At 36.1% G+C, this 64,833-nt stretch overlaps 1 long non-coding RNA gene across 1 annotated transcript; it reads left to right on the forward strand.

Moving 5' to 3' along the window:
• Nucleotides 1-25,668: 25,668 nt before the first annotated feature.
• On the forward strand, nucleotides 25,669-60,611 carry LOC125964670 (uncharacterized). The gene is made up of 3 exons (XR_007477906.1): nucleotides 25,669-25,744; nucleotides 37,602-37,688; nucleotides 60,375-60,611. It is a non-coding gene; the product is annotated as an uncharacterized LOC125964670 (long non-coding RNA).
• Nucleotides 60,612-64,833: the final 4,222 nt, after the last annotated feature.

The following is a 64,833-nucleotide window of genomic DNA, read 5'->3' on the forward strand; positions in this document are numbered from 1 at the left end:
ATTGATTTTGTATCCTGCAACTTTACTGAATTCATTTATTAGTTGCAACAGTTTTTGATAGAGTTTTAGGGTTTACAATATATAATTTTATGTCATCTGCAAATAGTGACAATTTTACGTCTTTTTTTCCAATTTGGATGCCTGTTCTTCCTTTACTTGCCTTATTGCTCTGGCTAGGACCTCCAATACTATGTTGAATAGAAGTAGGGAGAGTGGGCATCCTTGTCTTTTTGTGACCTTAGAGGAAAGACTTTCATCTCTTCATCAATGAGTATGATGTTAGTTGTGAGCTTATTATATATGGTTTTAATTATGTGGAGGTACATTCCCTCTATACCCACTTTGTTGAGAGTTTGTATCATGGATGTTGAATTTTGTCACTGCCTTTTCTGCACTTACTGAGGTAATCATATAATTTTTATCCTTCATTTTGTCAATGTGGTGTATCACACCTTTGATCCATTGATTATTCAGCAGCATATTGCTAATATCCACATATTTGTGAATTTTACAGTTTTCTTTGTGTAATTAATTTTGAGTTTCATTACATTGTCATCAGAAAAGATCTATGACATTATTTCAATCCTCTTACATTTATTAAGCCTTGTTTTGTGGCTTAATGTATAATCTATCTTGGAAAATGTTCCATGTGCGCTTGAGAAGAATGTGTTTTCTGTTGCTTGTGGATGGAATTATCTGTAAATAATTGTTAAGCCCATCAGATCTGATGTGTCATTTAAGGCTAATGTTTTCTTATTGATTTTCTGTCTAAATGATCTATCCATTGATGTAAGTGGAGCATTAAAATATGCTAGTCTTTTTGTATTGCTGTCTATTTCTTCTTTTAGGTCTGTTAATATTTGTTTGATATATTTAGGTGCTCCTATATTGGGTGCATAAATACCTACAAATACCGTATCCTCCCGTTGGACTGACTCTTTTTTCACTATATAACACCCATTTTTGTCTCGTTACAGTCTTTGTTTTAAAGTCTATTTTGTCTGATATAAGTATAGCTGCTTCAGTTTTCTTTTGTTTTTTGTTTACATGGAATATCTTTCTCCATCTCTCAATTTTCAGTCTGTGTGTGTCCTTACATCTAAAGTGAGCCTCCTGTAGGCAGCATAGAGATGGGTCTTGGCTTTTTATCCATTCGGGCACACTATGCCTTTTGATGGTAGAATTTAGTCCATTTACATTTAAAGTAAGTATTGATAGGCATATACTTATTTCCATTTTGTTAATTGTTTTTTGGCTATTTTTGTGTTTCCTCTCCATTCTTTTTTCTTCTCTTGTTATTTTCCTTTGTGATTTTATGACTTTCTTTCATGGTATATTGATATTCTTTTCTTTTTACCGTGTGTGTATTTTCTATAGGTTTTGCTTTGTGGTTGTCATGAGGTTTACATAAAACAACTTACTTCTATAACAGTCTATTTTAAGTTGGTAACAACTTAACTTTGATTCCTTTCTAAAGCTCAACATTTTTACTCTCCCCTCAATATTTTATCTTTTTGGTGTAATATTTTACTTGTGTATCCCTTAACCAGTTATTGTAGTCATAGTTATTTTTATGACTTTTTTCTTTTAATTTCATAATAGCTTTATAAGTGATTAATCTACCACCTTTAGTATATATTTGCCTTTCCAGTGAGATTTATTCCTTCCCTGGACACAATCTTGCCATAAATCCCACCTCCACCAAATGATCCACAATTGGGAGAAAACAAAACCCAGAGCCTCTCCCTGAGGAACAGAAGGTTCAAACTACACATGAGACACTTCAACTTTTGGGACCTGCACCTCAGGATTGAGCCCCAAATCATATAACTTGAAAATGAATGGGGCTTTCATTCCAAGACCAGTAAGATTGTAGTGACCTGTGAGACAGTTCTTAAGTGCTCATGTGCTCAGACTTATCCACCCCAGATCCCATCTCAGACGTAGCCCATTGCACCTAGAATTAAAATGAAGAAGACTCAGCTGCTTGTATTAAAGTGGCAGCCTAAAGGGCAGGCAACCTATTTAACACACACATCTAGGAGGGTTCTGGAACACTCTCTGGAAACAGAGACTGGCAAGGGCCATTTTCACATTCACCCTTTGCCCTCCTCCAGAACACCAGTATCTCTCAGAAGGAACTTTTATATGCATCTTGAGCCTTATCTCTGCAGCTGCCATCCAGGGGATGCCTCTTGAGTGCCTGGTTCTGGAGACCAGGGGAGTTTGCATTCCTGGTCCCATGGGACTGTAATAATAGTTGTCACCCAGAAAGGAGCTTGTACCCCTGTCTGGTGCCCCGATTTTTAAAGTTACTACCAGGGGACACCTCTATATTGCCTGGGTCTCATGGCCAGTGGGGCTTACGCCCATGGGTTCCACAGGACTGTAATCAATGGAGAAGAGTTCTTAAATAGCTACCACCCCCAGGGTACAGCAAAAGGCAACAGGTTGAGGAGACAGGTCTTCCTGTGTAGGAAGCTGAATAGCTAATCAGCATGACTGTGGCCTGGGGGGCAGGCTTCTAAAATTAAAGTTATATCTACAGGATAACTATAATCCTTTCCAGAGATCTTGGAGTGTGAGTGGTATCTTCACCCTCTCCCTCTGCTATGTTCTAGTGTGCCAGTGTCTCCTGGAGGGGAGTTTTACACGTGGTTGGTACCCTGGTTTTTACATCTTGCTCCCCAGTATTTTCAAATGTTGACCAGGGGACACCCCTTCGTCACCTGGCAAACCAGGAGGGCTTACACTCCTGGGTCCTATGGAATTCTGGCAATTGAAGAGACAGTCTTTGTCAGGCTGCCACCCCCATGGCACTTTGCAGACAGCAGATGAGGCACATCCCCCATTCTCTCTGTGAAGGAGGCCTCTCGACTTGTCCTGGAGCTTCAGCAGGAGGGGAAGACTTCAGGTCTGTGATACATCTAAGGGACTACAGAGCTGCTCTCAAGAAACTTAGGCTGTGGATGCCATCTTGGCCCTTGCTCCAGCTTGCCAGTAGCTCCCCAAAAAAGAGCTATACACTCATCTACAGCCTCAATTTTTGCAGCTGCCACCCAGGGAATACCGCCAGATTGCCCTGGCGAGCAGGGTTTATGTTTGTGGACTAACAGGACTGTATATACTTGTATACTTTAAAAAGATGCTGCCTGAGGGTCTGGCTTCCAAACAGCCTGAATTTAGGTCCTGAGATCCTCCCCTTAGGAACACAAACAGGTCTTGACACATCCTCAACTACTGGGAGCTATTAACAATATAATAGGCTGCTTGGACAAGCACAGCTTGGTCAAGTACCTTTGACCACCAACATATACTTTATATACTTCCTATACCATATATCTTTGCATGTAAGTTATAATTGCCAATCAATCAGCTTGTCTAAAATATTTATTTCTTTCCTTGTAAGACTGATGTTCACACATAGGTAAGGATAGAAATACTACCAGGAAGTACAGTAATACTGACATTCCTATATATACATAATTATTGAAGCCAAATTTTTAACAAAATGATTAAATTAGTTTAAAATATTCCCATGATATTATGTTCATTAGAGATGATAGTACTCAGGCCAAAAAAAGTAGTTAATTCAATGCATTCATACTTTGCTCATGTCAGTGTAAATTAATGTAATGTAATACTTCTGAAAGGAATATGATAATATGTTGCAAAAAGCAAAGATTTTCATGAGTTTTGCTACGGTAATTCCACACTAGGAAATTTCTCCTAAGGGAATAATTCAACAAAAGCAAGAAGGTACGTGCTCAAAGAATATTCAGTGCAGCATTATCTATAATAGAATAAATGTTCAATAATAGGGAAAGGCTTACTAAATTATGGTACATTAACACAATGGGATATTACACAGCTATGAAAAATGATGATTATAAAAACAAAGAGAAGACAACTGTTTGTAATACAATTTCAAGTTGCAAAAAGGAAACCATAGGTTGTAATTTATACTTGACATCAATTATGTAAAATAAGCTATTTGCAAATAACAACAGGAAAATAATAAGCAATAATGAAAAACACCTGCTACATTAGGATAGAAAGAGGGTAATTGCTTTTCATTTTTTCCATTGCATTTTATTAGTAGTAACAATGGTGGTCACAGCAATGAAAATATAAACAGCAATAATACATCCAAGGTGAAAAGCCACATCACATTCAGAAAGCTGAAACACTTTTAAAGATTTTAAAAAATAGACCTTATTTTTTAGAGCAGCTTAAGGTTCACAGCAAAACTGAGCAGAAAGTACAGAGAGTTCTCATATACCTATACCCTCTGCCCCCACATTTGCAGTCTCTCCCAGTATCAACATTCCCTACCAGAGTGGTACATTTATTATAATCTGTGAACCTACATTAACACATCATTATCACCCAAAGTCCATAGTTTACATTGGGGCTCACTCTTCGTGCTATATATTCTATGAATTTTAACAAATGTATAATGACATGTTTCCACCAATAAAACATTATACAGAATAGTTTCAGTGCCCCTCACATTATGTGTTCTGCATATTCAATCCTCCCCACCCCCACACCCTGCCCATCTAAGCTCTAGCAGCCATCAACCTTTTTTTCTTTTCTTTTACACTGACCAGTTTATTATGAAGGATACAACTCAGGAACAGCCAATGGAAGAGATGCATAAGATAAAGCCGCAACCACAAAAACTCTGATCGTTTCAGTGTCTCCATGCTTTTGCCTTTTCCAGAATTTCAAATAGTTGGAATCATACTGTATATAGCCTTTTCATATTGGCTTCTTTCACTTAGTAATATGCATTTAATGTTCCTCTATGCCTTTTCATGGTTTTATAGCTCATTTCTTTTAGCAATGAATAATATTCCATTGTATGAATGTACCACAATTTATCTATCTATTCACTTACTGAGGGACACCTTGGTTGCTTCTAAGTTTGGGCAATTATGAATAAAGCTGCTATAAATATCCATGTGCAGGTTTTTGTGTGGATATAAGTTTTCAGCTCTTTGGGGTAAATATCAAGGAGCATGATTGTTGGATCATATGGTAAGAGTATGTTTAGTTTTGTAAGAAACCACCAAACTGTCTTCCAAAGTGTGTGTACCATTTTGCATTACCACCAGCAATGAAAGAGAGTTCCTGTTGCTTCACATTCTAACCAGCATTTGGTTTTCTCAGTGTTCTGGATTTTGGCCATTCAAAGAGGTGTGAGGTGGCATCTCATTGTTTTAATGTGCAATTCCCTTAAGTCATATGATGTGGGACATTTTTTCATATGATTATCTGCCATCTGTATGTCTCCTTTGTGAGGTGTCTGTTAAGGCCTTTGGTCCATTTTTCAATTGGATTGTTCATATTCTTGTTGAGTTTTAAGAGTTATTTGTATATTTTGGATAACAGCCCTTTACCAGATATGGCTTTTGCAAATATTTTCCCCTAGCCTGTGGTGCATCTTTTCATTCTCTTGGACAGTGTCTCTCACAGGCAAGAAATCTTTAATTTTGATGGAGTCCAAATTATCAGTTCTTTCTTTCATGGATCATGACTTTGGCATTGTATCTAAAAGTCATTGCCAAACCCAAAGTCATATATATTTTCTCCTATGTTATCTTATAGGAGTTTGAATTCTATAAATCACTATGAGTTAATTTTTGTAATGTGTATAAGGTCTGTGTCTGGATTCATTTTCGTGTGTGTTATGTCCAGTTGTTCTGGCACCATTTGTTGAAAAGATTATCTTTGCTCCATTGTATTCGTTTTGTTCCTTTGTCAAAGATCACTTGACTGTATTTGTGTAGGTCTATTTCTGGGCTCTATTCTGTTCCAATGGTCAGTTTTTTTATTCTTTGCCAATACCACACTGTCTTAATTACTGTAGCTTTACAGTGAGTCTTGAAGTCAAATAGGGTCAGTCCTCCAACTTTGTTCTTCTCCTTCAATGTTGTGTTGGCCATTCTGGATCTTTTGCCTCTCCATATGAAGTTTAGGATCAGTTGGTTGATGTTCACAAAATAACTTACTGGGATTTTCACTGAGATTTCATTGAGTCTATAGATCAATTTGGGAAGAACTGACATCTTGACCCTATTGAGTCTTCCTATCCATGAGCATGAAATATCTTTCCATTCATTAGTTATTGATTTCTTTCATCAGAGTTTTGTAGTGTTCCTCATACAGATTTTGTACATATTTTATTAGCTTTACACTTAAGTATTTCATTTTTTGGAGTGCTACTGTCAATGACATTGCATTTTTCATTCCAAATTGTACTTGTTCATTGCTGGTATACAGGCAAAGCATTTGAACTTTGTATGTTAGTCTTATATCCTCCAATCTTGCTATAATTGCTTATTAGTTCCAGGACTTTTTTTGTTGTTGTTGTTGATTCTTTGGGACTTTCTACATAAATGATCATGTTATCTGAAAACAAAGACAGTTTTATTTCTTCCTTCCCAATTTGTATTCCTTATATTTTCTTTTCTTGTCTTACTGCATTTTCTAGAACTTGTAGTACAATGTTGAAAAGCAGTGGTGAGAGGGGACATATTTGCCTTCTTCCTGATCTTACAGGGAAATATTCAAGCTTTTCATCTTTAAGTATGATGTTAGCTGTCTTTTTGTAGATATTCTTTATCAAGTTAAGGAAATTCCCTCTATTCCTAGTTTACTGGGAGTTTTTAATCATGAATAGTTTTGGAATTTGTAAAAATCTTTTTGTGCATCTATTGATACAATCATGTGATTTTTCTTTTGATTGATGGATCACATGAATTGATTTTTAAATGTTGAAACAGATTTGCATATCTGGGATAAATCCCACTTAGACATGGTGTATCATTCTTTTTGTACATTGTTGGATTCAGTTTGCTAATACTTTGTTGAGGATGTTTGCATGCATGTTCATGAGAGATATTTGTCTGTAGTTTTTTTGTAATGTCTTTGTCTGGTTTTAGTATTAGGGTAATGCTGGCCTCCTAGAACAACTTAAGAAGTATTCCCTCAACTATCTTCTGAAAAAGATTGTAGAGAGTTGGTATAATTCTTTTCTTAAGCGTATTTTAGAATTTATCAGTGAGCACCTGGACCTGGTGCTTTCTATTCATGAAGTTATTAATTATTGATTCAATTCTTTATTAGTTATAGGTCTATTCAGATTGTATATTTCTTCTTTTGTGTGAGGTTTGGTAGATTTTGTCTTTATAGGAATTGGTCTGTTCATCTGGGTTATAAAGAGCATAAAGTTGTTCACAGTTTGCCCATTTTTCAAATGGGTTGTTCATTTTCTTACTTTTGAGTTTAAGGGTTCTTTGTATATTTGGGATGACAGCCTTTTACTTTTAAACACTTTGAGCCAGGTGTGAGCATGTGCCTTTTGCTAAATTAACCTCTGAAAGAATGTATTCACTATGGTTATCTGCTAAAGTAGTTGCCTATAGGGGAATTCCCTGGCGGTCCAATGGTTAGGGCTCCACACTTCCACTGCAGGGTCCACGGGTTAAATCCTTGGTCGGGGAACTAAGACCCCCACATGCTGCGTGGCATGACCAAATAAATAAAAAGTAGTTGCCTATAGAAAGGGGGCAGTTAGAAGACATGGGTTACATTACCAGTTCTAACCTAACTTAGTTGGTGAGTTTTCATAAGTCACTTACATCTGAATCAATCCCATACATGTGTGAGTTCAATTGATGGTAAGGATCATTCTAACCCACAAATTTAATAAAAGTTACAATCTAGTGAAAAAAAGTTTATGGGACTCAATATTTGGCAAATGATATGTGGTGTTGCTTTCCAAGTCTTCCCTAGTTTGCCGCACCACACACGGAGATGGTTACAATGACTGTATGCCTATCAAGGGTGAAATTCTGACAGATGTTAGAAACCCAGTAGGGGCCTTAAAGCTTCTTATACTGATAGCCACATATGCCTGAAGTCTCAAAACAATAATTTTATATTTTTAGTATTTCACATCAGTTTTCTACTATCAAGGTTTTAAGTATGATTTCTTAAGAAATCACTAAAGTAATATTACTACACTAGCCATAGGTTATGCAGTAATGAATAATTAATGATAAGTAATGAATAATCATCACATATACACAATTGTTTACTACTATGTAATGGGGACCAATCTGAGAGCAAATCAATCACTAGTCCCTTATTTCACAGTGCCTAAAAAGGATTGATCAGGGCTTCCCTGGTGGCACAGTGGTTGAGAGTCCACCTGCCGATGCAGGCGACACAGGTTCGTGCCCCAGTCTGGGAATATCCCGTATGCCACGGAGTGGCTGGGCCCATGGGCTGTGGCCGCTGAGCCTGTGTGTCTGGAGCCTGTTCTCCGCAACGGGAGAGGCCACAACAGTGAGAGGTCTGCGTACCACAAAAAAAAAAAAAAAAGGATTGATCATAACAGGCTGTACAGAGCCTAATGCATCACATATAAAAGTTTTAATACTTATAAAAATTTTAATAAAATAAAGAGTTTTGATGAAATCGTACCTTTTAGAGTTAATATCAAATCAAATCCTTATTTTAAATTCAGACTAGTTAACTAATTAATGTGGCCTAGCATGTATGTGATCTTTCCTGGAGAATGTTTCATGTGCACTTGAAAAAAATGTGTACATTGCATGGAATGTTCTATATATATCTCTTAAGTCAATTTGGTGCAATGCGTCAATTAAGTCCAGTGTTTCCTTACTGATTTTCTGTCTGGGTAATCTGTCCATTGATGTAAATGAGGTGTTAAAGTACTCTACTGTTATTTTATTACTGTTAATTTCTCCCTTTTTTCTGTTAACATTTAGGTTATATATTTAGGTTATATATAGGTTAGGTGCAAATGTTTATAAATGTTATATCCTCTTTTTGGATTGATCCTTTTATCATTAAGTAATGTCCTTCTTTGTCTTTTTTATAGACTATGTTTTAAAGTCTATTTTGTCTGACAGGATTATTGATGCCCAAGCTTTCTTTTTGTTTGCATTTGCATGGAATATCTTTTTTGATCCCTTCGCTTTCAGTCCCTAAGTTGTTAGCTCTGAAGGGAGTCTCTTATAGGCAGCATATAGATGGGTCTTATTGTTTTCACTCGTTCAACTATCCTATATCTTTTGATTGGGCATTTAGTCCATCTCCATTTAAAATGATTATTGATAGGTATGTACTTATTGCCATTTTGTTACTGGTTTTTCTGGTTGTTTTTATAGTTCTCTGTGACCTTCTTCTTCTTTAGTCTCTTTCCTGGTATTTTGGTGATTTTCTTTAGTATTATATTCAGGTTTTTGCTTTTTGAGTATATATTGTAGGATTTTGGTGTTTGGCTACCATGAGCTAGATTTTATATATATATATGTATATATATACATATATATATATGTGTGTGTGTGTGTGTGTGTGTGTGTATAGATATACATATCTATATATACACATATATATTAGTTTTAAGCTGATAGTCATTTTTAAGTTCAAACACATTCTAAAAGCTCTTCACTTTTTACTCCTCTCTCCACATTTTATGTTTATGATGTCTTATTTTGCATCTTTATGTGTATCCTTTAACTGTTTATTGTAGTTATACTTGATTTTATGACTTTTGTCTTTTAACTTTCCTACTAGCTCTTTAAAGTAGTCAATCTACTGCCTTTAACATATATTTGCCTTTAATCAGTGAGAATTTTTCCTTCATATATTTTCTTATTCCTTGTTATAACCTTTTCTTTTTCACTTAAAGAAGACCCTTTAACATTTCTTGTAAAACTGGTTTAGTAGTGATGAACTTTTAAACTTTTTGTTGGTCTCAGATATTCTTTATTTCTCCTTAAATTCTAAATGATAACCTTGCCAGGTAGAGTATCCTTGGTTGTAGAGGATTTTTTTCTGCACTTTAAATATATCATGCCATCTCCTTATAGCCTGCAAAGTTTCTGCTGAAAAATCAGCTGATAGCCTTGTGGAGGGGTGCTCCCTTGTATGTGACTCTTTGTTTTTGTTTTGTATTTTTGTTTGTTTTTGGTGCCTTCACAATTCTCTCTTTAACTTTTACCATTTTGATTATGATATGTCTTGGTGTAAATCTCTTTGGCATCTTATTTGTGATTCTCTGTGCTTCCTGGGCCTAAATATCTGTTTCCCCAGGTTAAGGGGCTTTTCAGCCATTATTTCATCAAATATGTTTTTGAACCCTTCCTCAGCATCATTTATTTATTTTTTTAAAATTTATTTATTTATTTTTCTTGGCTGCTTTGGGTCTTCATTGCTGCACACAGGCTTCCTCTCATTGTGGCGAATGGGGGCTACTCTTCATTGCAGTGTGCAGGCTTCTCATTGCGGTGGCTTCTCTTGTTGTGGAGCACAGGCTTTAGGCATGCAGGCTTCAGTAGTTGCAGCAAGTGGGCTCAGTAGTTGTGGCATGCAGGCCCTAGACCATGCAGGCTTCAGTAGTTACAACGTGTGGGGTCAGTAGTTGTGGCTCACAGGCTCTAGGGCACATGGGCTTCAGTAGTTGTGGCACACAGGCTCAACAGTTTTGGCTCACAGGCTCTAGAGCGCAGGCTCAGTAGTCATGGCGGATGGGCTTAGTTGCTCCGCGGCATGTGGGATCTTCCTGGACCAGGGATCGAGCCTGTGTCCTCTGCATTGGCAGGTGGATTCTTAACCACTGTATCACCAGGGAAGTCCCTCAACATCATTTATTGAAGAGACTGTCCTTTCCCCATTGTATGTTCTTGGTATCTTTGTCAAAGATTAATTGACCATAAGGGCAGGGATTTATTTCTGGCATCACTGGTGTGTTCCATTGGCCTATATATGTCTATTTTTATGCCAGTACTATGCTGTTTTTATTACAATAGCTTTGTAATACATTTTGAAATCAGGTAGTGTGATGCCTCAAGCTTTGTTCTTTTTGTTCAAGAGTACTCTGGCTATTCAGAGTCTTCACTGTTTCCACATGAATTTTAGGATCGTTTTTTCTATTTCTGTGAAAAATGCCACTGGAGTTTTGATAGGGATTGCATTCAGTCTGTAAACTGCTTTGAGTAGTATGGACATTAATCATTAAATTACTGAAACTAGTATGATAATGCTATGAACAACTTTATCCAATAAGCTTTAAAATTGATGAGATAGGCAACTTCCTTGAGACACACATTACTAAAACTAATTCAGGAGGAAATTGAAAACTTTAATAGTTACACTGCCACTGAAAGTAATGAAAAAATAATCACTTTTCCACAGAGAAAACCTCAAGCTTAGATGGCTTTACTGGTCAGACCTATCAAACACTCAAGAAATTATTTCAGTCATATATGATATAGTCCAGATGATAGAAAATTCCAGAGTGTTATTCCCTAAAACAATATATTTAACATGACCTCTAATGCCCAAACCAGACAAAAACAATGAGAGAAAAGAAAATTACAAGGCTACCTCACTTATAAATACCAATACAAAAACATTTAAACAAAATATTAGCACATTGAATTCAGTAATATAAAAATTAATAGTAGATCATTAGCATGACCAAGTTGAAAATTATATGACAGTAAGAAAACAACATAATTCATGGGGAAATGTAAACTTGGAAATTAAAACTGAAGAGAATGGATTATCTTAACGTGATAACAGGTATTTGGAAAACCTAGATTAAACATTATATTAAACAGTAATGTAATAGAAATTTTCCTTTAAATTTTGGAGATAAAAATATTTTCTTTTACTGATTCTATTTAATATTATTCTGGAGGTTCTTTCCAGTGTAATAAGCAAAGAAAAATAAATAAAAGGTATAAAAACTTGGAAGGGAGTAGACAAAACTGTCATTTTCAGATGATAGAATTTATAGAAAGAAAATATAAAAGAATCTACTAAGAAATTATTCAAATTAATAATACTATGTAGAAGTTTATGGATCAAAATCAGCATGAAAAAACAATTGTATTTCTATATACCAGCAACAAACATAAGATAAAAATTTTAAATGTGGCTTATTTACAATAGAATCAAAAATATTGAATACTTGGGAATATATCTGATAAAAAGGTGCATAAAATCTTTGAAAAAATTATAAAACTTTATTGTGAAGCATAAATAAATAGAGATAATATTTTCATAGGAGATTTAGTATTTTAAAGATGTCTCCTCTCCAAATTGGTCTATAGAATTAAGACACTTCCAATTAAAACACCCACAGTAATTTGTGAAACATAACAAACTGATTCTAATTTTATATGGAAATATAAAGAGCCCAAAATAGTTAAGAATATTTGTGGATAATGTTGGAATCCCTTAGGATCCTTTTTTCTATTTTTGTGAAACCCTTGGTTCCTCAAGTTCACTTTCATTTCCACTAGCCAGCAACTGCAATTCTTAGAAGACTTTTCTTGTCCCAGTACCCATAGAACAAGAGAGTCAGGGCAGCCATTAAGCAGTGACAAAAACTGTAGTAGCATGAAAGACCAGATTCATTGCCAATGCTGACATCCATAAGACACAGTAGGCACAGTGCCAAGGGCCCACAATAATTTTAGGGGTCTGCAAAAATGTTTTAATTTCATTTTAAAATCAGAAGAATAACATTAATATAATTATATGAATATGTAATAATAAATCTGGCCTGGACTGTATTCATCTTTCTACTAATGCAGCCATAAAAATATAAATTTAAACAATTTTTAATAGAGAAAGGGGTTTATGGTGGTAAAAGTACCTAAGGCTCATAGTCATAATGTGACCTTGTTTTTTGCCCTGGGTCCCCAAAATTCTGAAGAATAAATTTTAATGCAAAGTTTTACCCTGTGTTTTCAGACTAAAGCTATCCTCTATGCACCTCTCCTTCCCCATTTTTTTCTTGTTCTGTTTCCTTACTCCTATACCAGTTTCCCAGTCCACTTCTTCTGAACTCTAAGGCAACAGTCTTTAGAAAGAAAAATCAAATGGAAACACTTGCTCTAAAAGATAACAATACAGATAAGTATAAACAATAGACTAATAAGAAAAAACCTAGAGTCCAAAGACTGACTAACATATATGTGGACATGTTTTTTAATAAAGGAGGCACAGAGAGCAGTAAGTCTATTGAATGAATATTGATAGAAATATTATGTATTTATACTTGGCCAAAGCAACCTAAAAATTATATTCAAGAGCACCAAGACTTTCCTAAAGAAGAAGAACAATGTGTGAAATTTATGCTATCAGATATCAAGACTTATTAGACTGTAGTCAGTAAGACAATATTGCATAGGCATAGGGAAAATAAACAGCCCAATAAAAGAGACCAGAAACACACTCACGCACATAAGAAAATACGGTGTCTAATGTATCTGGCACTGCAAATCAGTAGTAAAAATATGCAGTATTCAATATGTTGTTATAATTTGGTAATTAAAATGTGAAAAAATGAAACAGAATTATTGCTTCATGCCAGATTCAAGGACAATATTTTTAAAACTTGTGACAAAAGTATAGGAGAGATGTTTATGACTAGTATAGGGAAGAATTATAAAAGCTCAGTAAGTATAAAAAATAAATAAAATTTGACTGCAGTAACAAATTTAAAACTTCCTACTCATAAAATAATACAACCGAGGAAATTTTAAAAAGGCAAATCTCAAAGTAGTAGCCAATAATTACAACTATTATTACTGACAGAATTGTGACCAATATATATATGAGGATATTAAAAACCATAACCTGATCATCACTTTTCTCTTCTTTTTATGGCCAATATTTAAGTTTAATCTTTTTTTGAAGCTGCATAAATTGGTTATTATTATTGTTTTGCAAACCAATTTTTGTTAGATTTTGTTTCCCATATAAGAAAATATATCAAAAGGAAGAAATCAAATAAGCTATTTGAAAAAGAAGAGGTAGGATCAAGGATGTAAAAAAATACATATTTTACAAATGAAGCAAACAGGCATATGCAAATGTGTATGGTTATTGCTAAATACACAATCACAAATCAAAAGCACAGTAAAATATCATTATATTTTATATTTCACTGGTAAAAAGTAAAAAGTTTGACTATACCAAGAAGTAAAGTTTTGATGCATGGAGACACTTATACACTACTAGCTGGACTTTATATTGTAAATCACTTTGGAAAACCCTTTGGCATTACCTAGTAAAGTCGAAAGTATGCATATTAAATGAAATTTTAATTGTAGGTATATTCCCTTGAGAAATTCCTCCACATTTACCAAGAAGGCATGCATTGGGAACATTGTTTATTATAACAAAACACAGAAACAAATCCATAGACGGAAGAAAAAAATTGTGGTATATTTATATAATAGAATAGAATACAGCATTTAAGATGAATATACCTAAACTATATCTCAACATGGATAAATTCACAAATATAAAGTTAAATACTATTTTTTTTTAAAAAAATCAAGTCATAGAAGGATGTACCAATTTCCTTGACTGAACACCAGTTTCCTTAATGGAAAATAGACATAATAATACCTATCTAATAGAGTCATTGAGATTAAATGAGACTTTATTTTCAAGGCACAACATATGCTTTCAAAAGCTTATATATTTTAACTTCATATTATCAAAGGTGTAAAATATGAGAAATATTTCTATTTAAACTAATTTAAAAATTGTATTGAAGAAATGTAATAACTTTAGAATCACTTTAGAAGCATCTGCTCATATGTATGATTGATATGGTAATTTTTAAACTTTCTTATTCTCCGATTAATACAATCTTCTAAGTACCTATACTTTTCAAATAAGTAAGTGTACTTGAAAGAAATAAAACCATATTTCCTTTAGCAATATAACAAATATCAAACATTTTACTTATCCATGTAGATCTACTCTTTTTTTAGTCCAAATTATGTCTCACTAAATCTTAAAGGCTACTACATACATAGTGAGTATAGGTTATGATAAAATCAGAAAATTATTATGAGTGCATCATAGGACATAAAATTTGGGAAATGTAGAAAAATCTCTTTATTTAACAGTATAAAGATTTGGAGAGAAGGAGTAGGTATTCATCTTCCTGTGATGATTTATGGAAAATATTGTACACATTGGAATGACTTCAAGGAATTTTAGTTTTGAAAACAAAAACAGAGTTATCTGTACCACTGGAATCATGGAAAGTAGTACACATAGAAATTGCAAATCTTTTATTTTTCTTTTATTAAAAAAAATTTTATGTTGTTTTTTCCAATTATGTATGTGATGCCTATAGAGGTAATCTTCTAGAGCAGTTAAGGGCATGGGCTTTGCAAGTAGAGAGGCTTGTATTTAAATCTGACTCTAGTCTCAAAACTAGAATGACTTTGAACTAGTTATCTGAATAAGTTTCTGACTTTGGAAAATAATGCTGGAGGGAAGAGGAGTTAGCATAACACCAAGCACATCATTGGTTTTTAGGCAATGATAGATATTTTTAAAAATTAAAGAAATAATTAGTCTATCTAATAATAACAGCTATATTTTCTTTGTTTATTTTCAAATTACTTAAACAAAAACAAATATAAAAAGAGTTTACCCATTTTTCACATACACCTACCCCCTGCCTCTGATAACCGCTAATCAGTTCTCTGTTATCTATAAGCTTGGTTATTTATGTATTTCTTTCTTTTTTTTTTTCCCGGTACGTGGGCTTCTCACTGTTGTGGCCTCTCCCATTGCGGAGCACAGGCTCCGGATGCGCAGGCCCAGCGGCCATGGCTCATGGGCCCAGCCACTCCACGGCATGTGGGATCTTCCCGGACCAGGGCACGAACCCGTGTACCCTGCATTGGCAGGCGGACTCTCAACCACTGTGCCACCAGGGAAGCCATCTTTCTTTTCCACGTAACAAGAGAGATCATTGAATATTTGTCTTTCTCAATCTGGCATATTTCACTTAGCATAAGGCTTTCAAGCTCCATCCAAGTTATCACAAATGGCAAGATTACATACTATTTTATGGCTGAATAATATTGCATTGTATATATATACATCACATTTTCTTTACCCATTCATCCATTGACAGACATATTGGTTGTGTCCATATCTCGGCTATTGTAAATAATGCTGCAGTGAACAGGGGGGTGCATATATCATTTCAAGTTAGTGTTTTTGTTTTCTTTGGATAAATACCCAGAAGAGGAATTACTGAATCATATGATAGTTCTATTCTTAATCTTTTGAGTAACCTCCATGCTGTTTTCCATAGTGTTTGCACCAGTTTGCATTCTCACCAACAGTACACAAGGGTTCCCTTTTCTTCACATTCTCAACAAGACCTGTTATTTCTTGTCTTTTTAATAATAGCCATTCTGACAGGAGTGAGATGATATCTCATTGTGATTTTGATTTGCATTTCCCTGATGATTAATAATGGAAAGCATCTTTTCATGTACCTGTTGCCCATCTGTATGTCTTCTTTGGAAAAATGTCTATTCAGATCTCCTGCCCATTTTAAAATTGGAATGTTTAGGGTTTTTTTAATATTGAGTTGTATGAGTTCTTTATGTATTTTGGACATAGCTCCTTACCAGATACATGATTTGCAAATATTTTCTCCCATTCAGTAGGTTACTTTTTCATTTTTTTGATGGTTTCCTTTGCTGTGCGAAACTTTTTAGAACTTTGTAATTCCACTTAATTATTTTTGCTTTTCTTGCTTGTGTTTTGGGGTCAGATCAAAAAAGCTCATCATCAAGCTCAATGTCAAGGAGCTTACTACCTATGTTTTCTTCTAGGATTTTATGGTTTCTGATCTTAACATTGAAATCTTTAATCAGTTTTGAGTTAATTTCTGTGTATGGGGTAAGATAGTGGTCTAGTTCCATTCTTTTGCATATGGCTATCCCATTTTCCCAACACCATGTATTGAAGAGACTGTCCTTTTCCCATTGTATATTCTTGGCTCCTTTGTCAAAAATTAATTGACCATCTATGCATGGATTTATTTCTGGGCTTTCTATTCTGTCCCATTGATCTATGTGTCTGTTTTTATGTCAATACCATACTGTTTTAATTACTATAGCTTTGTAATATGGTTTGAAATCAGGAGTGTGATGCCTCCAGCTTTGTTGTTTTTTCTCAAGATTGCTTTGGCTATTTGGGTCTTATATGGTTCCATACAAATTTTAGGATTGTTTGTTCTATTTATGTGAGAAATGCTATTGGAATTTTGATAAGGATTGTACTGAACCTGTAGATTGCTTTGGGTAGTATGGACATTTTAACAATATTCATTATTCCAATCCATAAGGATGGAATATCAGTCTATTTATTTGTGCCTTCATCAATTTCTTTCATTAATGTCATGTAGTTTTCAATATACCTTTCTTTAACCTCCTTGGTTAAATGTATTCCTAGATATTTTATTATTTTTGAAGCAATTGTAAATGTTATTTTTAAATATTTATTTATTTATTTATTTTAATTTATTTTTTAAATAATTTATCATTAGTATATAGAAATTCAACATGTTTTTGCATATTGATTTTGTATCTTGCAACTTTACTTAATTTTTAGTTGTAACAGTTTCTGGTGGAGTCTTTAGGGCTTTCTATATATACTATCATGTCATCTGCAAATAGTTTCAATTTTACTTCTTTCTTCTTATTTGGATGCATTTTATTTCAATTTCTTGCCTAATTGCTCTGGCTAGGACTTTCAATACTATGTTGAAAAGAAGTGAAGAGAGTGGCCATCCTTGTCCTGTTTATGGCTTACTGGAGAGGAAGGGCTTTCAGGTTTTCACACTGAGTTTAATGTTGGCTGTGGGCTTGTCAAATATGTTCTTTATTATATTGAAAAATATTACCTCTATGCTCACTTTGTTGACAGTTTTCATCATAAATAAGTGTTGAATTTGTCAAATGCTTTTTCTGCATTGATTGAGAAAATGGTATGATTTTTATCCTTCATTTTGTTAACGCAGTGTATCTCATTGACTAATTTATGAATGCTGAACAATTTTGGCATCCCTGGATTAATACCACTTGATCATGGTGTATGATCTTTTTAATGTATTATTGAACTCAGTGTACTAATATTTTGTTGAGGATTTTTGCATCTGTGTTTATCAGGGACAATGTCATTTGATTTTCTGTTCTTGTTGTGTCCTTGTCTCTTTTGGTAACAGGATGATGCTGGGCTCATAAAATGAGTTTGAAAGAGTTCCATCCTCTTCTGTTATTTGGAAGAGTTTGAAAAGGATTGGTATTAATTCTTCTTTGAATGTTTGGTAGAATTCATCAGCAAAGCCATCTGATCCTGGACTTTTGTTTGTTGGGAGGTTTGGGACTACCTATTCAGTGTCCTTAATAGTAATTGGTCTATTCAGATTTTCTATTTCATTATGATCTCGGTAAGTTGTATCTTTCTAGGAATTTATTCATTCTCCTGAGTTTCCAATTTGTTCTCATATAATTGTTCATAGTAGTCTCATAACCTTTTGTATTTCTGTGGTATCAGTCCTAATACCTCCTCTTTCATTTCTGATTTTATTTATTTGAGTTCTCTCTCTTTTGCTCTCACTCTCACTCTTGCTCTTTTATTTGGTGAATCTAGCTAAAGGTTTGTCAATTATGTTTATTTTTTCAAAGAACCAGATCTTAGTTTCACTGATCTTCTATTCTCTTTTTAGTCTCTATTTCATTTATTTCTGCTCTAATATTTATTATTTCCTTCCTTCTACTAACTTTGAGCTTCATTTGTTCTTCTTTTTCTAATTCCTTCTGGTGTAAAATAAGGTTGTTTGAGACTTTCTGTTTCTTGAGATAGGCTTTACACTATGAATTTCCCTCTAAGAACTGCTCTTGTTATATCCCATAGATTTTGGTATGTTACATTTCCATTTTCATTTGTCTTAAGGTGTTTTGTATTTGTTTTTTGATCCATTGGTTGTTCAGTAGCACATTACTAATCTCCATGTATTTGTGAATTTTCCAGTTTTCTCCATGTAATTAATTTCTAGTTTCATAACTTTGTTGTCAGAAAAGTTCCTTGATATTATTTCAGTCCTCTTAAATTTATTAAGACTTGTTTTGTGGTCTAATATATGACCTATCTTGGAAAAGGTTCCATGTGCACTTGAGAAGAATGTACATTTTGTTGCTTGTGGATGGAATATTCTGTAAATATCTGTTATGCCCATCAGGTTTTATGTGTCATTTAAGGGAAATATTTTCTTGTTGATTTTCTGTCTGGATGATCTATTTATTGATGTAAGTGGAGTATTAAAGTCTTCTACTGTTATCATATTGCTATTAATATTTGCTTTATATATGCAGGTACTCCTATGTTGGCTGCATACATTTTTACTAATGTTATATCCTCTTGTTAGATTGACTCCTTTATCATTATGTAATACCCTTCTTTATCTCTTGTTACAGTCTTTGTTTTAAAGTCTATTTTGTCTGATATAAGTATAGCTACTCCAGCTTTCTTTTAGTTTCTATTTCCATGGAATATCTTTGGCCATCCCTTCACTTTCAGTATGCTTGTGTCCTTACATCTAAAGTGAGTTTCTTGTAGGCAGTATATAGATGGGTCTTGTTTTTTGTTTAATCTATTCATGTACATTATGTCTTTTGAATTTAGTCCATTTACATTTAAAGTAATTATTGATAGGCATATACTTATTTCTGTTTTATTGATTATTTTTTGGATATTTTTGTAGTTCTCTGTTCCTTTCTTCTCTTGCTCTCTTCCTCTGTGATTTTATGACTTTTTTTAGTTGTATGCTTATATTTCTTTCTCCTTTCTTTTGTTTATGTAATATAGGTTTTGCTTTCTGGTTACCATGAGGCTCACATATAACAACTTATATCTATAACAGTCTATTTCAAGTTAATAACAACTTAATTTTGATCCCATTTAAAGCTCCACATTATTAATCTCACCCCAATAGCTATTTCTAGTGACACATTTACTATGCATAAGTCACTGTGATGAGCAGTTTTTGTCCATTATCTCACTAAGTCTTGGGGAAAAAAACTGTATCAGAAAGCTACATTTATTATTTCTATTTTACAGAGACACAAAAACAAGTCTTAGATAATATTGTTAAATAAAAAACTAATTAAAAGAGCTTTCTCTCCCAAATATAATCATTGATAATATTTCAAAGTAGTTTCTTCAAAACTTCTGCTTTTCACTAAATATTTTCATGTATACATTTTTAATGTTAATTGAGTCTTCTAAACATTTTAAAATTACTTAAACTTCTTAATGATGGATATTTAAGGTTTTTGAATATTTTAGTCTCTAGAAATAACGTTGCAATGACCATCTTTGTGAATAGAACCTTATCTTTAACTCTATCAGATGATGCCCTTAGGATAATTAATGAGAGGAGTTATATTTTTTAAGATTTTTGATTCAAATGGACATTTTTTTTGTCTGGAAAGTTTGTACCAATATATAATATTTAATGTATATATGTTAGAATATACATATAGGTGTATATGGAAATAGATATATAATTTTAAATTAGCTCAACATATTTGTAATATTTATTTTTTGAGATGAGATTTGTAGACACAAGCCAATCTGGTATATGTGAATGAAAATTTCAGAAATCACTGCTAACATCACCCTACAGAAAATAAGCTTTCAAATCTCTGTTGGGATAAAAACCACTGAAGCAAATAAAATTTCTTCTTTCATAGATTAGGGAAGTAAACTGGTCCAAACAGATAAACAAAAAGCATCTAAGCTAATGAAAGAGACAGATGCCAGATAAGAAGGTGAGAGTATTGAATTTAAGACTAATGTTTTTAGGCTTTAAGAAACAGATGGCTAGAAATTATAAGACTTCTTTTTCAGGGCTGTCGGGGTGAAAGTGCTTATAAATAATCATTTTCTCTTTTGTTAAATTAGAAACAGAGGATTACTTTGACTGACAGCCAAAGAAAAGAAAGGATACTGAGGAAAAGGGAAGTATATTGATACTAGGAAATGACTAAAAAAAAAAAAAAGGCTAATTTTTGAGAAAACTGTTTAAACTTCAAGAAAATTAAGTAACAAGGAATAACTAATTAATCTATTGAATAAAGAATAAAGATTAAGAGCCAGCAAAGGTTATGACCACCCATAAAGCAGCACATCATTTTCTTTATTCAATACACTAAATATTTTTTGATTACCTAATGGATGCTGAGCAGTGAATTAGACCACATTCTTCCTAAGCCATTGTATTGTAGAGTACCCTATTCCTTCTTAGGGAACCCAGGGTGAATTCTTGTACTACCTGTGGAGAACACTGTGGGGTTTTTCACTGTATGATGCATTTCCTCTATGAATCTGGGTACAAGAGTTAAGGAGAAATATCTTCTCAGATACTGGAGGACTATTTTTTTCATTCTTGGGTGGTAAGTGTCTGAGTAGATAAACTTTTCTGCCTCTTCCAAATAGACACTGAAGGCCCACTATCCTCATTTTATAGATGTGAAAACTGAGATCTAGGGTTAGTTTGGTGGTTGCTTAAAAAGAAAATCATTAATTAGAGATAGAACTGGGTCAAAGGCCAAGGTTTTGACATCCAAGTCTGTATTATTCTTAGTAAACTAAACCAGTACTTTTAAAGCCCTATCTGTAAAAAAAAAAAAAAGCTATTTGAATCACTTATAGTAGATAAGCACACGGCTTTTTTTCTGGGGAAGTCATCTGGAATGAGATAGGCAGGTATAAATATCAAAAACAAATAGACCTGTTTTCATGTAGAGGGGAAATCCGAAGCAGGAGTCCATCTGTGAAATGAGTCAATGTGGTATGTGAAATCAAGAATGGGAGATACTGCAACACTGACAGCTCAGATGGACTGGAATTTCATCCATGGCACACTGCATACTGAGCCTGCAAGAATCAACATAAATTCCAGGACTGGGTAGATGGTGAAGTAGAGGTGGTTGACTTAACCAACTTGACCTCAGATTACAGTTGAGTTTAGAGACGCAAGGTAACAAGTGATACCTTAACTATAAGACTGGGAAAGGCAATGGATGACTATGCACCATTAACAAGGAGAAGAATAAAAAATAATTTTTTGAACAAGCATACAGTTTGCATTTAAGGATTTTTTCAAAGATTCTTTTAATGCGTGAAGAATATTCAAATACATGCATATAATTTTCCTGTAGTTCATCAAGAATACTGATCACTAGGGCTTCTTCAGAAGATTCTGATTGGCTATTCACTTGGCCTGAATAGCAAAATATATGAAATGGCATTGCCTAAGGGCTTTATACAGAGAAAAATTTAAAACATATCCAGCTGCCAGATGGAAGATGTGTTTGCAGAGCTCAGAAAAATGCTGCAGAGCAAACACTGCTGAACAATAGCAACTGGGGCCTGCCTTGGCACTAGTTATCTATTTGCATTAAACAGGGCACAGAAGAGATATTGCTATGGTCTGCTAAATGTTAGTGCTGGATTAAGACCTATTGTAAGTTATGAAAAACACTACAGCACAAGCAGCTATAATGATTTAAGAAAATATGACTGCTGCTGTTGTTTCATCTAGGAGGATGGCACTTATAAAAATACAAATTACTTCATAAAACTGATTTCTGATCTACATGGAATCATACAACCGCATCATGCTATCATGTTTTGCAATGATATATACTACTATCGTTGGCCAGGTTTATGGAAGTAGTCTCAGAAATTATCTTTCCTCAAGGTATCAGTATGTAAGAAGATAGGACCTTGGTTTGTGCTTAATTTGCCTAATCAGCTTGGATTACTCTATGTTACCAAGGGTTATTTCTGAAGTCAATTTATACAGATGCTTTGTGTGATATGGGAGATATAAAAAGAATGTCTCCAAAGTAAGATATGTAGAAGAGAAGCACAGAAGTTGAAGTCAGATGAAGGAAAGTTTTTTACCACTCTGTACCTCATATTTATTGATCTATGAAAACTGATAATATGTAGTTCACATAGTTGATGGGATAATTTAATTAAACACCATAAAAGAAGGCTCTGATCATAATCTGGTTTATAACAAGGTAGCAATCATGACAAGAAATATTTGATTGTTGTTAACAGTTTCCTCTTAGACCTAGAAATATAAACTATGAGGAAGGAATGATGGTCTCTCCACCAGGATACCCACAGAGGGAAGCTGGCTACTCTTTACCACTCTCCAACCTCTACCACATATCACCCGCATATCTCAGCATTAAGTTATGGCTTATTTAACCCCATCTGGGGAATGATTTATGCACCCCTGCAGGCTAAACCCCAACTAGTATGGACACTAGTCAAAAATGTATTAATGGTTTCCTTCCTAGCAAGTGGAATATGGAAATAGTTCACAGCTGCCATCAATGCCTGATGAATGAGTTTCTGGAGGTGTCCAGAACCCCAGATGCCTGTGAGAGCATCGTGCTGAAACTTTTTGACCTACACCAATGCTGTGCAGTATCTCCACTTGACTAACTACAGACTAAACTCCCTCTGATAGGCTGGGAATACTGAGTCTCTGACCTTAGTTTGCGGTCATTCCCCATCCTTCTCACAAATGTCCCCTCTGTTGTTCTCAAATTCATAAGGTCACACAAAATGCCTGGCCTGTTTAGAACAGAATTTTTTGGAACTGATGTCTACCTAGATTAGATTTGAGTTTAGCCAGTGTCCCTGAGTTTTATGATACTGGATTTACACAGCCATTCACTCCTTCCTCACCTTATGCTTGCACCTTGTCTTGGTTGTACTCTCAAATCCACATAAACTGTTTCCAGCTCACATCCATCTGGTTACTGGCTTTCCATTCTTGGAAGAGCTCCTCGTGTCAATAATGCAGCCCAGGCCTACAGTTTAAGTCACTCTTGGTTGCTTTATAACAGCTCATTTAGCATAAAATTCATGCAATGGGGGAAGTTGTGGCTTCTACTTCTTATGAAGTAGTTTGCTTAGGTTAACAAACCGGTTTTCCACTGAGACTAATTTCTTCACTTCTATCTTATGCTCCATATTCAGCAAATAAAAGATTTTAGATGAAAAGAACCACAGTGTTCTCCACACGTAGTACAAGAATTCACCCTGTGTTCCGTAAGAAGGAATAGGGTACTCTACAATACAGTGGCTTAGGAAGAATGTGAAAACATGTATATGTAAGACAACAAAGAATGAATGTCTGACTCTCCTGTGTCCAGAAAAATAGAAGACCCAGAAGTGGAATATTATGCTGCATTATAGAACATTATTGAAAAGTCTAAACTGTTCTTTAGAAAAGTTTTATTTTCCAAGTTATTTGTACCTATTCATTTAGACTTCCTAACAAAACCTGTTGGGCCACACACTACTCACCTGCATAAATTTACTTGTTAGAAGCATCCAAATTAGGCATCATTAGGCAGATTACACTTTTAGAGTTTAAGACACTTGAAAATGTTATTTAAAAATAACTAGTAATAATTTTTAAGATATCTCTATTATATGGGAATGTGTAAAAGAAGTAGAAAGAGGTAAATATCTCAATTTTCTAAAAAGATAATGGATAGATCCCAGTAGTGTGGACCTAAATAGATATATATTAGTTATAATGAAACAAAAACTAAAATGCTACATAAGTGGTCTAGGAAAAGTCAAAAAGAATGAACCTCAAATAATTGTAGAATAGATTAGTAAATATTAATTACAACTCATTGTGTCACATTCTGGGGGTACCAATCTGGTCTAGCCCCAAGCATTGCTCAATAGATTATTGGATAGGAATGGGCAAAGGACTTGAATAGACATTTCTACAAAGAAGATATACAGATAGCTAATAAGCACATGAAAAATGCTCAACATCACTAATTATTAGGAAAATTCAAATCAAAACCACTTCACACCCATTAGAAAGACTATTATAAAAAATAATAATAAAAAAGAAATAACAAGTGTTGATGGGGATGTAGAGAAATTGGAACCCTTGCACATTGGGAATATAAAAAACCACTGTGGAAAACAAAAATTACCACATGAACCAGCAATTGCTCTTCTGGGTATATAACCAAAAGAATTGAAGTCAGAGACTCAAACAGATATTGGTACACAAATGTTTATAGCAGCATTATTCATAAGAACCGAAAAGTATAAACAGCCAAGTGTCCACTGACTGTCCATCAGTGGGTAAACAAAATGTGAAATATACACACACTGTACTATTATTCAGCCTTGAGAAAGAATTAAGTTTTGGCACCTGCTATAACATGGATGCACCCTGAAGACATTACACTAAGTCAAGTAAGCCAAACACAAAAGGACAAATGTTGTATGAATCTGTTTCTCTGAGGTAGCTGGAGTGGTCAAATTCACAGAGACACAAAGTAGAATGGTGGATTCCAGGGGCTGGGGGGGAGGGAAAAATGGAGAGTTATTGTTTAATGTGTATAGAGTTTCAGTTTGGGAAGATGAAAAATGTTCTGGGGATGGATGGTAGTGATGGTTGCACAACAATGTGAATGTATTTAACGCCACTGAACTGTACACTTAAAGATGGTTAAGATGGTCAGTTTTATGTTATGTATATTTTACAATAAAACAACAACAAAAGCAACAACAAATAGATTATTGGGTAGGAAGAGTTATCTCTGCAAAGAAGGAGTATGCCTTATCTGCAAAATGAGTGAAGTGACCAGTCATGTCCTTGTATTTGTACCCTATACCCTGATTATTCTCATTACCTTTCTTCTTTTTGTCCATATTTGTAGCTGAAATCATGCTGCCTGGGAACAATAAGGAGTCACAACCTATTTCCATGATGAAAAGAACAAGGAGGGAAAAGGTAATTCATCATAGTTTTTCTTTTTCCTCATTCCTCTTTGTTGTTACATACTTCCCATAGTGTTTTCCCTCTCCTTTTATTATTTATTTTGTCTTCATTTTCTTCTCCATCTACCTACTCCTCCTCTTCTTGATCATTTCCTTTCAATCAAAGTCATCAATACCTCTTCTTTTCTTTTTCCATTTCTTTTCTTCTCCTAAATAATGGCAAAAGTATGTATCAATCATTAACAAGCTTGGAGCAAGTATTCAGCATCTTCATAGGATTCATAGGTCAAGATATCAAAAGCCCACCACTAGGAATATTTTAAAGTCTTTGTGAATAAACATTGTCAGCTCCCTCACAAGACCACCAAAGAAACTGTTAACCGAACTGAGTTCATCAAGCTTATTGAAGCAAGGGAGATCACCACCTTAATAGTTTCAATAATGTCTTAAAGGGGAGAAATTAGGGAAGGTTTTGGTCTTTGGAGTCTGAGCTAAAGTAATTTAAGGAAACTAATTGGGGTTGGGAAAAGTTTGTGACATATCATTTAAAACTCTTGCAACAGCAGGTTGAAGATCTTAAAGCAAATCTTGATAATCAAACTATTGCTCTGATAAGCAAGCTGTGTGTCTATGTAAATGAACTGTCGTGAAAATCATTCACTCAGATATGTACTTTAGTCTGTAAAAATTTATTCAAGCAAAAAAATGAAATTATTTACTGATTTCCAGTTTATCCTTCTGGTTAAAAATTTCCTGAGCAAACAGTTAAATTATATTGACACAGATGGTCTCAGTTGCTAGTCCCAATAGTTAAATTATGTGGAGGCAATGGTCTTAGCTCTTACACAAGGAATGGTCTTAGTTCAACACAAAGAGACTGGATTTCAGAGAAGTAGTGAGTAAAGACTCCTCTGATATACTCTGGAAAGAAGGTAAAATATAGGCTGGATAGTTCTCAATCAGGGAAGGTCTTGTATACTGGGGGCATTTGGAAATAGGTATAGGGAGTGCTATTTGCATTTAGAGAGTTGTGTCAAGGGATGGTAAATGAACTGCAATATGCAAGGCAGTCCCACACAACAAAGAATTGTGGAAACTAAAATACCAGTAGAGCCCATATTAAAAAGTCAATGGCTGGATAATAGTAATTTTAGGTAGAGTCGCAGTTGTTTAAAAACCACACTAGAAGACAGCAACTTGTCACTTTACATTAGTCATCTCCATTAACATGTCAGCAAATACTGTATTTTTTTCAGCATTCTGAAAAAGACATTAAGGAAGAACTAGGAAAAATGAAATAAAGTTGGAAGGGATAGCTAGTATTACAGGTGACACAATAACATTCAAATTTTTCTCAAAGAATAAAGGAAATGGGAAACTTAACAGAGATAACATATAGATTCAGTATATACCCACCAAAATGAAATTAAGTCAGCTTCTTAGAAGACCATGCTTAGAAGCAGTTTAAGCAGGGAAGATTTAAAGATTTTGGCAGATTACAAAATCAATATGATTTGAGCACAAATTTCAAAGCATATTAGGAGAATTGTATTGAATTGTGTACATTATATTTTAAGAGAGATATTAGCAAAACAAGGTGAAGCCAGGAGAAAATAACCAAGATGATGAAGGATGTGATGAAGGGTGTGGAGACCACAGCATATCCAAACTGTATGAGAAATTACTAAAGTAATCAAAGACTTTTAGCTTGGTGATTAGAGAAATAGAAGTTAAGGAGAAATTGTTGTCTTCAATAATATATTAAGAACCATCATCTTAAAAAGAAATGTTTGACATTATTCGAGTCTTGCGACTCAATGTGTGGTCCACCTACCAGAAGAATTGGCATCACCTGGGAGCTCCTTAGAAATGCGGAATCTCAGGTCTCATCCCAGACTCATTAAACCAGAATCTGCATTTTAACAAGATCCCCAGATGATCCTTTGTGTCTGAGAAGTGATTAGAGAAGTGTTTCCCAAACTTATCTGAGAGCAATAATCACCTGATATATGTGATAAAATACAGATTCCCAGAACCAAACTCAGACTTTCTGGTTCAGAATTTCCCAAGGGAAAAGGCCAGGTAATTTATAGGTTTAGCAAGTGCAAAGGGTGATATTAATCACACAAATTTGGGAAACTCTATTCCCATTCACAGAACTAGACCTAGAAAGACTACCAAAATCAGATAGATTTTGACCACAATTTCTGAAACTCTGTCCTATCATAAGAATAAGCTGCTTTGGGAGGTAATAAGCCCTGCTCATAGAGCTTTTATAAGCAGAGGCTGACCATCTTTCAGAAATGACAAAGGAGGGAAGCTTATTCTTTGTGGGAGGTAGAACTTAATGAGTATATGTTTCCTTCCAAATATAAAATCTAGATTCTTCTAAATCCAGCTGTGATTTCTCAATTTGTAGAGACATACTTAGTAATAAAAGCCAGAGGCAAATCCAAGAATAAAAAAGAGTTGACCCCCATTTCTGTAGTGCATTCCCACTGATGCCTTTCATGAGCATTTGCTGGTAATTCATCTAAACTGTGATCCCAATGACACCAGGAACTGAAAATAGATCCACAGGTTCCAGGAAGTAATTAAGGGTTTTTCTTCTGAGCTCAGCTTGAATTAACTTCATGGGGTCTTGCAGCTGCTTAGATTTTTCACACCAAGTTATGTCGTGGTACATAATTTGATGCTGTAATTTATTCACAGTTAATTCTTATTAAATGGAGCCCAGTGGCAGTTTTACTGTAATAAGGAAGAAAGTACCGCTTGTTTTATTGCCAGAAAAATGTTCACTGAGGTGAAAAATCGACTCACCTATGATCAGCTAATATACAGGTAATTGTTATGTGGAGTTCTCAAATTGAGCAGCTACAAGAGTTCTCAAATTGAACTTCTATGAAATTCCACCCTTATTTCTCTTTTATTACTCTGGTTATTTGAAGATTAGATTCATTAGCGTTTTGCCCTTCTGTTTCAAATTCTAGCACCAAGTTACACTGCTCACTCGGAATTTTGCAGCAGATACTATAACAAAATCAGACAGCCATCATTTCAGTCAGCCATGCTCTCTCTCTTTTTTATGTACGAAAGCTATTATAGAGGAAAAAATAGTTGCTCTGAGTAAGGAAGGAGAGTGGAGCAAAAGGGAGAGGATCTGACGGGTGTGAAAATTGGCTTTGCCAGTCTAAAGTGTGGACCTTAAATGCACAACCCATTATTCCATGCAAGTACACATCACTTGTGTGAGTATGAGATTTGTGTTGGAGGTATGGCTATGACTTGACAGAAGTATAAAGAGGGGAGAGGAATTATATGAGGTTCTGTGGTGTTCAAAGTCATTTGCTGATAACTTCTTTTTAAGGAACAGTCTTTTTCTTAAGTTTGAATCTAAGAAGTAACACTCAATTCGGTCTCATTGCACGGCATTACCACTCATCAAACATTTCATGCTAGAAATCTCCAAATCGTGCTCAGTGCTTCTTCTTCCCCACCCCATATTCAAATGCTCACCACATCCTCATTATTTCACCTATTAAAATGCCCTTTAAAACAGTACATTAACACATTTCTGAGCACCAGGTATGTGTTGGACATAGTCTCACACTAAAGACTAAGGTCGCCCCTAATCAGCTAGCCCCAAAATTATATAACAAGCCTTTATTTCCTCTCCCTCATTTAAATCTTTCTTTTCCTCAAGAAATGAATTTCTACCAGGATGATCTTTATGAAAGATCTGACTCTTATAAAGTCTAAATGACGCCCAACCGGCTGAAAAACAAAAAGTTTCCCATGTGAGTAATCATGAAAATTGCCTGAGTTCTTTTGAAAGCCAGAGAAAAAGGAAGGAAGGAAGAGAGAGTTTTACTCAGGCTGCTATAACAAATTACTATAACAAATTACCATAGACTGGTTGGCTTAAACAACAAATATTTGTTCTCACAGTTCTGGAGGCTGGGATGTCCAAGATCAAGGTGCCAGCAGATTTGGTTCCTAGTGACAAACCTATTCCTGGTTTGCAGGTGGCCATCTTCTCATCGTGTCCTTACATGGCAGAGAATGAGAGAAGCAAGCTCTCTCATCTTACGAGGGCACTAATCCTATCATGAACACTATCTCTCAAAGACCCCCATCTCCAAATAACATTACATTGGGGATTAGGGTTTCAGCATATAAATATGGTGGGGGGAGGAACACAAACATGCAGTTTATAACAGAAAAAAGAAAGGAAGGAAGGAAGGAAGGAAGGAAGGAAGGAAGGAAGGAAGGAAAGAGGGAGAGAGGGAGGGAAGGGAGGACAGGAGGAAGAGAAATCTCCAGGCCCCTCCCTTGTCAATTCTTATTTGGTAGGTTTGGAGTGGGGTCAAGAAAGCTGATTTTTTTACCAGTATCCTTGGAATTCTTATAATTAGGCATGTTTAGGAAACAATAAAGAATACAGCCAAAATATATACCTTGGCATTCAAAATTTCCAATCCACCCTGACCCACCATCTACATAGTACTTCACATTCTTTAAGGTACTTTGTCTTCCAGTCCAGTCATTCACAATTTTGTCTGCAAACCAAAATAACTGTGAGGCTTTGTAAATAACCCACACATGTAGGTCTTATCCCTGTATCCCTGGAGTACATGATTCTGTAGGTCTAGTGTGTAGCCCACAAACAGCCTAACAGGTGATTTTGATCACAAACCAAGATTGAAACCTGCTGCTCTAACCACATCACATTAGACTACCAGCCTTCACTCAAATAGCTAGTCCCTTTCCTTTTACCATGATGATATTTTCTTCTGGCTGGGATACTCTACTTTTCTCCTTTTTCCAACCTGGGAAACTAATTTTTAAAACTCTCTTTAAATTTTCACCTCCTCTTTGAAGACTTTTGTTTCCCCCATCTCAGTCTACAAAAGATTCCCTCTTTTGAGTTTTCTTAATTTGCTCAGATTGCCAGCCTCTTAGTGCACGGTCTCATATCTATTAGAATAAAATTGCCTTTTCTAATAGATTGTGAGAGCCCTCTTTCCAGAGATGGTGACATTTCTTCCTTATATGCCTTGTATACTAGCAACACATCTGGAAAAGGGATGGAAAGTAGAATGGAAGGAACGGGGCAGTCATTGAGAGGGGGTGCAATGGGGGGCATTTGGGGTGCTGGTACTATTCTTTTGATTTGTGTTCATTTGTTTATATATGTTTTACCTCAATGAGAAATTTAAAAGAGAGAGAGATAGAATAAAATTGTCCACCATAATGAAGATGAACCTATGGTTCAGACTCAGAAAGGAGGCTGCCTGGTTACTTGTCTCTCTTCTGTATTACACTTTGCCTGACATCACCTTTAGAGAAGTTGAGGTCTGTGTTTCCCTACCTACTGGTTGCCTCTTTCACTGATTAGAGGCATGGAATTTATTACATAGTTTTTGCCAGTCTGGTGTGTCTTTTAACTTAGAGTCAGATTACTATTAAATAATTATTTAACTGAATCAAAAATTTGGAATATGATCAAATTCTGAGTCAAAAATTCTGATTTCTGTGCCTTTCATGCCTCCACAACAATTTAGTAGTTGTGAACTTCAAATATGTTATTCTGTTTCTGAGGCCAAGGTTTCCATAGGATGAAATTGATTTTCATTCATTAAATGTACTATATGATAAACTCTAGTACTATATGCTAGACTCAAGTTTCAACACTGGAGATCAGACAAGCTTGCTGCTCTTAAAATCCTTACAGACTATTAGAGGAAAGAATTATTACAATATAGAGTAAGAAGTATTACAAAAGCCCCCTTGGGAGTGTGCATGTGCCTCAGGAAAGATTATTATCTCCTGTCCAACCCACCTCACATCAGAGTCCTGTTGTGCACTTCTAAAGAGATATGTACTCTTTGGCCTCATCTGGGTGGCAGGAGAGGAAGAGGGACAAATCATAGAATGGAAAGCACATTGTAAAATTTAAAGCCTTGGGAAAGATATGCTGTTCCTCTTGTAATGTTTTCTCTTGATCGACTTTCGACTGGTGGTTGCCTATTACGTTGGCCATTCACTACTTCAACTAATTTTTACTGAATCCCAATCATTTGCAAGGCACTATGTTAAAGACTAAGAATAAAGCAGAATAAAGAGTTTGTCTCTGCCTTTGGAAGATCACAGGAAGAACAGACAACCAGGAAATCAAAATAATGTGGCAAGTGCTATGATAGGGAAGTAGAGATTTCATGTTCATTTCTGAGAGAAACTGACCTAAACTTGGTAAGGTGGGAAAGTCTTTATCTGAAGGATAAAGCGGAACTAACCGAGAAAGGAGGGGAGTATGAAGTTCTGGGACAGTGATTTGGCCAGAGGGAATAGCACAGGCGAGGATCCAAAGGAAAAGAATGTGACAAATTCAGGGAACTGAGAAAAGTTTAGAATGTATGTGAGGAGATAAATGGTAACTTTGGAGGCTGCAGAGGCAGGCATGAACCTGTTTGCGATGGACCATCAAAAGCTTTGTAAACTTGGTTTCAGAGTTTTGACTTATATTCTGGAGGTAAACAGAGATATCAGAACCCCTTTTAAGTATTTTAAGCAGCAGAGTGATATTATAAGAATTATAATTAAGAGAAAAAAATCACTTTAATTGCAGTTTGAGAAGTTCACTGTGGTTAGGGCCAGATTGGGGCAGGAAGGTAAACCAGGCTTCTCAGCAGGATATATTCACCACCTAGCAGATGGTGTCCTAGGGTATGAGTGAAGGCACCGGATAAGCAAGATGCATTCTTTTTAAAATTTTTGTTGTAGTATAGTTGATTTACAATGTTGTGTTAGTTTCAGGTGTACAGCAAAGTGAATCAGTTATACATACACATATATCTACTCTGTTTATAGAGTCTTTTCCCATATATGCCATTAGAGTATTGAGTAGAGTTCCCTGTGATACACAGTAGGTTCTTATTTGTTATCTGTTATATATATTGTAGTGTATATTGTCAATCCCAATCTCCCAATTTGTCCCTCCCCTGCTTATTCCCTGGTAAACATAAATTTGTTTTCTACGTCTGTGTAGCATGGTATATTTTCAAGAAGTAAACATTTTACTTAGAATTTGGGATAAAATAAGTTTTGTGTTCTGTATTCCTAAGAAGTTTCACCACACACCTGTGCATACAAGTCAGCAGAACCTTGCTCTTCTCAGACAGCCAAGCTTATATTTTCATCATGAAAGTTTGGAAAGTAGGACATTTTATTTGTAGCAACAGGTTAGAAAACTTGCCATTTTTGTCTAGTCCCTGAAGCTTCCCACAAAAAAACAAAAAACCCAAAAACAAAACAAAAACTTGAAAGCAAAGATGATATTACTTCTCAGCCAGGATTAGTGACTCGGTACTAAGCAACAGTCATCAACATAAAAACACACAGGATATACTGAGATATTTATTTAAAGTATAGGCTTTATTATTGGGGAGATGCAAATTAGACTAAATTCCAGGATCTGTTGTGTGAAAAAAAGAAACTGAACAATTACTGCAGGAAACACTTTTTCAGCAACATTTAAAAGCCAAGCATGCAAATTTTGAAGGAAAAATCATCAGAAATTTTGGAGCTAAAAAGAAATGTCTTGACTAGGAGCAAAACAAACAAACAAAAAAACCTGATCAAACAAACAAATGAAAAATTGTCTGATACTGCCTTCAAGATCAGTTTCAAAACCTTCTTGGAAAAAAATCTCTCATATTTAGAAGTACATTTAGAAAAGTGCTGTGCTGCAGATATGGCCAAATCCATTTGAGTCAAAAAGGGGAAACCACATAGTTCCCTTAGAGATCTCACCAACCAACACTTTTTAATATATTCTAAACATAAGAACAATTTGATAAGAGACTGAGGTAAACCTATTTACTTTTGCAACTGCTTGAAAGAACATACCATAATGATTTGGCTGTTTTACTGGTTGGAAAACTAAGTAATTGAAAAGAACTTGTTAGTGTAGTAATTATTATTGTAAAGACATTTTCCACAATTTGATGAGTTTTCTAGTAAAAATGAGTTTTAAATTATATGTAGAAATTTCCTGGGTGAATATAAGATTATTTATGATTTCTGATTTTTCTATGAGCCAAGAGTTGTCCCAGAATACTCAGTGTCATCAACAGTCTGCAACTATTCCTGTTGTTCCTTCTCTTCTTATCTTAAGCATCTTAAAGATCTCTAGACATTAAATAAGTAAAACACATAAACCCTACAGATAGAAATAATTTAACACTTTCTAACATAAACCTAAGTAATTATGTTTCTTTCTCATGCATCTGCAGAACCACTCCAACAATTAGTGCTATGATAGCAGCAATCAACACAGGGCGTGGGTATTACACTAGAGGTAAGCTATACCAGGGCAGGGACAATGTTATTACAGGATGACTTAACTCTGAAGAGGGCTAATGAGAGAAGGCACAAAAGTGACAGAATAACTTATGTATATGCTTTAAAAGTTTATAAGTGATTTGGACTCTAAAAGTGTCCAGATGCAAATTTTAATTCATGAGGATGATGTTAACCACTCCTCTTCCACCCCACTCCCACCCAGTCAAGCAAATTCTCTGACATCAACTGAGTGTCCTACAATTCAACTCAATTCTGACACTATCTACCCAAAGATAGTGTCAGATTCCACAGGTTAAGGGTTCAGTCCTACAAGACTGCTCTCCCTCCCCTGCTTCCGATGTCAGTTATAAATCCAGGATGTTACCTATACTTCTGACCAACTGGCTATAAATCAGAGGGTCCCAAGACTCCCTCCTTGGGTTCAATTAATTTGCTAGAGTGGCTCACAGAGCTCAGGTAACCCACATACTCACTAGATTGCTTGCTTATTATAAAAGGATATAACTCAGACGCAGTGAGATGAAAGAGATGTATCAAGCAAGGGATGGGTAAAGGGCATGGAGCTTCCACGTTCTCTCTGAGCATGCCACTATCTCCAAATCTCCAAGTGTTCACCAACCCAGAAACTCTCCAAACCCTGTCCTTTGGGGGTTCTATGGAGGGCTCATTACATAGGCATTATCCATTAAACCACTGGCCATTGGCAATTGAACTCAATCTCCAGTCTCTCTTCCCTCCCCAGAGATGACCAAAAGTTCCAACCCTCTAATCACTGGTTGGTTCTTCTAGCGGTCAGATGCCCCCATCCCTAGGGTACCTAAGGGCTTTCCAGAAGTCACCTTATTAACGTAACAAAAGACATCTTTATTGCTCTTATCACAGCAAATTTCAAGGAATTTAGAAACAGTGAGAAATATATTTTGGTCATCTGAATGACCAATATATGTTTCTTATAAATCACAATATCACAAATTCATAGAGGTTTTGTTTAGTTTTGTTTTTTTGGTCGTGTTTTACTTGTATAATGTCTAGATGTATATAGGAGTCTTAAGAAAATGAAGGCGCTCAGCATTGACATGGCTCTGAGGACTTCCACATATTGTGGAGTTAAAAAAGCACCTGTTTTGGAACACTAGGGACATGGTATTTCTATCAGTTTCTTTTATTTTCAGTATAAGTCTATTTTCCTCTTTAAGCGAGTGTGCCAAGGGACCCTTGAGCAATTGAATGCACAGGCCCTGGTGACCTTTTGGCCATTTGCCACATAACTCCTTTTTCAACTACACCACAAAATTGTAACTAGAAGAACATGGTACCCCCGGGTTTGGGCAATTCCATTTCAAGAAATAATTTATGTAATTAACAATAAGGAAAAAAACAAAACATGTGAGATATTGTACAGTTCTGTATCCAAAAAAGTTTTTGAATGCCTTTTACTTCATAGTATTTCTATTAGAGACTAGTGGGAGCCTGACTGTCAGTGCCTCAACTAAGAAAATTTGTAAATTAACTTGCCTGTAGACAAATCTTTTTTTTAACCCCTCCTTTCTTAAAGCAAAAGGAAGTCTTTACTGCTCATATGTAATATCTGATTATGCTATATTAGGTGTAGCTTTTGACAAGTTCATTTGATTAATGTATATCTCTGGAATTCTGAATCTTCTCTCACTACCTTATTTTTTTTTTTAAATGAACCATCTAATTCATTTAGCACTTAGCAAAGGTAAAATTTCCTCTCCTGTGATCTTGTCTGTTTAAGCCACTAGACTATTATTTGAAGGCAGGTACTTGAAGGCATGTGTATACAGTTGACTCTTGAACAACAAGAGTTTGAAATGCATGGGTCCACTTATACACAGATTTTTTTCAAAGAATATGTACTACAGTACTACAGGATCCACAGTTGGTTGAATCCACAGACACAGAAAGGCATATACTGAGGACCAACTGTAAAGTTATACTTGGATTTTCAACTGTGCAGTGCCCCCAATCCCTGCATTGTTCAAGGGTCAACAGTGTATACGTGTATATACAGTTTTATATGTATATATATAATATATGTATAAAATATATTTATAAAATCTCCCAGCAGAGGTCTCACACAGAATGGCTGTGCCAATAAATTTTGATGAATGAATAAATGAAACAGGAAAAATTAATAAATGTCTAAAGTATTGCTGAGTTAATGATACATATGAAAAAGTTATTTGATATGCAAATTAGTGATTATAAGGCACATTACAAAGAATACCTAGGACGCTGTTTTGTTCCAGTGGTTGATACAATTTTGTCTTCTATGAAATCATCCTGAAAAAATAAATTGTGATTATTATTTCTAAATGACTCAAAAAATGGGAACCCCACAGACATTACTGGGGGGCAGGGGGAGATGAAAGAAGTTTCCCAGAAATAAGAATAAACAAACAAAGCTCAAAATTATGATTCAAGAAAATTATGGTGGTAGTAGAATGTCTGAAACAAATTATCAACTTTGTCTTGACTGCTGATGCTAAGGAATCTATATTTCAGTATACACAGTAATTTGTACATACAAGGCATTTCTTTCTCTGTCAAGCAGATTATGGAGTTCTTGAAGAATTTAAAAATGCAATCAAATTGTTTGGGTTCTGCTGTCAAAAAAATATATTTATGAGAGTGAGAAAACATGCTCCCAAATTGCCCCGAGCTTCCATTTCTGATATCATTCTACATCACAACTTTCTTCTTCCCTGTGGGTATCTCCTCCACTAGAACATAGACTCTAGTGGAAACTATGCCTGATTTTAATTTGTATCACCAGCAACCAGCTAATGCCTAGCTCATAAGGGGTTAAGTCAGTAGATATCTATGGAATTAATACATGAAAGAATGAATGGGCAAAACATGCCTCTGTAATATCTGTAGAGTTCAATTTCAAGTTTATGCACTGGCAGATGAAGCAAGACTACTGGAATTAATCAGAAATGAAAACGATATTCTACTATACCGCCAGAATTCAAGACATTTGCTGTGATTCACGTGGACCTGAGCTTTACTGTCTCATTTCCCCTGCTATTGGGATTTCAACGTGGTGAAGGAAAATTGAACACTTACAAGAAAAATTACTAGGAGACCAAATATGTGCAATAATATAACCACAAAATGAAGAGTAAAAATTTAGGCTACCTTATCTGAAATCATTATAAATAAACATTTTGATTAAATAGCAATGCTTTTTTCAAATGGGAAAAAATGACCCACACAAGCTTTATAATTTTCCAGCACTTTTCAATTAGTAAATCATCTTTTAAAATTAAAATTAGCAAGCATATATTTGATGCGTAGAGAGATTCCACATATAGTGCTATATATAGAGAGAGATTTTATTATATATTGATTAAAATGAATATCAGATAAATATCATTTGAAATTCATAATACCTTTTGAGATAGCTGAGTCAGAAATATTATTATATTTACAGGTCAGGAAAATGAGTGTTAAGTTAAATTACTTGCTCACCTATGCAGGACCGAGATTCAAGCATTGATCCTGTCACTACTCGTGTGAGAAGAAGCAGCTTGCCTGACCATCAATTTCCAGAGACCTTATAAAAGGTATGTGGGAGGGAAACAGCATTTAGGTCTGACCTTCACCCAGACCTCTTTCCTGTGTGCTTGCTTGACTTGCCTATGTCTCCATGGCTTCCGATCCACCGAGGGCACCAGTTCTCTCACTCTTTGCATACCCATTTATCTGCTTTGGTCATACCCTCCGCCAGCCTCAAACGCAGCCCTGAATTAATTATACTAATCCTTTTGCTTCCAACTGGGAAAAGGAATCAGATATTCTCCTGAGATGCTGGCATCCTGGACTGTCATTGGGATCAGGTGTAGCATATTCAAGAGCAGTCCGGATGCTAAGTTGTTTGCTGTTCCAGGGTGGAATCCTGGCACTGAACCTAGCTGTCTGCCCTCTGAGTTTAGGCACCAAAGAGGGAAGCAAGCATTCCACTGGCACATCTGTGCTCACTTCTGAGAGTCTCAGGAAAGGGCATGATGCTACTCAGCTTCCTTCTGCAGAAACAGAAGCATGGACTTCAAGATATCCATTCAATATTCATCAGGGACACAAACCATGTAGGTGCTATCCTCCTATAGCCTGGAAACCACAGAGACTATGCCGGCTTCCTACCTCCCCAAGGATAGTCTTGCCTACTAAAATATTTAAAAACAGACTCACAATGTTTGTCAAGGAGGTAGAATCATCGTGAACCATAACGACTAGATTTGCTCCACTGCCCATCCCCAGGGCTTTGCCCCACCACTTAATCAGTGCCTTAACTTGTCCTACTTGCCTCCCTACCACCTCCTTCCAACACCATGGACCTCAGCCCAGAAGGCTTCTTTCTATGGTACCTTGTACTAAGGACCAGAAGCACCTCCCCTACAGCCAGACCATGGGAACCTCAGGCAGCAGCTCCTTGTAAAAAAATTTGTCTCACTTCATCCTTAAAGAACCTGTAGTGAATTTTCAATACAAAAGTTAGAATTCTCAAGATTTCACAGATGAGAAAGTGAGCTTCAGAAAAATTGGAAAGAATGTCACAAAACTATTTTAAGTCAGAGCCTAAACTTAAATGTAGACAGTCTGATTTCCAGCTCTGGGGCAAGGGAAGGGGAGTAGGGGGGCCAGGGGTTACAGAGAATAGAGGCTTTACCTCCACAAGCTGATGCTCTGATACTCACCGGCCTAGGCAGTGACAAACACTGAGGAGGTCTTTATTGTCATAGGGATTAAAGTTCAGTAATGCTGAATTAGAGGTGACCCACTGGTTATGGCAAAAAGCACCAAGACAACATTTGGACAGTTTTTAAGCCTGGTTGTTTTAGTCTCGGTGGACTGTTAGTGGAACCACACAGGGAGCAACCACAGATCAAAGGGCTTCAGAACCAGGACATATTGGAGAAATTCTGGTTTTCCCTCCAACAGCCTCCTTTCTTAGGAAAAACTCTCAAACCTTTTGTGACAAGGATTTTTGCAGAAAACAGAGCATATTCAGTGCCTCCCAATTACCCAAGAGCCCAGTTCCCAAACATGGCTTCCACGGCCTTTGTGCTCTGCCTCTGCTCACTTCTCTACCTCATCTTTCACCTCCAGCTCCACACTGCAGTATGAACTGCCTGCAGTTCCACAAAAGGCTTGTGTTCTCTCTTATTTCCAGGTCCTTGGTCAAACTTTCATTTCTGTGTGGAACATTCTTTTCCATTCTCTTTCTTCTTGTGTCATCTTTCACAAATAAGCCTAGTCATTATGATGTTTGGAAAACCCTTCTGAATTCCCCTAATAACACATTAGTTACCCTGATGTGTCTTTCTCTTATCATACACTGTACTATACCCTCTTTGTAATGATGTCACTCACTCAAAGGAAAGCTCCGGAAGAACAGAGATCATTTTCAGCTGCTAGAAATATGTCTGGCATGTAGTATGCATTCTAAAAGTATTTATTGATTTAATGTTGCTGTTAAAGAGAATTTTAGCTCCAGAGTTATCTACATTTATAAAAATTGGAATAGTAGCAAATAGGAATGCAAATAGAAGGATAGAACCAGAATACATGGCAAGTTAATATAGAGTAGATTGGAAGTGGCCCTTGTGCTGGATATTCTGTTTGACCCCTTCCCAATGCACACTCCACCTTAATCAACCCCGCTCTGGGTTCCAGGAGGCCAAATTTTGGGGACCATATATACCATGTTCTCTTACCATCTGACTTCCTATTAGGTTCTGCCAGTGGATGCAGCAGAAGATTATGAGGCAGCAGGAGTGATTGATAAATTGAGATATTTGTGTTCTTGGCTCCCTACTTTCCAGGCTGAATCCCAGCCATTTAACTACCAAAGTGACCATCTCCTACAGGTGCATGTCTCTCCCAATTCAGGGACAGAGGCTAAGGCTTAACCACCAAGTGTGAATTCCTCCTTCCCCTTCCCCCCACACACCTTTGTAAACAGTTTCTTTTCAGTATACCATCTTCCTACAAGGACCCTAATCCATAGAGCCTTATATTTTGTGAGATTTGGACTTAACTCTGCAGGAAGTGAGAACCAAAAGCTTTTAGAATATAAAGATATCCATACAGTTCGAATATTAGCAGAAGAAAATAACCTATTACACTACAGGTTCCTCAGGAACAGAGCCTTTGCCTTATTTGAGTCCATAACCAGTGCCATACAGAAGAATGTATGATATACATGGCCTACAATACATACTTATTAAATAAGTAACCTCAGAAACAATTGATCAAATCTGTGTAGCCTAAAGCTTGAATTATAATCAAGTGCAGACAAAGAGCCCCTAGTAGTAACAAAACAGGTAGATTCCAGAGAAATCCTATAAACTAAAATCAGGCCATCTAAATGAGTGCTTCCCTGAGAGAGCAGGACCTGAAAAGGACCTCTTCCCATATAGGTGTTGTTCCAGCCCTTATACAGCCATCTTACCATGTCCACAGATAATTCCTTCTCGGTGATTAACTACACTAGGACAGTGCTGCAGTGAGCAGTTATTGCTTTACAATCCATAAGGACAGACTTGGAATTGAAGGCAGCATTGTCAGCAAGGCACCACTTACCTCATCCTGCAGATATCACTCTGATATCAAAAGGTGGTGGCCTTCGATAAACTATCCAAGTATAGAGCCTATAAGGGTATTTTTAGAATCAGGAAGCCTGAAAGACAGGTACAAGATGCCAAACAGAGCTGAGGAAGTGAGGGGGAAAATAAGGCGGAGAAATTAAACAAAGAAAAACACTGCTGGATCTCCCGAGCAAGTTCTTCTACCTCCCCCTTGTGGCCAAATTTTCCTAGAACTAGGTTTTTTTCCGCCCCCCCCCAAAATAACATTTATTAGTATTTAGGTCACATTATAAAAATGAAACTTGTTTATTGCAAACAGAATAGAAAATTCACTGGAGTGGATAGGTAGAATACCATGTGAAAATGTGTAAATTCTGCAACCGAGTTTTAAAAATGAATTAATGTTTCAACAAAGGCTTAACCAAGAACAAAGAGATTCATCCAGAGTTTGACTGGTACAGAGTGGCGAACTTCATCTTCATAGAAACTCATGTAATTCTCATGATAACCCTTAACAGTAAACATAATTGTCCCCAAATTAGTAATCTAAGAGTGGATATGAAAGCTTTCACATATTTGGTGCCTACTGTGTTCTAGCATATGTAAGAATTCTGCATAAACTCATTTAATTCTTAAAATATCCCTATGGGATTAGGTAAGAATAGCAATTTTTATTAAACTTCCCAAGGTAACGTAGTTTATACATTACACAGATGGGAGTTTAATTCTCCCGTATTTCCGCTATTCCATGTTGTTTCATCATATTCTTTCTGAATTCCCCTTTTAACTTTCTACCAGTATTTCTTAAAGTTGGACTTGCACACCTCCAGTAGGGACACCTATGACCTCTAGGAGATTCTCCTACCTTTATACTCTTCTATATATCTTATACCTGCCAAAGATGAGGTAGAGACTCTCCTCTTGACCTTATGCATTAATTACACATTCATGTTAATAATTAGTGCAATAATCAGAATTAGAAAGTACACTTTGTTCTCTTTAACACTCCCCCCGCCGCCCAACTCCTAGAGTAGGGAACACTCTATGGAGATAATGGTGCAGAATTATTCCCTTTAAAATTATAGTAGACACATTTGGATTCAGTAAACAGTGGGAGTTATCAAATTTTCTAAGTTCAAAGTGGAATAATAGAGAAGTGAAGAACTTGTGAATTACTGAGTTTGAGGGCATACTTGAAAAAAACTACAAAATCACATATAGCTATTCAAAACACTATATAATAAAGAGGGGATAAAGGAATGTATTATCTGCTAGTTTATCTCTTTTATCCACACCAGAGAATCTTAATTCTCATTTTCTAGGACTTCTGGGTGTGTTTAAGTCTGCCAAATTAACTCATAAACTTTAAATGATAACTATATATTAATTAGCATTTTAAAAATATGTTATGCAGTTTATTGGAAGAGTTGTTATAGGCTAGGTGGATGGTAGTAAAAGTAAAAGACATGGGAGAAGTTATTATCAAATTTCCAAATGTTTAATAATTTATTTCTTCAGTGCAACAGATCACCCAGTAATGCATAAGAGTCCAATTCTGCTTGGGTTTCGTTCCTGGCTTTGCAACTCACAAGATTGTGACCTTGAGCAAGTTATTTATCCTAGCTAAGCCTCTTATCCCACATTTGTAGTGATGACAACAAAAATCTATTGTGAGGAGGCTCAAATAAATGAGCAACGCCCTTAAGCACTTTAGTATAAGGAAGTTTCGACTGATGTTTGCTCTTTGTATTTGAGTTTGAAAATTACTTCACCCAAAATTTACCTTCAAGAGAGCATCTACTAACCACTGGCTAACAGTGGTTATACCATGGCTGGGATCAAAGCCAGGAACACTCTGGATAGCAGTATTTCTTTGGTGGATTTTCTGCTAATGAGACTCCTTTTCATGCTTTCAAACCTTGATAATATATCTTGTATTTGTATAACAATTACATATTTTCAAATACAATGGTATACATTTTCTTATTTGGTTTGACAACCAACACTTCAGCTTCATGGCTACTCTGCTGTTTCTGTGGCCAGTCCTGCCACTGCACTCTGAAGCTTTAAGTACACGTTTACCCAGTACATGAAGTTGGATCCTAGGCTGGAATTTGGAAAATCACCAAAAGTACACATGGCACCTCCCTGACTTTTGCCTCTAAACACCCATATATTTGCTAAATACTTGCTGGGCTATGAGATAACCTCCAAGAGGTTGCAAATTAAGTGTGTGACACTAATATTCATTATGTAAGTTAAAAATAAACTAATATTATAGCATTTGTCTGATTACAAAAGCAAAGCAACTATAGAGACATATAGAAAAGAAAAGAAAACAATCCTTTTGTTGGTGAGAGTAGATAGATCCTGTTAACGTTTTAATGCATTTCATTTTACTATTTTTCTACGAATATTTGTGGGTTTGCTTTCTTTTAAACAGGGGGATTAAAACACATAGAGAATTTTCAATCAATCAATAAGTAAAAATACACGTATCTTGTTACAGAGTCTTTTCAGACAGTGGATGTGATTATCTGAAGTTGCAAATTCAAATATAAATTGTTCTTACAAATGACCATAGTACTGAGGACCCTCCTACCCACCCCCATCAGCACTATGAAGACCAAAACATAGTTATGTTAGATTCCTCCTCTGTGTCCTCACAGTATTTTTGTCATGTATTCCTAACGGTAACAAATCTGTTTCTCTGAAACTACACTGTGAGCTCTTTAAGGTCAGAATTGATGGGTGGTTTATCTTGGGGAGATAATTCAGTGTAATAGTTAAGAGAGAGAATTCTGTAAGATTGCTTGGGCTGGTTTGTTAACTCAGCTATTTGACGCTTGGAGAGTTACTCAGCTTCCTCGGTGGAAACTCCAAAGGCTTGTTTCAAGAATAAGATGAGATAATCCACATATGAAGAAGTTAGTCCATAGTAAATGTTCAGTAAACATAACGTTGTAGATCCAGAACCTGACATTGAGCATAGCATGGAGAAGATTCCAAAAACTTGTTGAAACAGATATTTTCAGCATGAGCAATAATTATGAAGCTGACATCTAAAAGGTCTGATCCAGGCCTGTCACTGACTAGTTATGGGATTTTGTACAAGTCAGTATCTCTGGGTTTTGTCTTTCTCATCTGTAACATGGGAATAATGAGCGCTTAAAAAAAATCAGACTATAACAAGTGTTTCATAAAGACATTATGCTTGAACACCATGAATAGATTTTCCTGAGAATGAATTCTCAGAAGTGATACTAATGAATCAGAGACTATAAATGCTTTTGAATTTGGTGTGGGGAGGTACATTTTACTTCTCTCCTTTCCGGAAGGGCTATGCCAATTAGCAAACTCAGTAGCATTGTAACAGAATTCATATTTTACTCTCACCAAAAAGAGGACTGTTATTTTTTAAATGATTTGACCAGTGTGATGTCTTCTTTGGTTCTTGCCATTTTAATAGATGCTTTTTTGTTGCTGTTGTTACTGTTGAGGTTCAGCTTTTCAGGTTTTTACACATGTATTGACAATTTATATTTTTGACTTGTTTGTGCACTTTCTCTTTATATCTTTTGTCTATTTTTCTATAGAACCATTCAACACTTCCTTGTCAATGTGTAATATCTCATGACATAGTAAGAATGTTAACACGGTGTTATATTTTCTAATCATTTCTTTCGAGATACTGACATAAAAATGTTTACAAAATAGAACAGAAGAAAACACGAAACCATAAAGCTCTTAACAAACATTAGCTTTTAAAAAATAATCTCAAAACCCTAAGTACAAACCAAATTTAGACTTCTAAAGCTCATTTCTATTAGTCCTTATATCCCAGAGAGTTTATGGCCTTCTATTTATAAACATTATCTCATTAGGAAAATCCAAAATTTCTGGGGCACCCATGAAAAACTGTGTGAAAAAGAGCTTTAAATTTGTCAAATTTTAAAGTTGTCACATTACCTTAAAATAGCCTGCTTTTGCAGTTAAAAGCTTGAGTGAGTTCTCACTGATTAAAGTTAAGAAACTCTTAAAAAATTTAATGAACCAAAACAGTTGTTCTAATATTAAACATTCTCTCAGTAAATCTTAGAGGTTTAGTACTGAACCAGAATAACCTTTTTTTTTTCTAAATTCAACCATTTATTTTAATGCATATTAAAAGATTTTGAAACATTTTGGCAAAATAGGATTAGTTTTCTTTTTCCTCAGGGTTACCCCCCAGACCAGAAACCCCAAAACAAAAAACCCAAACCAAAACCAAAAACCCTTAACTTATAAAGAGAACACTTGGCTTTTATTTTTTAAAATAAACCACTTAGTAATTGGGTTTCTCTCCTGAAAAGTCATCTTTCTGTTAATGGATTTTTTTGTAGCCCTTAGTTCAGTGCCATTAGCGACAGTTTTATTCACCTTCCTTTCTCTGTTGCCAGAATACCTGTGTTTATGTGTTTATGATCCCATGAACTAATCTTGGGTTGGGAAGAAGTGTTGGTTTTTGTATTCCTAGAGCCAGCACAGGACTTGGTCCATTACAGATACTAAGTAATGTTTTATTGAACTGGGTAATGGTAAAAACACATACAAGGTCCAAGGTATGAACTTACCTTCTGCCTTCCATAATCTTCTGAGGGCAGATAAAAACAATTTTAAAAATGTTTAGCCAACATTTTCCAAATTGAGATTCCATGGAGTAGTGTTACAGGAGATTTTTGTAGGTCTCCACATGTTCAGCAAAAAGAAAATTAAGTATTTGGGAAACATTGCTTACTTTAGGAGATGCATTATGCACCCATGTACCTATGAAGCCTCTGAAGGGATACTGTGGCATAAAAAAGGGGACTATTTCATACACACCTCTTTCAGTTTCTAACATAAAAAGATGTTTGATTGGTTCATTTTAAAAGCTGCAAGAAGATATTGCCTTATGAAAGAAGAACTGAGAGCTCCAAGTGAGGGTCAGTAGAGAGAAGTATAGGTTAAGAAGCAAAGTGAACTCATTAAATTAATTAATAAGTAATAGAATTGACTTACAGAAAAAAATCAGTAATATGGAAAATAAACTGGATAAACAAGAATGCAAGCTAAAAAGATAGATAAATATGATGAGATAAACATTATGATAAACATTTTGAGCAGAACGAAGATTTAACCTATGACTCAAATGTGCTACTCTTGAAAATTAAGACCAAGATATAATTTAAATACTTCTGGGAGAAAAATGAATAAAAAACTGGAAATTACACATTAAATGACTTACCAGTTTATGTGAAAAACACATCAAATAAATCACACCCAGATTTATCCTGGGTCTTGGAATTTTAACTACTTATTTTGGAAATGTACAAACATACGCAAAAATAAAGTGAACAATATAAGGAAACTTCATGTATCCATTACCCAGCTTCAGCAATTATAAACATTATTTTAGTTTTTCTCTAATTGTATCCTCTTTTCCTTTTGGGGGAAATATTCCATACAGTTTGTCTATAAATATTCAATACACACCTTCAATAAATAAGAACAGATTTTTTTATATAAGCACCATAATATTGTCATATCTAGCCATGTTAATAGTAAACTCAGTTTCCCTTTGGCCTGATCAGAGGCCCTGTATATTATAAAAATACAGGGAGGTTAGACAACCATCTAACTGATTTCAGTTAAAATATCTTACCTTTGAAAAAACAAAACAAAGAAAATAGCAAATATCTTGTATACACATTCTTAAGACCCATCTTAAAGTATTAGAAGGGACTGTGAAAGTGAGGATCCCTGAAGCCCAACCTTCTTTACCTTCATGGTAAATTTACCCTTGGCTGGAATCTATGTGCCACTCTACAGCACGCTGTTAAGAGGCGGCAAGATTCCACAGGCTGTGTGATTATTCCAAGAGAGGTAGAGAACAGAAAATCTGTCTTGTTACTGCTTTTTCCTCAATATCTAAGATGATGCTTCATACTAAAGGATACTTAATAGATATTAAATGAATGAACAATGGCAGTAGAAACCCCCCAGACTCAACAAAGATTTCTATGCCTCAAATATCTCAGAACTACTGGATCTGAAGCAGCAGTGCTGGGAAGAACTAGGAACTTCTCAGTAGTAACTAGTAAGGACCAAGACCTAAAACAAGACAAGAGCCTGCTCCAATTCTTTGGCACAGCGTAGGACCCAGACACTTTAGTATCACACCAGAAAGACTGAGCCCAAATCATGAAACAGACTGAACTTCTTATGGCTGGCAAGGTAGGATGAGGGTTTAAATTCTGATTATCTAGATTAAAAGGAAATAAATATTATTTTTTACCACACAATTGAGGAGTCAGGCTAAGATTCCTAACTTCTTCTTTTAGATTGAGTGCTTCAGTTATGTTAGTCAATGTTCCATATATTATTCCATTTACTGTTATAGTGACCTTCTGATTCTAGTACATAGGGGTTGGAGTCTCAGGTTTTGATCTCAGACAGACCTAATCAAATACTGGCTCTTCCATTTATTAGTGTATGACATAAGGGAAGATTTATAACAGCCATAATCATCAGTTTCCTAGTCTTCAAAATATGAATATTGCTACTATCTGTATCACTGGCTTATTGCTATGAAGGTGAAATAAGATGGCACATAGTAAATTTCAACATGTATTAGCTAAAGTTATCAAATATGTATATATAGAGGAAAAATGATAGAGAAAAATAACTTACCAAGGACATCAAGGTAGTAAATATACAGAAAAAATTTAAGCACAGGTTTTTTGGTCCAATGGCTAGTTCTCTTTCCAAAGTCGTTAAAAATAAACTCCAGAGGACCTTCAAGATGGCAGAAGAGTAAGACGTGGAGATCACCTTCCTCCCCACAAATACATCTACATGTGGAACAACTCCTACAGAACACCTACCGAATGCTGGCAGAAGACCCCAGACCTCCCAAAAGGCAAGAAACTCCCCACGTACCTGGGTAGGGCAAAAGAAAAAAGAAAAAACGGAGACAAAAGAATAGGGCTGGGACCTGCACCAGTGGGAGGGAGCTGTGAAGGAGGAAAGTTTTCCACACACACGAAGCCCCTTCGTGGGCGGAGACTGTGGGTGGCAGTGGGGAAGCTTCGGAGCCCGGGAGGAGAGCGCAGCAACAGGGGTGCGGATGGCAAAGCGGAGAGATTCCCGCACAGAGGATCGGGGCTGACCAGCACTCACCGGCCCGAGAGGCTTGTCTGCTCACCCGCTGGGGCGGGCGGGGCTGGGAGCTGAGGCTCCGGCTTCGGTCAGAGTGCAGGGAGAGGACTGGTGTTGGCGGCGTGAACACAGCCTGAAGGGTGCTAGTGTGCCACGGCTAGGCGGGAGGGAGTCCGGGAAAATGTCTGGAGCTGCCAAAGAGGCAAGAGACTTTTTCTTGCCTTTGTTTTCTGGTGCGCGAGGAGAGGGGATTAAGAGCGCTGCTTAAAGGAGCTCCAGAAACGGGCGCGAGCTGCGGCTATCAGCGCGGACCCTGGAGATGAGCATGAGACGCTAATGCTGCTGCTGCCGCCACCAAGAAGCCTGTGTGCGAGCACAGGTCACTGTCCACACCCCCCTTCCGGGGAGCCTGTGCAGCCCGCCACTGCCAGGGTCCCGTGATCCAGGCACAACTTTCCCGGGAGAACGCACGGCGCGCCTCAGGTCAGTGCAACGTCATATTGGCCTCCGCCGCCGCAGGCTCGCCCCACACTCCCTGCCCCTCCCTCCCCCTGGCCTGAGTGAGCCAGATTCCCCGAAGCAGCTGCTCCTTTAACCCCGTCCTGTCTGAACGAAGGACAGAGGCCCTCAGGCGACCTACACGCAGAGGCGGGTCCAAATCCAAAGCTGAACCCTGGGACCTGTGCGAACAAAGAAGAGAAAGGGAAATCTCTCCCAGCAGCCTCAGGACCAGCAGATTAAATCTCCACAATCAGCTTGATGCACCCTGCAACTGTGGAATACCTGAATAGACAACGAATCATCCCAAATTGAGGAGGTGGATTTGGGAGCAACAATACATATATTTTTTCCACTTTTTCTCTTTTTGTGAGTGTGTATGCTTCTGTGTGAGATTTTGTCTGTATAGCTTTGCTTTTACCATTTGTCCTAGGGTTCTGTCTGTCAGGTTTTTTTGTTTTTCATTACTTAAAAAATGTTTTTTCTTAATAATTATTTTTTATTTGAATAACTTTATTTTATTTTACTTTATTTTATTTTGTTTTATTTTATCTTCTTTCTTTCTTTCTTTTTTCCTCCCTTTTATTCTGAGCCATGTGGAGGACAGGCTTTTGGTGCTCCAGCCAGGCATCAGGGCTGTGCCACTAAGGTGGGAGAGCCACGTTCAGGACACTGTTCAACAAGAGACCTAGTTCCATGTAATAACAAACGGCAAAAATCTCCCAGAGATCTCCATCTCAACGGCAAGACCCAGCTCCACTCAACGACCAGCAAGCTACAGTGCAGGACAACCTATGCCAAACAACTAGCAAGACAGGAACACAACCCCATCCATTAGCACCTAAAATCATAATAAGGCTACAGACACCCCAAAACACACCACCAGACGTGGACCTGCCCAACAGAAAGACAAGATCCAGCCTCATCCACCAGAACACAGGCACTAGTCCCCTCCTCCAGGAAGCCTACACAACCCACTGAACCAACCTTACCCACTGGGGGTAGACACCAAAAACAACGGGAACTACAAACTTGCAGCCTGCGAAAAGGAGACCCCAAACACAGTAAGTTAAGCAAAATGAGAAGACAGAGAAACACAAAACAGATGAAGGAGCAAGGCAAAAACCCACCACACCTAACAAATGAAGAGGAAATAGGCAGTCTACCTGAAAAAGAATTCAGAATAATGATAGTAAAGTTGATCCAACATCTTGGAAATAGAATGGAGAAAATACAAGAAACGTTTAACAAGGACTTAGAAGAACTAAAGAGCAAACAAACAGTGATGAACAACACAATAAATGAAATTAAAAATTCTCTAGAAGGGATCAATAGCAGAATAACTGAGGCAGAAGAACAGATAAGTGACCTGGAAGATAAAATAGTGGAAATAACTACTGCAGAGCAGAATAAAGAAAAAAGAATGAAAAGAATTGAGGACAGCCTCAGAGACCTCTGGGACAACATTAAAAACACCAACATTCGAATTATAGGGGTCCAGAAGAAGAATAGAAAAAGAAAGGGATTGAGAAAATATTTGAAGAGATTATAGTTGAAAACTTCCCTAATATGGGAAAGGAAATAGTTAATCAAGTCCAGGAAGCACAGAGAGTCCCATACAAGATAAATCCAAGGAGAAACACGCCAAGACACATATTAATCAAACTATCAAAAATTAAATACAAAGAAAACATATTAAAAGCAGCAAGGGAAAAACAGCAAATAACACATAAGGGAAACCCCATAAGGTTAACAGCTGATCCTTCAGCAGAAACTCTGCAAGCCAGAAGGGAGTGGCAGGACATATTTAAAGTGATGAAGGAGGAAAAACCTACAATCAAGATTACTCTACCCAGCAAGGATCTCATTCAGATTTGACAGAGAAATTAAAGCCTTTGCAGACAAGCAAAAGCTAAGAGAATTCAGCACCACCAAACCAGCTTTACAACAACTGCTAAAGGAACTTCTCTAGGCAGGAAACACAAGAGAAGGAAAACATCTACAATAATAAACCCAAAACAATTAAGAAAATGGTAATAGGAACATACATATCGATAATTAACTTAAATGTAAATGGATTAAATGCTCCAACCAAAAGATATAGACTGGCTGAATGGATACAAAAACAAAACCCGTATATATGCTGTCTACAAGAGACCCACTTCAGACCTAGGAACACATACAGACTGAAAGTGAGGGGATGGAAAAAGATATTCCATGCAAATGGAAATCAAAAGAAAGCTGGAGTAGCAATTCTCATATCAGACAGAATAGACTTTAAAACACAGACTATTACAAGAGACAAAGAAGGACACTACATAATGATCAAGGGATCAAGCCAAGAAAAAGAGATAACAACTGTAAATATTTATGCACCCAACATAGGAGCACCTCAATACATAGGCAAATACTAACAGCCATAAAGGGGAAATAGACAGTAACACAATCATAGTAGGGGACTTTAACACCCCACTTTCACCAATGGACAGATCATCCAAAATGAAAATAAATAAGGAAACACAAGTTTTAAATGATACATTAAACAAGATGAACTTAATTGATATTTATAGGACATTCCATCCGAAAACAACAGAATACACATTCTTCTGAAGTGCTCATGGAACATTCTCCAGGATAGATCATATCTTGGGTCACAAATCAAGCCTTGGTAAATTTAAGAAAATTGAAATCTTATCAAGTATCTTTTCTGACCACAATGCCATGAGACTAGATATCAATTACAGGAAAATATCTGTAAGAAATACAAACACATGGAGGCTAAACAACACACTACTTAATAACCAAGAGATCACTGAAGAAATCAAAGAGGAAATCAAAATATACCTAGAAACAAATCACAATGAAAACATGATGATGCAAAGCCTATGGGATGCAGCAAAAGCAGTTCTAAGAGGGAAGTTTATAGCAATACAATCCTACCTTAAGAAACAAGAAACATCTCAAGTAAACAACCTAACCTTACACCTAAAGCAATTAGAGAAAGAAGAACAAAAAAACCCCAAAGTTAACAGGAAGAAAGAAATCATAAAGATCAGATCAGAAATAAATGAAAAAGAAATGAAGGAAATGATGGCAAAGATCAATAAAACTAAAAGCTGTTTCTTTGAGAAGATAAACAAAGTTGATAAACCATTAGCCAGACTTATCAAGAAAAAAAGGGAGAAGACTCAAATCAATAGTTAGAAATGAAAAAGGAGAAGTAACAACTGACACTGCAGAAATACAAAGGATCATGAGAGATTACTACAAGCAATTCTATGCCAATAAAATGGACAACCTGGAATGAATGGACAAATTCTTAGAAATGCACAACCTGCCTAGACTGAACCAGGAAGAAATAGAAAATATGAACAGACAAGTCATAGGCACTGAAATTGAAACTGTGATTTAAATTCTTCCAACAAACAAAAGCCCAGGACCAGATGGCTTCACAGGCGAATTCTACCAAACATTTAGAGAAGAGCTAACACCTATCCTCAAACTCTTCCAACATATAGCAGAGGGAGGAACACTCCCAAACTCATCTACAAGGCCACCATCACTCTAATACCAAAACCAGACAAAGATGTCACAAAGAAAGAAAACTACAGGCCAATATCACTGATGAACATAGATGCAAAAATCCTCAACAAAATACTAGCAAACAGAATCCCACAGCACATTAGAAGGATCATACAGTATGATCAAGTGGGGTTTATCCCAGGAATGCAAGGCTTTTTCAGTATACGCAAATCAATCAACGTGATACACCACATTAAAAAATTGAAGGAGAAAAACCATATGATCATCTCAATAGATGCAGAGAAAGCTTTTGACAAAATTCAACACCCATTTATGATAAAAACCCTCTAGAAAGTAGGCATAGAGGGAACTTTCCTCAACATAATAAAGGCCATATATGACAAACCCACAGCCAACACTGTCCTCAATGGTGAAAAACTGAAAGCATTTCCACTAAGATCAGGAAGAAGACAAGGTTGCCCACTCTCACCACTCTTACTCAACATAGTTTTGGAAGTTTTAGCCACAGCAATCAGAGAAGAAGAAGAAATAAAAGAAATCCAAATTGGAAAAGATGTAAAGCTGTCACTGTTTGCAGATGACATGATACTACACATAGAGAATCCTAAAGATGCTACCAGAAAACTACCAGAGCTAATCAATGAATTTGGTAAACTAGCAGGATACAAAATTAATGCACAGAGGGCCTCCCTGGTGGTGCAGTGGTTGAGCGTCCATCTGCCGATGCAGGGGACTCGGGTCGTGCCCCAGTCTGGGAGGATCCCACATGCCACGGAGCGGCTGGGCCCGTGAGCCATGGCCGCTGAGCCTGCGCGTCCGGAGCCTGTGTTCCGCAATAGGAGAGGCCACAGCAGTGAGAGGTCCGCATGCCGAAAAAAAAAAAATTAATGCATAGAAATCTCTTGCATTCCTATATACTAATGATGAAAAATCTGAAAGTGAAATTAAGAAAACACTCCCATTTACCATTGCAACAAAAAGAATAAAATATCTAGAAATAAACCTACCTAAGGAGACAAAGACCTGTATGCAGAAAATTATAAGACACTGATGAAAGAAACTAAAGGTGATACAAATAGATGGAGAGAGATACCATGTTCTTGGATTGGAAGAATCAACATTGTGAAAATGACTCTACTACCCGAAGCAATCTACGGATTCAATGCAATCCCTATCAAACTACCACTGGTATTTTGCACAGAAATAGAACAAAAAATTTCACAATTTGTATGGAAACACAAAAGACCCCGAATAGCCAAAGCAATATTGAGAAAGAAAAACAGAGCTGATGGAATCAGGCTCCCTGACTTCAGGCTATACTACAAAGCTATAGTAATCAAGACAGTATGGTACTGGCACAGAAACAGAAATATAGATCAATGGAACAGGATAGAAAGCCCAGAGATAAACCCACACACATATGGTCACCTTATCGTTCATAAACGAGGCAAGAATATACAGTGGAGAAAATAGCCTCTTCAGTAAGTGGTGCTGGGTTAACTGGACAGCTACATGTAAAAGTATGAAATTAGCACACTCCCTAACACCATACACAAAAAATAAACTCAAAATGGATTAAAGACCTAAATGTAAGGCCAGACACTATCAAACTCTTAGAGGAAAACATAGGCAGAACACTCTATGACATAAATCAAAGCATGATCCTTTTTGACCCACCTCCTAGAGAAATGGAAATAAAAGCAAAAATAAGCAAATGGGACCTAATGAAACTTCAAAGCTTTTGCACAGCAAAGGAAACCATAGACAAGACGAAAAGACAACCCTCAGAATGGGAGAAAATATTTGCAAATGAAGCAACTGACAAAGTATTAGTCTCCAAAATTTACAAGCAGCTCAGGCAGCTCAATATTAAAAAAACAAACAACTCAATCCAAAAATGGGCAGAAGACCTAAGTAGACCTTTCTCCAAAGAAGATATACAGATTGCCAACAGACACATGAAAGAATGCTCAACATCACTAATCATTAGAGAAATGCAAATCCAAACTACAATGAGATATCATCTCACACTGGTCAGAATGGCCATCATCAAAAAATCTACAAACAATAAATGCTGGAGAGGGTGTGGAGAAAAGGGAACGCTCTTGCACTGTTGGTGGGAATGTAAATTGACACAGCCACTATGGAGAACAGTATGGAGGTTCCTTAAAAAACTAAAAATAGAACTACCATATGACCCAGCAATCCCACTACTGTGCATATACCCTGAGAAAACCATAATTCAAAAAGAGTCATGGGGCTTCTCTGGTGATGCAGTGGTTAGGAATCTGCCTGCCAATGCAGGGGAAATGGGTTCGATCCCTGATCCGGGAGGATCCCACATGCCGCAGAGCAACTAAGCCTGTGCACCACAACTACTGAACCTGCGCTCTAGAGCCCACAAGCCACAATTTCTTAGCCTGTGAGCCACAACTACTGAAGCCCATGAGCCTAGAGCCCATGGTTCGCAACAAGAGAAGCCACCGCAATGAGAGGCCCGCGCACCGCAACGAAGAGTAACCCCCGCTTGCCACAACTAGAGAAAGCCCGCGTGCAGCAATGAAGACCCAATGCAGCCAAAAATAAATAAATAAATAAAATAAATTAAAAAAAATAAATAGAGTCATGTACCAAAATGTTCATTGCAGCTCTATTTACAATAGCCCGGAGATGGAAACAACCTAGGTGTCCATCATCGGATGAATGGATAAAGAAGATGTGGCACATATATACAATGGAATATTACTCAGCCATAAAAAGAAAGAAAACTGAGTTATTTTAGTGAGGTGGATGGACCTAGAGTCTGTCATACAGAGTGAAGTAAGTCAGAAAGAGAAAAACAAATACCATATGCTAACACATATATATGGAATCTAAAAAAAAAAAAATGGTCATGAAGAACCTAGGGGTAAGATGGGAATAAAGATGCATACCTACTAGAGAATGGACTTGAGGATATGGGGAGGGGGAAGGGTAAGCTGTGACAAAGTGAGAGAGTGGCATGGACATATATACACTATCAAACGTAAAATAGATAGCTAGTGGGAAGCAACCGCATAGCACAGGGAGATCAGTTCAGTGCTTTGTGACCACCTAGAGGGGTGGGATAGGGAGGGTGGGACGGAGGGAGATGCAAGAGGGAAGAGATATGGGGACATATGTATATGTATAACTGATTCACTTTATTATAAGGCAGAAACTAATACACCATTGTAAAGCAATTATATTCCAATAGAGATGTTAAAAGTAAATAAATAAATTAATAAATTTCTGTTGTTTAAGCCGTGAAAAAAAAAAAAACTTTATTGCTAAAACTGCCAACCGCCATCTGAGCTTTCAGCAAGTTGTAATATTTCTGCAATAGAAAGAGATAACTGATCACAGATCCCTATAACAAATATAATAATGATGAAAAAGGTTGAAATATCACCAGAATTACCAAAATGTGACACAGAGACAAGAAGTGAGCAAATGCTGTTGGAAAAATGGCACCAGTGGACTTGCTTGATGCAGGGTGGCCACAAATCTTCAATTTGTTTAAAAAGAAGAAAAAAATGCAATATCTGCTAAGTGCAATAAAGTGAAGCTCAATAAATGAGGTGTGCCTGTATATACAGTGGAATATTATTCAACCACAAAAAAAGAATGAAATCTTACACTTGCTACAACATGGATGGACCTTGAGGGCATTATGCTAAGTGAAATAAATCAGAAAGACAGATAATGTGTGATCTCACTTTTACATGGGAGAGTCTAAAAACAACAAACAAACAACAACCCTCCTCAAAGAAAACAAGCTCAGAACTGATTGGTGGTTTGCAGAGGTAGGAGGTAGGAGAAATGGGTGAAGGGGGTCAAAGGTGCAAACTTAAGTCATGGGGATGTGTAATGTACAGTATGGTGACTACAGTTAATAGTACTATTGAAAGTACTAATAGTACTAATTTGAAAGTTGCTAAGAGAGTAGATATTTAAAATTCTCATAAGAAAAAAAATTTTTCGTATGGTGATGGATGTTAGCTAGACTTATTGTGGTGATCATTTCGCAATGTATACAAATATTAAATCATTATGTTGTACACCTGAAACTAATATAATGTATATCAATTATACCTGAATTTTAAAAAAAGAGAGAAAAGGAGGTTCTTTGGGGTTCATGCTGTAGTTTGGAAATAGATGAGAACATGCTTTTTCCTTAAAAAAAAAAAATAAAAACTCCAGTTTAACAGTTGCCATCTTAAGACACCTAAATACTGCCAGTATTTGATTTTCTAATTCTCTAAATTTTTAATAGTCCTATTATTTTATCATCTTTCCAAATATAACCACTGAGGTAAATTTTCTCACAGACCAAATTTCCAAAGCCATGCCTCATCGAAGTGTTGAGTATTTTGTCTTGCTGGTTTCTCTAATTGCTTTAGGAGATAAAATAAAATCATTGTGAATAGATTTGCTGGAAATCAAGCCTGGAGAGTGGAGCTGTTCAACAGTGTTTTTCATGGTCAATATATACTGTCATACTGTATTTTTCCACGAAGCAATCACCACATTGGTTTCTGGCTCACCTTACCCTTCCCAAATCAGATTTCAAAAAGATTAAACTGAAATGATCTGTTCTGAACATTTTATTTCATCACCCAAATAGGTTGGCATTTCTTAAGAGATTAGGTTCAAGTTTTAATGTATCTTCATAAAGGAGATGTCTTCAAGTTAACTACACTTTCAGAAATACTTCCTAGGCTTTTTAGCATTCCTCATAGTTTATCTGTTGAAACAGCTGGCTGAGAGTTGCAAACCTGTTTGCTAAGAAAATAATCAGATCCACTAAAGTATTTAATAGCAAGTAGTTGGTTCCTATGAACTACATTCAAGTATTCTTGAGAATTCTCAAGAATTTAAAGTACCTTAAAATGTGCATACTTATCTGAAACAACGTGGTGCCCCTTACAAGTTTCTTCCAATACCCAAGAGTCCACTTGGGATCCTAGCAGGCAATACAGAATCAGAGGTCCCATTCCAACTGTAATGTATCAGTGTTTAGATAAATGGAACCCATGCTCCTGGTAACATTTTTACACATAACTTATTAAGTCTCACTCTAAACCACAGGAAATTTTTCAAGTGTTAACTATATAAACCTCCTTTCAGATCCCATTTGCCCAGAGTGTCTAAGATTTCTCTTCCAGTCCTTAAAATATGATAATTCTGTGTCCCTTTACTCTCTTTTGATTTTCTGCATGCATCTTGAGGTCTATCTGATACTTTTCTTGTTTATTTCCTGCCTCCCCCTTCACCTAAAATTAAACTCCATGAAAAAGCAGGAAATCTGTTTGTTTTGCTGTTGCTTTTTGTGCCACGCCTTAAGCAGTGCTTGATCCTTAGAGGGTGCTTAATAAATATTAAATGAATGAACCTGTAAGTACGGTCCTCTGACTCTCCCTAAATGTCTGTGACAGAGGTTAGCTGCTCTAGTAAATCATTAATAGACAGAGATCATGCCTATTTGGGTAATAACTGATTTTCAAAATAAGTTGTTCTGCCAAAAATAAACCTGCTGAAAGATAAACTGAGGCATATTATAACTTTTAAGAGGTCATCTGGGCATTTAGTCATTCCGATTGGTGGTGTCAAGCCGGAAGTGGTTAGGGGCGCTCCATCTACAAGACCCAGGGTAGAGACGTATAAAGTGCAGAAGCATAGAAAGGAAATTATTTGATGGGCTATAACTTAAAGCCTAGCTGGCTATTTGTGATTTGTTTTCCTTAACATTTTGATTTCATAATCTTGAGCTATTTACAGGCTTAGATTTTGGTTTGCTTATGTAGGCCATCATGGCATTAGAGCCACATTAGTCTAATAGCCTCCTTGTTTAATTAATTTAACATTGCATAATTAAAAATGAATTATAAAAACAATCTTTTCCATGAGCAAAGGAGGAATATGAGCTAGATAGTTTCAGAGTCACGATGAAAATATTTTTCTGTCAGGTATTTCAATAAGGGCGTTTTTATAAGTGAAAGTATTGATATATAATTTAGGTATCTCAGATTAAATTCTCTCAGGGTAAACTGGGGTCACAACATACAAAGAATTTTAGGCAATGTAAAGGGTTTAGGTTTTCTGCCTGCAATGGCAGCAGTTGAAGAATTTTACGAAGGGATAAAACTGTATGGTTTAGCATTTTTAAAATAAGTCCACCATGGATCCACCCTGATTAAGGAAGGAAGAGTAAGTGTATAAGAACCCAGATTGGAAGTTTAGTGAAGAAGCAAAAGTGAGAGATGATGGCGGGTTTGTTCTGCTTCTGTGCTTACCGAGCATTCTTCAGATTTTGAGTTGCCTGCTGACTTAATGAACACATTCTAGAAATGCCAGTATAAGAATGCTACTTTATTTTAAAGTTTAACTTTTCTTTTAAAATTAATATGTTAGAATTCTGATTTTATAATCAGTATGATGAATTTAATTACTGTGATTCTACTTGTGTTGGAAAATAACATAAAATTCAGGTTTCTGAGATCAGAAGAATGATGATCACCCTCTGGACATTGATAAATTCAACAGGATAATGATAATGGCACCTTATAAAGGCTTGTGGGACTTCTCAGCCTCCATAATTGCGTGAGCTAATTCCTTATAATAAGTTATATATATACATATATATATATATGTATATATATCTCCTATTGGTTCTATTTCTCTGGAGAACCCTGATTAATACACTATTTTACTGTGATGGACATTTGTATATGAAGAATGCTGCTCTGGACATTCTTATATATGATTGTGGTTCAGAGGTTCCCCAGATTCTTGGAGTAGAATCTCTAGGAGTGGATTTCCAGGTAAAAGAGTATGAATATGTTCAGTTGATTACACAGGTTAAAACCCTTTTCAGACAATCAATTTACACACTTACCAGTAGTGGATGTGAATTCCCATTGCTCCACATCCTTGCCAACACAAGGCATTGTCAGTTTATTTTTGCATTTCTGATTAATTGTCGTAGAATCAAGATCTTAGAAGTTTTACTTTTCATTTCTTATGAAAATTCTTTTGTTTTTTTCACATTACTTCTTCTGCATTCCTTTGCAGAAATAGAGATAATGTCCACCGCCCTCCTTTTATTTTAATGCTTTGCCTCAGGGTTAGAAGATATTTTATCAATAAATTTCTTTCACCTTTACTTTTCATTCCTCCTGTGACACCACCCCTTTATGGGATATTGACTATAAGCCTTTGTAGTGCTTAATCAATATACACAATGACAAGAAGACATACTGCAATATTTAGGGTTGTCCCTCCCCCTGGATTTCTGTTAACAGCTTCTTTGGATGGTTCTTTTTTCACTTAAGACATGCTTTCTCTCATCAGGACAGTAACAAAGACCAAGAAATAATCTTCATAACTAAATACACAGAACTCATGGAACTCCTTCCACATCTCCAGTGGCTCAAGTTCCAGCCAAGTACACCTGTTCCTTTAGAAATGTGTAGCCAGTACTTCTTACACAGTGATTGCCATACTTCAGCTTATCACTTTCCATTGTTCCAATGGTGTGATTTTTTGAAATGTATGGTCTGATCATTTGAAAAATCATTTTATAGCAATTCCCAGATAAGTAATATTATTGATACAAAGAAGCAGAAAATTTCAAGATCAATAAGAGAATTTAGAAATATTTTACTATTGACTTTTTAAAATACATTTGACCTCATGTTACATGTTTATGCACTAAATAGAAATTTATATTGCCTTTTCCATTTAACATTTTGAGTACAGCCTTTCTCATGCCACTAAAAATTCTTCCTAAATATTATTTTAATTCATTATATCAATATATATCACCATATATTTAATCATTCCATTTTTATGGGAGATTTAATTTTCTCTACTATATACAATACTGTAATAATAATCTTTGTGGATAAATTTAACATTTAATATCATTTTATTGGAACTAGAAAACCTGGTCAAATGGTATAAACAATTTAAAACATTTGGTACGTGATGCTGAAAGCTTTTCCCTAAGTTTTATAGCCTTGATGTTTCCCTTAGTATAAAAGTATCTGTCTCATGCCATCCTTCCCAAAATTCAATACATTAGAAATAGAAATGTATTTTGGTTTGCATTATGTACTTTTAACAATGAATATTTTCTGTTGTTAAATGTATAATGCCCTTTACCATTTACTCTATTGAGAATTATCTGTAGCACTGTACTGACGAACCCTCTCCTAAGCTGGAGTTCTGGAAGGCAGGACTATGGTGGAATAGACTGGTATAAATGTAGGCTGTATCGTCTGGAGGCAAAAGACACCTAAAAGACAGCTTTTAGGAATGAAGCTTAGGTTAAGAAGTCAGATGAACTATAAATCTAAGAGAGACCAGGCAAAGAGTTGTGCTTTATTGTGTGTTCTCTTGGATCACTTGTTTTGGGAGAAGCCAACTGCCATGTTGTGAGATCATGAAAAAAATCCCATGGAGAGGTCCATGTGATGAGGAACTTAGATCTCCTACCAACAGCCACATGAATGAGCCATCTTGGAAGCAGATTCTCCAGCTACAAACAAGTCTTTAGATGATGACAGCCCTGATCAATATCTCAACTGAAATCTCATGAAAGACCCTGAGTCAGAACCACCCTGCTAAGCAGTGCCTGTATTCCTGCCTCACAGAAACTGGGAGAAAATAAATATGAGTTGTTCTAAGCTACTAAGTTTTGGGAGTTTGTTATGCAGTAATAAATATCTATTTTACCTGTTTTACATTCCTCCATAGCACTTATTACTATCATACTATATATAATTTATTTATTTTGATTGTTGTATAACTTATCATTTGTAGAGCATAAACATATGGAGAGAGAATTCCATCTGTTTTTCCTACTGATAAATCTTCAGCATCTACAATTACAGCAATAATATTGACAGTACTAATAACATAATGAACATTTATTTGATAAACAAGATGTCTATTAGGCATCTAAGTAGTGATTTCAAGTAGGCAATTAGATACACAAATCCAGAATTACTAGAGGAAGTTATGGCTTGGATAAAGGTTTGGGAGTCCAAAGAACACTGAGAATGTTCTTGGAAATGAATGATGCCACTAGCACTATAGGTAGAAAGCAAAAGCTGTCCCAGGTCACACCTCTATAGTACTCTAACAGTTAGCAAAAAAGAGATGACCAAAAAAAAAAAAAAAAAAAGACTGAGGAAGAGCAGCCAGTGGTGAAGAAGAGAAAATTATCAATTATCAGAAAGTGACAGCAAGGAATAAAAAGAAAACAATAATTATAGAATGTCTGCTATTTGCCAATCTAGGCACTTTAAATACTTAACTTCAACCAGTTTTCAAAAGAACTCTGTGAGGTAGGTTTTATTACTCACAGTTTGTAGGAGGAAACCACTTGGAGGCTCAGTACTTGCCCTTGCTCACATTTCCAAGAAGTAGTGGCACTAGGAGTTGAATCCAGATCAGAATATCACGTCTCTGCACTAAATCATTCCTGAGATTGGTATTTAATATCCATCTATTCTGAATATGTGACACTGTGTTATCCTTTTAACAATCACAGCGAAATTTTTTTCAGTTACTATGATACAATCACATATAGAAAAGTACCAGGCAGCTCAGGGTTACAAGCAAAACGTGAAATGTTACACCTCAAGAAATATCAGGTTTCCCAGAGGAACACTTTGAAGACAGGAGATACTTGACTTTCTCACTTACCTTGGCACATTCTGTGACTTTACCTGCATGCTGGAGTTCACCTGAGTAAACATCATAAATTTTATTTGGTGAAGGTCATACTAAAAGTGTAGTCAAGCGTGATGTTTTTTTGGATGACTAGCAATTGAAATTATTAATCATTTAATTGAAGAATTCACTTCAGAGAAACTCGTGAACAGAGCTCATGCTAATATTGTCCTGAAGGTTGTTGAGCCCATTCTTGAGCCCACCCAGATATTCCTTTTCATCATATTCCAAGATGTCAATAACAGCGAGATCGACTTTTAGTATAAAATGCTGTGATATTTTCAACGTAGCAATTTGCAACCAGACTTCAAACGTCCATGCATGAGTGATTTTTCAAGTGGGTGACAGAATGACTAAATATGTTAGAAATATCTCTGCAGCATTCCCAAAATTTATATGGCTGACCCTGAAGCCATTCTTGAGCCCATCCAGATATCCAGATGTAGCTTCCCAAGGAACCCAGATATGCCTCTATTTTGAAAACACTACATATATGTATAGTACATATATAAAATGGGAGAAAGTAAGTCTCTGCTTAAAAATTATATTATATATAATACTTATATATTATAAACATATAGTATGAATTTTATACACACACACACACACACACACACATATATATATATATATATATATATATATTTAAAATGCTAAATTCCTAAATTCTATTTCTGACCTAATTTATTTCTGAAAGAGACTCCTAACAGGTTTCTGGTCACATTCCCCTCAAATTTACCAAGTGCATGGCTGCCAAAATTTGTTTTCAAAAATGCAAATATGGCTATCCACAGTATCTATTCAAAACCCTTCAACACTTCCCTTTTGACTCCAGGATAAAATTCAGGTCCCTAATGTAGCGTAAACCATTCATATGCATCCCCTGCCTTGTGTTCCAGCTGCATCTCTCATTACTTTCACTCTACCTTGCACTGTATGCTCCAACAATTTCACACTATTAACAATTTTCTACTCAAACAAGCCTGTGCATTTACTCATGCTTCTTCCTCTACCTAGAGCAGCTTCTAATTATCTTCCCCTACCTGACATTTGCTTATCCTTTAAGATTCAACTCAGGCATCACACAATCCTGGAATCCTTCCTGAGCTTTCCAGAACTGGTTGCAGCAAAATACAATTTGCACATCCTTATCACTTTTAGTGATGCTGCAACTATTTATTTAGGCATTTATATCCCTTACTAGAAGTTGACCTCCCAGAGCTCATGATAAATAATGTTTTTTCTCTATATTCCCTGCCTAGTGTTAGAAATTTGGGATGTGGTTTTGGTGCTGGAATACGAATACTTATTCTTCCTCCCTTTAGGGAGTTTCTGCCAACAGAGCTAAATATGAAAGTGGTAGTACCATAAAAAATAATGAAGAATAAGGGTGTTAATGTAACGTAATTTTTTATTCTTCCAAGTGCAGGGGTTATCTGGTAAATGCTGTTGATGTGAAAGGATTAAGCCTTGAAGAATATATGACACTTCCTTTGCTCTGTTTTTCTGAATCTGAAGTGGCCATCACTGTGGATGAGGATGGTACCTACTTTATCTACTTAGCCAATGGCAGAACACAGGGAACCAGATGACGGCTGGGCCTCCTGAGGTAAGCCTTGCCTGGGACTCTAACCAAATAGATTCAGGGAGTACCAGAGGGGAAGTAGAACTTAAGACTCTGCATTTTATATATAGTAATCCCACACTCCAATTGAATAAGTCCCAGTGAATGTCTCAGGCTTTGAACAGTTTAGTAATTCCTTGTCCCTTGTGAAGGCTCTAGAAAGCTGGTTAGACAAAGTGACCATGTTTGTTCCTTCTTGCTTTCTCTTCTATAATTCCTTATTTGTGTGCTCCCTATTAATAATACATCCTTATATTTTTATAACAATTTATAATATTCAAAGTTTCCCATACAGTATATCATATAATCTTCAACAAAACTCAGTTGTTAAACATTAATATCTCTTTTTGCACGTAGGAAATTTGAGGATGATAAATGTAAAATAATTAGCCCTGGTTATAAAGCTAATGAGCAGCAGAACCAAGAAAGTTCCCAGGTCTTCTGAATGTGAAACTATGATATATTCAACCTGGTAATGTGCAACAAAGCATGCTTGCAATGCCTATGCATGAGTGTTTCTCAACTCTAGTGACAGTAGACTAAACATGTTAGAAATACCTCTACAGTATTCCTAAATTTCAGGTAGCTGTCCCTGGTGCCATTTTTGAGCCCCTCCAGTTATCTGGTTCCAGCCACCCCCAAAAACTATAATGCCTCTGTTTTGAAAACTCCTCATATGCATAGTACACATATAATATGGAAGAAAAAGAATGTAAGTGAAAACAAATAGTCTCTTGAGACTCTTTATTTATGAATGCATTTAAGTCAAGAATCCCATGTGTAGCCTAGTTATTTCAACATAGATTTCAGACAAGTTCCTACTGGCCTGTGGGACTAAAAGTTTGGATCTAAAATGCTGTTTACAGGAGAGACTGAGAATTCCTTTAAAACAACTCAGAAAAGGGAAATTTCAGTTTCCTAAGGACTGAAATTTCCCTAGGGAATCTCATTCTGAGAAAAGAGAAAGTACAAACAGGTTTAGAGTTCAAGGAGAAGGTCTTGCTACTTTTGCGGACCTTGGGATTCAACTTCAGAAGAGAAGGAAAAGTAGGATCTGGGGGTTCCTTCACGTTGTTAATCCTAACCCACCAGGGCATGAAAGAAGCCAGAAACTTAGAACAGGAGCTCTGTCCATGAATAAAAGCTGTAGTTGAAGTGAGAATCTTCCTACACCAGTGGTGTTTCAGGGACGTGAGTTAGTAAACAAGATGTAGGATAATAAGAACGTTCCTCACTTGATAAGAACCCCCAAGTCATCTTATCAAAGATTTAAAAAATTCAAGCACAAACAGTTTAGAAAGTCAGTGAAATGTGTAATGTTATTTTGATATATTTTCACCAAAAATGAGTGAAAACATTTTTAACTGTCACTTAAAAGGAATTATTACATGTGGTGGGAAACATGTTTTGTGAAACACCTAATTCTGTGATATACTAGGAAAATAAGTATAAGAATAATAAGAAAAGATCTTGAATACCCTCCATCTCAGGTCTTTGATACTGAGATCTGCTTGGTCA

The sequence above is a fragment of the Orcinus orca genome, chromosome 6 (assembly GCF_937001465.1).
Source record: "Orcinus orca chromosome 6, mOrcOrc1.1, whole genome shotgun sequence".
NCBI lineage: Eukaryota > Metazoa > Chordata > Mammalia > Artiodactyla > Delphinidae > Orcinus > Orcinus orca.